Here is a 70,382-nt window from a genome sequence, read left to right as displayed (position 1 = left end):
TCAACTCCCAACACACACATCTGCTGGGTCACAACCAGCTCCAGGGAAATATGACCTTCTGCATTCCTGTGCACACATCTTCATTCAGACACATGCGCACATCCATTTATGTGCATACACTCACATTCAGACACACACACACATACAGATGTGCACACATTTTAATACAGACAAACTCACATATACATTCTTGAGCACACACGCGAATTCACACTCGTATGCACACACCTGTGTTCAGACACATACGTTCATGTGCACATGCCTGCATACAGATAAACACATATACATTCACGTGTACACACCCAAATACAGATAGTTACACGTATACACAACTAAAAAATAATAAAAATAACCAAATAAAAGAATTCTGGCATAAAATATGAAACTCAAGGCTGGGGAGATGGCTCAGTCAGCAAAATGTCTGCTGGGTAAGCGAGGGACCCGAGCTCTGTGCCCGGGTGCTCCCAGGTGAAAAGCCAGGCACAGTAGTGTGTGCTCGTAATGCTGGTCAAGGGAGGATGGAGAAGCGTGGATTTTTGGTTTGTGTTACATTTTATCTTAAAGACTTATTTGTGTGTGTGTGTGTGTGTGTGTGTGTGTGTGTGTGTGTGTGTGTGTGTGTGTGTGTGTGTGGTGTAGCTGTCCCCAGAGGTCAGAAGAAAGGTGTCAGACCCTCTGGATCTGGAGTTGCTGGTTACTGCATGAAACTTGACATGAGTTCTGGGCACTGAATTCAGGTCCCCCAAAAGGTCAGTAAGCACTTTTTGTTTTTGTTTTTTCAAGACACTCTGTATAGACCAGGTTGGGTTTGAACTCAGAGATCTGCTTGCCCCTGCCTTCTGAGTGCTGGGATTAGAGGTGTGTGCCACTATTCTTGGCCGGCAAGCACTCCTAACCACTGAACCAGCTCATCAGTCATGCATGCATGCATGCATGCATGCATACATACATACATACATACATACATACATACACACACATTCATGCACACACAAAACACACAACGGAGTGGCTCATACTACTAAAAGGTTCAAGTGTAGCTGGACACAGGAGTCCCAAGAACTTTTTGGCTCAGGTGCCTTCAGCCTCCATCCTGCCTTTGTGGGCCCAGCAGTAAAGTGTAAGTGGCCAGTGTGAGGAAGGGTCACCACCCAAGGCCAAGAGCATGCATGTGCTTTCCACTTCTCATGGGGCTTTGGAGGATCAGGGATGGCCAGTCAACCTTCGGTGAAGACCCTGAGGCTCAGTGAGGTTGCCTGAACTCTGTAGACACTCAGCTCCCAAGGGCAGAACATGATGGCAGACTCCCCAGCCAGGGTTTGGATCTCCTCACCTTCAGCAAGCTCAGATGGGTAAATACATTAGCTGAGCATCCCTCCATATGGGTGCCTGTAATGGCCTTTCCCAGCCCACAGAAGCCCCATTCTCTTTGAGGCCCCGCCCCAATTCCCAGACCCAAGATGGGGCTGCTAATGCTCTGAGGCACTGAGAAGGGAGGGGCTGCCAGGGTGGTGCCCCCAGCCTCAAGGGGACCTGGGTGGAGCAGGAAAGAGCCATGCCTGGGAGGCCCATTAGCCTTCAGCTAGACGCCCATGGATCCAGGTCTCCAGAGGGTAGACGGGCATCCTTCCGGCATTTATATCTGGGGCTCTTTCTTACCCTTCTCAAAGGAAGCCAAGGTCCTTGAGGAAGGGATCCCCAAATTAAGGCTTCTCTGGGGCTGGGAGAAGTAGAGACAGACGGGAGCATCCTTGTTTGGTGGAAGAGCACTGAGCCAGGAACTACAGAAGCAGAACCCAGGCCCCAGTGAGCTGCTGTAGACACCTCCAGGGATCACAGCCAAGAGGGATCACCATTTTGGCCGAAAGACAAATCGACACACTCAGAAGCAGGTGAGAGGCTAGTTTCTTTTTGCAGTCTAGGTGAAGGTAGAAGGGTATAGTGCAGTTCTAGAATCCAGCGAGAGCCTGGCTCTGCAGGGGCAGCTTGGTGACCTAGGCAGGTATCTCCTCCCAGAGTGGGAATTTTAAAAGTAGCTCATGAGCAGGTAAAGCAGTGGTTCTCAGCCCTCTTAAGGCTGCGACCCTTTAATACAGTTCCTCATGTTGCGGTGAACCCCAACCATAAAGGTATTTTTGTTGCTACTTAATAACTCAAATTTTGCTACTGTTATGAATTGTAATGTAAATATCTGATATGTAACCACCAAAGGGGCTGGGACCCACAGGTTGAGAATGGCGGTAACTGCAACCAAGGCCAAGGGCAGGAAGAACAAGGTACCAGGCTAAGAAAAGACATAGAAATCTATGAAGCGTAGCCTGACAACTTGAATTTACAAGGTAGAAGGAAAGAGAACACACCTCAGGTTGTCCTCTAAACTTTGGGTAAGGTTAGCCATGGCGCCTTCAAACTGAAGCTGCATGAGCAGTCACCTGCTCCTTTCCAGAGATGTTTCCAGTGCAGACAACAGGACCCTGGGAACAAGATTCACATGATTGGTACAGAATGGGATGCTAAGGCCGATGCCAGTCCGGTATTCTAACTCCCATTGACGAAGAATAGTAGAAGGCAGAGCTAGGTCAGCATGTTCTCAGTCCCCCACTCCCGGTATACACACACACACACACACACACACACACACACACACACACACACACACACACACACACACACACACAGAGAGAGACAGAGAGACAGAGAGACAGAGACAGAGGGAGACAGACAGACAGATAGAGACAGAGACAGAGACAGAGAGAGACAGACAGGCAGACAGACAGACAGAGAGATCACAATGTCACAATGAACTTTAAACTCAGTCTCATTTTTGAAACATAAGGCCATAATGGAGAAGCTGCTGTTGTCTGTTTTGAGATAGCCCCAGCTGGACTCAAACTCTCAATGTAGCAGAGGGTGACCTTGAACATCTGAACATCCGCACCCCACTTTCTAAGTGCTAGAATGACAGCTGCGGACCACCACACTCAGGTTTTGCAAGGCTGGGATGGAACCCAAGGCTTTGAGCAAGCCAGGCAAGTGCATTATCTGAGGAGCTACACGCCCAGCCTCTTCTCTTTCTTTTCCTTTTTTTTTTCCTTCCTCTTTCTCTCTCAACTTTCCTTCTCCTTGGTTTTTTTTTTCTTTGAGGCAAGGTCTGGCTATGTAACCCAGGCTTGGAACTCTATATGGAGCCCATGCTAGTCTCAAACTAGTGATCCTCCTGCCTCAGCCTTGGAAGTTTTATAACTATAAACAAATAACTGAAATAAAAACAAGAAATTTAAGTTTGTCCTCAGCTACACAGTGAGTTTGAGACTAGCCTGGTCTACATGAGACCCCGTTTCAGAAACAAACAAACAAAATGTCTGTTTGGTCTAGGTTCAGATACAGGCTCCCCTCTCTCCAAAGTACCTTCCTTTCTGTGGTCCCATCTTGGCCTCCTTTCTATCTTCTTTGATAAGACTGTGTTAAGAAAAATGTAGGTGGTGTCCCTAACCACCGACATTGGGGAAGGGGAGAGCCATCCCAGGAAGTTGTCCTCTGACCCCTGTGCCCACCCTTACACAAGAAGAAAACAACTGAATGTAAGAGAAAAAGATGTTTTATGAAGAGTTCTTGAAAAGCCAACTCCTGACAAAATAAAAAAGAAAACAAGCAAATAAAAATGGCAGAAAGGCTGGAGAGATGGCTGAGCGGTTAAGAGCACTGAATGCTCTTCCAGAGGTCCTGAGTTCAAATCCCAGCCACCACTTAGTGGCTCACAACAATTTGTAATGGGATCTGATGCCCTCTTCTGGTGTGTCTGAAGACAGCTACGGTGTATTCATATATATTAAATAAGTAAATAAATATTTTTAGTTATGAAAAGCTGGAAGTGTTGGTGTATGTCTTCAATTCTAGCACTTAGGAGGCAGAGATAGACCAATTCCTGTGAGTTAGAGGCCAGCCTGGTCTATGTAGTGAATTCCAAACCAACCGTGGCTACATAGTGAGACCCTGTCTCTTAAATAAAATAAAATGATAATGGAGTTGGAGAGATAGCTTTGTGGTTAAGAGTGCTTCCTGCCTTTGCAGACTCAAGTTCAATTCCCAGCACCCACACCAGGTGACTCACAACCATTTGTCACTCCAGTTTGAGGGGATCTGGTACAGACTTTCTGGCCTCTATCGGCACCTACAGATATGTCACGTACACACTGAGATACACGCACGTAAGTAAAAGGAAAGATACTTTTTTTGCCAGGCATGGTGGCAAACACCTTTAATCCCAGCACTCAGAAGTCAGAGGCAGGTGAGTCTCAGTTCAAGTCCATCTAGCCTGGTCTCAAGTTTCAGGACAGCCATGACTACACAAAGAAACCATGTCTCGAAAGAGGGGTTAGGGGATAGGATACTGCACTGAATTTTACACTGACAAGTGGGAACCCAGAAGGCAGGAATACTTTTGTATTAGCACATTACACACTTTATAAGTGTACTCAAGCAGCATTCAAAGCATGACTAGACCTAAAACACAAACAGTTGGACCTGGAGCTTTGTTCTGGAGCTCTGAAGTCCAGTCACATGCACACAGAAATGACCAGACAGATGGTTTTACCTTCTGCCAAGCCCACAAAGAAAGTGGATTTTACTGGGTACAAACTGTTCTGGAAAGCGGAGGAGCAGCCACATCTCCAAGCCATTTTATAACCACAATTACAACAGGCAGAAGCAGCAGGAGGGAAGCCGAGGGGATTTTTATCTCTGAGCAAGGACTAAGGTGCTTGGAACAAGAGCAGGTCACTGTCGCTTGCAAGTGACACACAGTTGCCTTCTCAGCAATCAGGACGCAGAGGCAGGGGGATCAGGGGTTCTAAACCAGCCTGGGTTACCTGATACCTTGTCTCAAAAAAACAAAAACAAAACAAAAAATCATATCAAGCTAGGTAAAAGAAGGGGAGGAGGAAAAGGAGTGGAGAGGTGGGCTGGCGAAACGCTTCGTGGTTTGGAGCACTTGCTGCTCTTGCAAAGGACCTGGCTTTGGTCCCCAGCACCCACATGGCATCTCATAGCATTGATTCCAGTTTCAGGGACTGTGACGTCCACCATGGGCACTGCGTGTGTGTGGCACATACATATGTGCTGGCAAAACATCCATATTCGTAAAACAAAGAGAATTTTTAAAATGGTGAGACTAGGCGGGGAATGATGTAATCCTAGCTTTTGAGATGCTGAGGCAGGAGGATAAGGAATTCAAGTTCCTCTTTGGCTGCATAGGGAATTTGAGGCAAGTCTGGGCAACCATGCAAAAAAAAAAAAAAAAAAAAAGGAATTAAAAAAGGAAGGAAGGAAAGAAAAAGGAAGGAAGGAAGGAAGGAAGGAAGGAAGGAAGGAGGAAGGGAGGAAGGAAGGAAGGAAGGAAGGAAGGAAGGAAGGAAGGAAGGAAGGAAGGGAGAGAACCAGATGGTGGCACACTCCTTTAATCCCAGCACATGGATGGCAGAGGCAGGAGGAATTCTGAGTACAAGTCCAGCCTGGTCCACCATGTGAGTGTGAGACAATTGCCAAAGGAGCTCTGATTGGCTGGCCTCGACGCAGGCCAAGCTATCTCGGAAGACACCTGAGACACTCAATACGTAGGGAGCCACTTAAAATACCAGGTGTGAAATACTCAGTGTATGCATGAACCTGATTGGATGACCCCACCCCACCTAATCTGTGGTTTTTTTTTTTTTTTTTTTTTTTGGTTTTTTTTTTTGTTTTTTGTCTTAAAATGTTCTGTTTTGCCCTCTGGTAACAAACACGTTTTGGATCCCAAACCCAACAGTCTTCCTGATATATTAGCTTCTGAAAAAAGATACTTTTTGCTGGCTTAAATTTGGTTTTGTAGTGGATTATTCCCAAACTCTTGGACTCTAACAGAAGAAGAAAAGAAAAAGAAACTCGAGCTGGCAGAGAGGTGGAGTGTATGTAGCAGGTCGGTGTCTGTCTGGTCCCATGGTAGATTCAGGCACAGTGGAACCCTGGCAGTCCAGAACATGGAATTTAATGTGAATTCTTTTTCCTCCCTTAGGCATGAACTACACTCCTAATATCAGCCCAGCCCCAGGTCTGACCATCAGCCCCACCATGGACCCTGTGACCTGGGTCTACTTTTCAGTGACATTCCTGGCCATGGCCACCTGTGTGTGTGGGATAGTGGGCAACTCCATGGTGATTTGGCTACTGAGCTTCCACAGTGTGCAGAGGTCCCCCTTCTGCACCTACGTGCTCAACCTGGCGGTGGCCGACCTCCTCTTCCTGCTCTGCATGGCCTCCCTGCTCAGTCTGGAAACAGGGCCCCTGCTCACAGCCAGCACCTCCGCCAGAGTCTACGAGGGGATGAAGAGAATCAAGTACTTTGCCTACACAGCAGGCCTGAGCCTGCTGACGGCCATCAGCACCCAGCGCTGTCTCTCCGTGCTTTTCCCCATCTGGTATAAGTGCCACCGGCCCCAGCACCTGTCGGGGGTGGTATGTGGTGTGCTGTGGGCATTGGCCCTCCTGATGAACTTCCTGGCTTCTTTCTTCTGTGTTCAATTCTGGCATCCCGACGAATACCAGTGCTTCAAGGTGGACATGGTTTTCAACAGTCTTATCCTGGGGATCTTCATGCCGGTCATGGTCCTGACCAGCGCCATTATCTTCATCCGCATGCGTAAGAACAGCCTGCTGCAGAGACGGCAGCCTCGGCGGCTCTACGTGGTCATCCTGACTTCCGTCCTTGTCTTCCTTACCTGTTCTCTGCCGTTGGGCATCAACTGGTTCTTACTCTACTGGGTGAAACTGCCGCAGGCCGTGAGGCTCCTGTACGTCTGCTCATCACGCTTCTCCTCGTCTTTGAGCAGCAGCGCCAACCCAGTCATCTACTTCCTCGTGGGCAGCCAGAAGAGCCACCGGCTGCAGGAGTCTCTGGGTGCTGTGCTGGGGCGGGCACTTCAGGATGAGCCTGAAGGCAGGGAGACGCCATCCACATGTACTAATGATGGGGTCTGAAGGCAGCCCGCCTAGGACCTCCTCCAAAGCCCTGCCCAGCCCTTCCCTACAAGGACCCAGAAAGCTTGCTCTGCAAAGGCCTTGCACCTCAAAATGTTGGGGTCACTTTCCTGTCTGCCAGGGGAGCCACCACTCTCACCTTGTGTTCCTAATCTAAACTAGGAGGTGAGGCAACATTTCTTTCTGTTTTTCCTGTTTAGACACCGATCCTAGCTTTAGGTCCCGTCCTGGGTAAGACTGGCTGTGAAATGGAGTCCCAGTAGAGATTGCATCTCATGATGGTGGAAAAGGTCTTTCTTAGCCCCCTTAATTCCCTGACCTGGCATCTGTCTTAGCTTCATTTCTGTTGCCGTGACAAGTTCCCTGACAAAAGGCGACGCAGGGAAAGAAACTGTTCACTTGGCTTACAACTACAGATCATGGCCCATCATTTCAGGGAAGCCAAGGCAGAAATGTAAGCAGCTAATGACATCACATACAAAGTCAAGAGCAGAAAGAGTGCAGACGCATGGCTCCATCCCCGCTTGCTTGCTCTCAGCTAGCTTATTATATCCTCTCTTATCCTGTTCACAATTATCAGCCTAGGGAATGGTGTTGCCCACAGCGGGCTGGGGCTTCCTGTGTCAATCAACAGTGAAGGCGATCTCTTGCAGACACACCCACAAGCTAACCTGATCTAGACAATTCTTCACTGAGGCTCTCATCCCAAGTGATTCTAGGTTTTGTCAAGTTGACAGACAGTTAAAGCTGAACAGACAGCACCTTGGACCTGGGGATGTACTGGTAACATCGTTTAGTGCACAGAGTGGTGGCTCTGCTGCACATGTCACCGCGCCTCCAGCACGCGTGTGACTTTTCCTGGCGTGATGTGACACACATCCCAGATAGGGCACTGATAAAGACCAAGGAAAAATTCCATCAAATCAGAGTCTGATGAACCGAGTAACACAGAGAAGCGTGGGTCAGGGGTTAGTTATAGAGATGTAGTTCAGCATTACTGACGGTGATGTCGCTAAAACAGCCGCATCACCAAAAAGCCCCTCCCCAGCCTGGAAGATAATTTCCAGAGGTTCTCTAGATGAAGTGCTCCCCTTACTACCCTACCCTTCTCTTACGAGCACCTCCCTAAACCAAGACAACTGGACTGGGGTTACGTGCATCCAAGAGGAGGTACAAGGGCAAGGGAGAGGGGTCTTAGACCCTTACCACCCTCCTTTCGTAAGGGAATTCCCACAGGCTTCATCCTGAAGGTCTCTGGTGGGAACTCTAAGCTGCTTGGTTACAGTGGCAATGGCTGCAATTGATACTCAGAGGAGAGAATGCCACCTTCTGTGACCTACATCTAACTGTCCTCATCCCCCACCTGACCTCTGGCTCAACCTCAGGCCCTGATTTGGCCCATGGGGTTCTTTTGTACCCCTTGTTCCCTGAGACATCTGTGTCAGTTAACCTTGTGACAGGAGAGGGCAGAAACATGGCAGCCAGGGGCTGGGAAGAGAGAGGGACAGGACAGAAAGAGATTTGAACAGACAAAGCTCTGCAGGAAGTGGGCACAGCATGGAGCCTGAGTCAATAGCCTTGCAGACCCTCTTCAGGCCACCTCCTAGAGGGTCTGGAACACTTCTGCACAAGCCAGTGCACCATGTTCAAGGTGACAGAGATGCTGGTCACCCCACCATGTGTACATATATCAAAATGGCATCTCAGACCATATGAACCTGTATGATTCTTGCATGTTATCAGTAAATGACGACGACAACAACAACAACAAAAAGATGTTTGTGTTTCTGGCCTCCTGGCTCTGGTCTCTGAATCCTGGACTTTGACACTATTCAGTGAACAGTTCTGAATCACCTGTCCTCCACCCGAAGGTCACCTCAGTAGTCAAATCAGCCCAGTTATTGGCTAGGAACGCTGTCTGGAATCTCATTGGGTTGTTTAACACATGGGTTCTGTTTGATTTGAGGGTTTTTTTAACCCCTCCCCAATCAGGAAAATGATCCCCCTTGGGGATCGCATCAGGGTCTGTGCATACACTTGGCAGGGTTGCTAACAGCGAGTGGCAGGCTCAGTCATTTTCTGTTTTAAAAGATTATTTTTAAGACAGGCATGGTGGAGGCAAGCAGATCCCTGAATTTGATTGAGACCAGCCTGGTCTACAGAGTGAGTTCCAGGATAGCCAGGGCTCTGTGGAGAGACCTAGTCTCAAGCCTGCCCCTCCTCCCATCCCTACTGCCACTAGCAAATAGAGATTATTAAACAGGTGCATTGTCTGTCTGTATGTCTGTGTGCCACATGTGTGCCCAGTGCCTGTGGAGGCCAGCGAGGGTGTCACAGGCCCTGGAACTGGAGTTATGGGTGGTCGTGAGCCACCATGGGGGCTCAGCCTTCTTGTACTTTTTATTTTGAGACAGAGCCTTGCTATGTAGCCCCAGCTAGACTTAAACTATGTAGCCCAGGCTATCTGTTATCTGCTATCCTCCTGTCTTGGTCTCCTCAGTGCTGGGATTGTAATAGTTTATACCCAGCTCCTCTTTTTGAGATAAGGTTCCCATACCTGTATGCAGTCATTAGGCAGGTGTAGCTGTTAGTAATTTTCCACTCTAAACTACTAGTTTGGGTGACAGTAGCTAGAGTAGCAGAGTTTCAGTGGGTTTAGCTAAATTTATCAGGGTACCAGAAAGGGCCCCATATATAATCCTTCTGCCTCCGCTTCCGGAGTCTCTGGGATTCCAGGCTCGCCTGTGCTTGTTCTTGATCCAATAGTGGCCTGACAGGCTTCGCCTTATCAGGTTTAGCCCATGCAATGAATCCCCAGAGCCACCTCACAATCCCCATCTCAGAAGAGTGGGAGAGCAGGGGAGGGGTCCTTAGCAACCGATTGAGATGTAACTTGAGGCCACTGACAGAGTGTGTGTGGCTAACACTGTATCACAGCAGCTCTGCCCTGAGTCCATCAGACCACATGAGTCGTCTTACCTTCTGCTACTCTCTTTAGAAGACAACACCCATGCCTTGGGTGTACTTCACTTCCTCCAGAGCACCTCTCTTTCTCCTGGTTTTCGTGTTTAAGCCTATACATTATTTCAGGTTCAGTAAACTCTACCTCAAAAACATAAAGGTGAAGTAGAACCAATGGAAAAATACAGCGATGTCTTCCTCCATTCTCTCTCTCTCTATTTCTCTCTCTCTCTCTCTCTCTCTCTCTCTCTCTCTCTCTCTCTCTCACACACACACACACACACACACACACACACACACACACACACACACACACTCAAGGCTGTTGACCCTACTGGGTGAGAATAAGACCACTCCCACAATTTTTGAGCTGAGTTTGAATCATCAAGCTTTATTAAATACTGGCCAGGAGAATGGACAGTCACCAGATCCATGCCAGGACTCCCAGGGAATAGCCAAGAATTAACCTTAGTCAGTATTGAGAAAGGCAAATTCCACAAGGCTACATACTTCCCACCTCCATCCAACAGGGGGCAGCATACATCCTGACGTACTTCCTGCCTGTATAATCAGCACACCTGCTGCATTTGGGGCATTCTTCATTTGTTTACAGAAGTGAACACACGAGGCTTGCCATCTTACATGAGCATTCCCAGCATTTCAGGAAGTTACTGGCCTTGGGCTGACAGGTCAGAGCTGTTTTTTGTTTTATAGATCTCTTAAGCCTAATAATTGAAATTTAAAACAACTTTAGCCCTCACAACACACATGCATACCACACACACACACACACACACACACACGGGGTTAGAGAGCTAGCTCAGAGGTTAAGTGCATTGGCTGTCCTTGCAGAGGATCCAGGTTTACTTCCTGGAATCCACACGACAGCTCACAATCATTTACTACTGTAGGTTCAGAGAATCCGCTGCACTGTTGAATACGGTGCACATGAAGACACGCAGGTACACATACATAAAAATCAACAACAAATTTAAAAGCAACGGTAATAAAACACAAAACAAAATTTGATCAACCACGTTTTTAAGTTTGAATTATAATTCAGTTTTCTTGCCAGAAAATAATTTAAACTGTTGACTTATAAAGTTATCAGTGCATACACAGCCTACAATGGTTAAGCACATTATGGCCTCCTGTGTTCTGGGTTCTTTGTAGTCTCTGTTGCTATAACAGGGCCCCAGACGTTAGTAGGTCCTGAGACCTTATTGCAACTGACTTTACACACTTCCCTGGTGTACATACCATTCAGGCCGTAAAACTCAGCACGCAGACAGCACCACCTGCCAACACAAAAACAAAGACCTAATCCATCGACGTCCGCAGTTCTGGAAAAGCCTCTAAATGGACTAACCTTGCCTTTTGGCTTCTGTATTTCTGCTTTGGGCTAACTGTTCTTGTTAACTGAAGTATGTAAACCTAGAACATATTTTTTTTTTCCGTGCCTAAAAGCTCGATCCAAAAAAGGCTCAGAGCTTCACTGGGATCCTGAACCCCCAGTGTCATCTCTGACTGGCTAATCAAGACTTTCTATTGGCTTAAACCCATGTCCGATCAGTCTTCTCTGGTGAATACCCCACCTCATTGCTACGCATGACCTACAGCCTGCCCCGATCTCATTTCCTGTCCTATCTCACCGCCGATGGCTGGAGTTGATGTCATGTGTGAAATCTCACTCTCTCCTCAGCATCTCTTCTTTCAGTGGAGAAACTTGGGGGGTCACATAAAATGTGAGAGCAGAAGAGCCCCCATCTCAATTCCAGCTGGTCAGCAAGGCCCACAGGTCAGCCAGGGACAGACATCGAGTATGGGGATGTCCTGTAGGCTGGGGCTGCTATTCCCAGCAGCCCAGAGCACCAACAGACAGACGTCTCAGACCCTCATACATTGTTTGTATATCTGGGCTAAAAACCCTAAGGCATGGCCTATGCCAACGCCGCGGGAACATCTCCCAACTCCAAAGGCTAATGTAGGGGAAGGGAAGGGGGGAATCCCTCACAATACACTTCTGTAGTTTGCTAAATTAGAGCATTCAGTGGATTGAGAGGATGACTCAGTGGTAGAGAACTTGCCTAGCATGTGTGAGGCTCTGTGTTTGATGCCAGTACCACAGAAAGGAGAGAAAGAAAGAGAACTCTTGAGTTCACAGCCTACAACTCCCTAGGTCTGTTGTTCATTTAACAAACATTCCTGAGCACTTACTGTGAGCGAGGTCTTGCTCATAAAGCCACTTCAGAGCCTGCTCTTGGGAAAGAAGATTAAGAAAGTTCAGAGGGGACGAGCAGATGACAGCACCCAGCAGGCAGACCCTGTGCCTCTACCCGCAGGCTTCTCCTGCCCACCACAGGGACTCTCTCTCTCTCTCTCTCTCTCTCTCTCTCTCTCTCTCTCTCTCTCTCTCTCTCGTTCTCTCTCTCTCTCTCTCCCTCACTCACTCTCCCCTCCTCGTCTCTCTCTCTCTCTCTGCCTCACCCACTCTGCCCTCCGAGGGGACTCTCTACTCTCTGCAGGGACAAGTCCTTCCCACTCCACTGTGAGGTCTTCCTAACTCCCTGTAGGCTGCAGCCTGACAGTGACCAGAGAGGAAAGGGGCCCCGGAGGAGGAGAGCAGGAACTGCAGCCTCCACTCTTCAGTGTTTGAGGGAATAGCTATGGGGTGCTTTGTGGCTCTCATCCAGTCTGCACCCCAGCTCCAGTCCCTATGCTCAGATGTGCTCCCAAGGCTCTGCAGGCAGCTTAGCGTTCCCTCCAGCCTGAGGCTCCCATGGCAAAGCTCTGGGCCAAAGATAGACGGAAGGGCTCAAAGATGACGTCAGGAAAAAGGAATGAGCTTGGCATGGTTGTCCCTCCCTCCCACTCAGCACAGTCACAGAGAAGACCCAGAGGCTCCGTCTGCCAAGGACACAGTCCATACCCAACATAGGGACAGCGGGATGGTCTCAGATACCCTCTGTGAGCACATGTGTGTCAGAGTTGTTTGTGTGAGGAAAGAGAAGGCTGAACTGAGTGGCCTGGGCCCTCCCCACATCTGGCAGCCAGCCTCCTCTTTTCTCCACCCTTTCCTTTCCATTTGGGGGGGGACAGGGGCTCATGTAGACCAGACATGAACTCCTAATCCTCCTGCCCTTCTCTCTCAATATCTGGATTAGAGGCGGGCACCATCGAGCATAATTGTGGCGCCGTGCATGGAACCAGGGCTCCTTGCATGCTGGGCAAACATCTACCAAATGAGCCATGTCTCCTTCCTCTTTCCCTCCCTCCCTCCCTCTCTTCCTCTCTCCCTCCACAGCTCTTCTTTTCTTCCTCCCCCACCTCTCCCTTTTTAAAAAGTGTCTTTGTAGGGGCTGGAGAGGTGGCTCAGTGGTTAAGAGCACTGACTGCTCTTCCAGAGGTCCTGAGTTCAATTCCCAGCAACCACAATATGGCTCACAGCCATCTGTAATGGGATCCGATGTCCTCTTCTGGTGTGTCTGAAGACAGTGACAGTGTAATAATATACATAAGATAAGGTTTTTTTCGGAGCTGAGGACTAAACCCAGGGCCTTGCGCTTGTAGGCAAGCGCTCTACCACTGAGCTAAATCCCCAACCTCAGATAATTTTTTAAATGTCTTTCTATGTTACCCAGGCTAACTTTCAAATTGTGGGTCCAGCAATCCTCCTGCCTCAGCTTTCCAAGCCAGATGCGTGTTACCACACCTCACTCACCCAGTCCCTCACCTTTTAAAAACTATTTTTATTTGTGTGCATGTGTGTCTGTGTGCTGTGTGTATGCAGTACCTACAGAGGCCAGAAGAGGGCGGAAGATCCCCTAGAACTGGAGTTCTAGGTGTCATAAGCACCCAGTGTGAGAACCGGGAATCAGGTCAGGACCTCTGCAAAAGCAGGAAGTCCTCTTAATCCCTGGGCCATCTCTTCGATCCCCGAGTCCCCTTTCTAAGCACCACTACATTTTTGGTCCTCTCAGGAAGGGTCCCAGGCTCAATGGGAAGTAAATCCAGTCCTTCCTCCAGTGCAGGCCATGGACTCCTCCCCAGATGCTTTTCTTTCAACTACATAACAAGCTCAAGGCCAGCCTGGACTACTTGAGACCATCTCCAAAAACAATGTTCTTATGCTAAGGTCTTGGCAGGTGTAACGGTCTAAGGCAGGGTCTTAGTAGATTAGGGTGACCTCTAATTGAAAGTGCTGGTTCCGTGTTTGACAGGAGGTGTATGCAAGGACAGACACAGAGAGGAGAGTGACACCGAGCGATGACCAAGGCAGAGACCACTGATGCACTTATGAGACCAAGTGGCTAGAAGCAGGAAGGGACACAGCCCCATGGAGGGAAGAAGACTTACGACTTAGTTACTGAAAACCCAAAGGATGACTTCAAGCTCAGGTGGATGCAGGAGGCCTGAGCACGTCCTCGGGAACTGTTTCTTTCCCATGGCTCAGCTCCTCTGTGAGCTTGACTCCCAGGCAGAGTTCTCTCTCTGGTGGAATAATAGATTTCCACTTCTCAGATTCCATTCTACCAACTCAGGGGCCCCAAGAGAAGGGTGGGTCCTTTTCTTCCATGTTTCCCATGAATCTCCTGGGCCTGACAGCTGCTGAATGACCTGGATGAGAGTCCTCTTGGACCAAACACACACACTTTCCCAGAGCTAATCAGAAAGTTTAGGGAAGAGGATCTGCTGAGGGTGAACCCCAGGCATATTGCACAGAGCCAGCTGTGGGGTCAGAGCAACCCCCCATCCCCACCTCCTAACCCCTGCACTGAGAAACACCTGGGCTCTTCTGCTAGGGAGAAGCCATGGATCTTGGCAGGCTGGGCCTGAGGTGTGGCTAGCCGCCAGCTCCCTTCAAAGCTAGGCTCCTGAGGGAATCTGCATTCCATCAGCTCCTGAGTTGAAGCCAAGGCCTAGTGGAGTCGGGGTCCTTAAGTGAGCCCGAAGGGTGCTCCTCCCACTGCCTTGGCTCTACTGCTGGCCTGCTGTGTGCTGGGGTGAGGCACTGAGGAAGCTAACAGAGCTATCTATCCTTAGCAACAGAAGGAGTGTGACTAGTCTGTGCGCTCACCAACGGCCTCAGCTACCATGTGGGGACCAGGGACAGCAGGAGAATCAGGAGGTCACACCAAGCAACTGGCCACCAAGGCTAGCTGGGACTGATGCCAGCTGTTTACTCAAGACAGGGTGGCAGGTGGTAGTGGTCACCCTCATTCTATACAAGGCTCAAGGGCCAGCCCACAACTAGGCTGTGGGGTTCCCCACTGTGGGTGCTGCTGGAACCTGCTATTTTGCACTTACTAGATGGTGTGTACTGTTAAGGATTCACTTGCATGTTGCCACTTTGATTGACCAGGGCTCCTTTGATTGACCAGTATTCCAAGATTTCTAGCTGATGAGACACATGGGACCGAGTTCCTTGGGCAGGAGCTGTGTCCTCTGTCATTACTGGAACTGCAGGATGTAGCAAGATCTGTGGCTCTCAGGGGTTTGAATTCCTTGTCCCTTAGTCCCTTAAGCTGCTGAAGGCCTTCTCATGTCCCTGGGGTCCTGCTTATCTCAGTGTTGCTTTGGAATGCTGGGCTTGTCTTTGGAGGACCTCCCTGAGACCCCTCCCCCTCCAGGGCTAAGACTCCATCATGGACCAAGAATGCTTCCCCAGTTCACATATGGAAGGCCTTGCCCCACCCAGTACCTCAGAATGTGACTGAGCTTGTAGTGAGGGTGGGGCAGCCACATTAATGTGGTCTCAACGATCTCACTCTGAAACCGCTGGGGTCATCTAAGAGAAGGATTACAAGCCACAGGCAAATTTTTAAAAAATCCATTCAAGGCTGAGAAAGGAGACCACCCCAAGCAAAGAGAAGGGGCTCAGGAGGACCAGAGGCTGGGGAGCTGAAGGCTAGTCCACCTGTCTACGCTGCCTGGGGTAAAAAGTAAACAATTCTTGGACTGGGGTGGTGGCTTAGTGGGCAGAACACCTGCCATGGAAGCATGAGGGTCTGAGTTCAAATCCCCAACACCCACCTAAAACTCTGAGCATGGTGGTACTCTAGGGAGACGGACAGGAGGATCCCTGGAGTTTGCTGACCACCAGCTTATGGGAATCAACAGACTCTGGTCTTCACAGGACCGTGTACACAGCCACCCGCTGTCTGAGCCATCTGTGGTAGTGTGCATCCAGTATCCCTGAAGCTGAGGCAGGAGGATTGCAAGATCAAGGCTGGGCTACATTGCCAATTGCGCTCTCTCTCTCTCTTCTCTCTCTCTCTCTCTCTCTCTCTCTCTCTCTCTCTCTCTCTCTCACACACACACACACACACACACACACACACACACACACACTAAACATGCAGAAAGAAGAAAAATAAAAAAACAAAATAATACTTTTCTTTGTTTGCTTTATTAAAAAACAACAGATGGTAGGCCTTGGAAAGTAATCCGAACTTTCTGCTTTTTAGGTAGGTTTTATCCATTTGAAATGTTGCTCCTTCTGAACATAAATACAGGATGCAGAACTCTCTCTCTACCTGGGTGTTTTCTGAGGTGGTTGTGTATCTTGGAGATGACAGAAAGGCATGAGGCCAGCTCCCCTAGCCAGCATGGGTGGGGGGTGGGGGGCTGAGAACATTCCACCAGAGTCATGAGGCTTGTGGCGGGAGGGGCTCTCTTGGCAGGCACCCCAAGCCTGTGTTGCTTTAACTCAATACTGTGAGGCTCCATGCTGGGCAAACAAACCCAATGTGGTCCCTCTAGCTCTCCGACCATGAAGGGGTACATCCACACATGTGAGGTCAGTCACCTGTCCGGTGTAAAGGGCCACGGGTGAGGGGGAAGCAGGAGCAAAAGATCTGGGTAGACAGGCAATGGTTAGGACCTGTTTGGCAGGTGAAGGGATGTCCTTGGGACCTGTTATCAAGCAGGCAGGAGACACACCTGCCCTGCCCACTTCACACCTGCATGTTCCCAGACCTTCCACTTCCTCATGGGGTACGACTTCCTGTCTTGGGCTCAGCAGTCCAAAGCTTTGTCCAGGACCTGTGTATGGGATCTTTTTGGAAGGAAAAAAAGTCTTTGCTGACAGTGGTGGTTACTGTTAGCCTGGCTGGGCCATGGTAGCCTGTGAGCCATTGCTGTGAGCATGTTACCGTTAGCCTGGCTGGGCTATGGTAGCCTGTGAGCCATTGCTGTGAGCATGTTTGGCAGGGATTTTGAGCATGGTAGGCTCCCGAGTCCATGCATAGCACAGGGCAGATCCACCCTCCTTGGTGGGAGTGGGGACGCTATACAGAAGAGAAAGGCAAAGGAAGGGTGAATCCCCCTACCTCTTTTTGGAGCTAGGAGACCTAGCATTCACATTCTCTCAGCATCAGAGGCCCTGGTCCTCCGGCCTCTGGACTCAGGCCCCATTGTTCTGGGATCATGGAGAGATCTCGGTGGTACTGGGAGAGCAGCTGGAACAGGGCAATGGGGGACCTAGGGGAGGGTTTAGCTATCAACCAGTGCTGCTGCATACGTTAGGGGCCTTCAGAGACTGGCTGTCAGCCAGTGGTAGCACAGGAGAGCAGCCAAGAAATGGCCGTATGTTCAGTCATCTGAGTAGGACAGATGGCCTGCCCAGGGAGGGACCAGCAGGGTCTGGCAGGGGCCTGTGCAGGCAGTAGACAGGCTTTGCTGGCTACTTCTCTTACCTTGCATGGCAGTAGAGTATGGCAGGATGGGATCTGTGTTTTCTAGAGAAATAGCCAGGATGTGGGGTGGCCAAAAGAGGAGTCTCCCAGACCGTGTATTCTATCAGGGCCAGCCATGGCTCCGCCAACTCCACCCACCAGGAGACCCACAGGCCAGGATCAGGGCAGCTGGTCAGAGGCTCCCAGGAGTTATATCATAACCCACTAGAGGGGGGGGGGGGGAGAGAGAGAGAGAGAGAGAGAGAGAGAGAGAGAGAGAGAGAGAGAGAGAATGAGAGAATACAAGTGCTCTGTCTTCATGAACACTAGAAGAGGGAATCAGATTCCATTACAGATGGGTGTGAGCCACCATGTGGTTACTGGGAATTGAACTCAGGACCTCTGGAAGAGCAGTCAGTTCTCTTAACAACTAAGCCATCTGTTCAGCCTGACACTGTGTCTCAAAAGCAAACAAACAAGGAAACATGACTCTTCAACTTGGAGATTTTGTTCCTTTGTTGCTTGGCTGTGTCACTCCAAACAACCCAAAACTAGGTTATATCTTTTTAAAAAATATTTTGTTTGTGCAGAATGTGCAGGCCCAATGCTCACAGAGGCCAGAAGAGGGCACTGGAACCCTTGGAACTTGAGTTATGGACAATCAAGAGCAGCCATAAGGATGCTGGACTCAAACCCAGGTCCCTTGGAAGAGCGGTCAGTGCTCTTAACTTCTGAGTCATCATCTCTGTAGCCCCTGAGCTGTGACTTTGAAATTATATCCACTACCACAGCAATCATGGTGCACATGTGAGCAGCAGTGTATCCCTCATGGAGGGCAGCAGGGACTGAGGGCCAGGACCTCTCAGGAGTTGAACCTTCCACATGTACTTGGGCCTACCTGCAGCTTTCTGTTAGTCTCCATTTTGTCCTCTGAACAGGGATAATTTCTGTTCTCTCTTATTGGTGTGTACAGCAGAAAACACAGCACAGGACATACATCTGTCCATCACTGGCAATGCTATCCCTAAGCAGGATTCCAAGATATCAGGTGAGGGGACCCTAAGGTGGCCTAGAGCTCAGAAGTCAGCATGTGGTTAAAGCCCAGCCCTGTCTGAGTGCCCTCTTCCATTTTGTCTCTTCATCCACCAGACACTAATGTTAACCCAAGGGTGAGAGTCTGTCCAATCAGCCTTTGATGTCCTGGCTCTTGCGCCTCCTATAGCTAATATTCCCCAATGGGGCTCTACCTTAGTCTGGATCTGGAAATCCACTTCAGACAAGGTGAACGGGGAGGTCAAGGTGAGAAGGAAAGGCCACATGCCATCTATCAGTCCTGGTCCACAGCCTCCCATATTGCTAAATGCCATCAACTTTATTGCCATCAGCGAATGATCTGGAACTCTCTATATTTGAATTTTGGGGCTGAGACTTCCAGGCAGCAGGTATGAATCATATAGAAAACCACACAGTTCCCATATCCAACCACATATGCACACCTTCCAGTCACCTCCCTGCTTCCCCATTTCCTGTCTATCAGGACAGGAGTCAGGTGCTGAATGTCCTCCTGAATGCTTAGCAGAATGCCCCTCCTCATCCACCTGACCTGGTCACCTCCTTTGACTTTCTGAGTCTTACTGTGTGACAACCTCCACAGGGTTGTCATCAGGGGTTTTTCTGAAATATATACAATGTACACCTCCCCTTCCTGCTCCCAGTGAGGACCAGGCTGGTCCCCAATAGACAGCTTTCTGCATTGAGCTCTGTAACTAATCTCCAGCATTGAAGGCAACATCGAACTGTGGCATAATAGGGCTGAGACGTAATAGGGCCACGGATAGGTGAGAGTCAGTCAGAGACTGAATGAAGACCAATCTGGGCAGAGGAGGCCACAGTGGGGTCAGAGAGCAGAGAGCACTCACAGTTAGAGCAGAGAACTTTAAGTCTTGGCTGGGACAGCAGAGTGAGTGGAAGATCCCAGCACATTTAGATGGTTGGGCACAAAGGAAGTATCAAAGCCAGGTATCAGGGTCACACCCCTGTAATCCCAGCATTTGGGAGGTGGAGGCAGAAGAATAAGGAATTCGAGGTCATCCTTTGGTATCTTAGTTATTGTTCTCTTGCTGTGAAGAAACACCAATTTACAAAAGGAAGCATTTAATTGGGTACCTGTTTACAGTTTCAGAGGGTTAATCTATCACCATCTATGATGGCTAGAATGAGAATGGCCCCTATAGACTCATTTATTTTAATGCTTGGCACACAGTTAGTGGAACTGTTTGGGAAGGACGAAGAGGTGTGGCCTTGTTGGAATAAGTGTGCCCTTGTTGGAGGATGTGTGTCACTAGGGGGTGGACTTTGAGGTTTCAAAAGCCTGCACCAGGTCCAGTGTCACACTTACTCTCTCTGTCTGCTGCCTGTGGATCAGCTGCTGCTCGTGCCTGTTTCCTTCCTGCCATGATGATTATGGATTAACCCTTTGAGATTGAAAGCAAGTAAGGTCCTTCTTTTATAAGTTGTCTCATCATGGTGTCTCTTCACAGCATTGGAACAGTGACTAAGACATGATTGTAACCTGGGCCTGTCTATGCCTGCCCGAGTTCTCGAAAAGTGACACTATATTTATTTATAAGTTCTTGGCCTTAATAGCTACACACTGTTTTGCACTAGCTCGTAACTCGCTTATCCCATTTATACTAGTCTAAGTTCTGCTGCATGGCTAGTTAATTACCTCTCCTTCCTTCTCAGCCTGCTTCTTCCTTTGTGTTCAACTGGCTGAATCTCCCATGCCTGACTCCTTCCCAGAGTTCCTCTCTTTCTGTCCCCAGAAGTCTCTCCTTACTATTCTGTTTTGTTTGACTAAAGGCCATAGGCTTTTGATTTTAACCAATCAGAAGGTGATGGAGAATGTGGTTTACAAAATACTGAGTCAGGTCATTCATAAGGATGACAATACCAGAGTCCAGACTGCAAACAGAAGGAATCAGGATCTGAAAACACAGTACACAAAAACATCCTCCAACATATCATACATGGCGGTGGGAAGTGTAGCGGCAGCCAGGCAGGAGTGGTGCAGGAGCAGAAACTGAAAGATTACCTTTGTCCGATCCACAAGTTGCAGTCAGAGAGAAACAGAAAACCTCAAAGCCCACCCCTAAAGACACGGCCTCCTCCTAATCCTTTCCAGACGGTTCCACTAACTGGAGACCGAGCTTTCAAACAGATGAACCTGTAGGGGCCATTCTCATTCAAACCACCACACTTGGTTATGTAAAACATTCAAGGACAGCCTGGTTTACACAAGAGCCTGTCTCAACACACACACACACACACACACACACACACACACACACACACACACACACACATACACATCGCCTCTGTGTGTGAATATGAGCAACCACAGGGATCAGGGAAGAGCAATCGAAATCAGAGATAATCCCTTGCAAACAGCCGGTACCTAAAGCCTTAAGGCTGTGATGGTTCAGACCTGGTGGATGGAGCAGAACCTGAGACAGGGTTTGGTGAGTGGCTAGGAAAATGACATCAGAATGGGCCCCAGGCACTGCTGGGCAAAGACATGGTCTCAGCCAGAGCTCAGACCAGCCTGATCACACAATAGCTCCAAAAGACACATTTCCCTCTTTGGGGCAAGCTGTCCACCGTTTATCTGCTGAGCATGATAAATGGTGTTTAGGATGAGCTCTCGGCTCGGAAGGCTGTTATGCAGCCCCGGCAACAACACTGCCTTCCTCCCAGCATCTGGTTCCACACTAGGAGCCTGAATCTATCCCTACTCCCAGATGGCCCCTCCGTCTTGCCTCCATACCCACATGGAAAGTCATGGCACCAGGCTCTGACCACATCCTGATCCTGGTGGGTCCACAGCCTCCATACCTTGGGCTGCTGAAATTCTGAATTCTGGAACACTGGCCCCTCCTTCTCATGACCAGCTTCAGGCACTTCAGACTTCTTGATCTCCTTACCGGGCATGGTGGTTCATAATTGCAACACCAGCAGGTGGGAAGGAAAGCTGGAGGATCAAGAGTTGGAGGCCAGCCTGGGCTACACATCAAGGCCTGGGCTAGCCTAACCTACACGAGACCGAGTCTCAAAAATAGAAATAAAGAGGAGCTTGTCAAAGGGAATGTTCACAGCAGCTCTGAGCTTCCCAGTAGCCCCAAAGCAGATCCACCAACAGATGGACCAATTAAAAAGCTGTGATTTGTCTGTACAATAGAATGATACTTGCAATATAAAGGGACAAGACCAGCCGGGTATGGTAGCATATGTCTTTAATCCCAGCACTCAGGAGGCAGGTGGATCTCTGAGTTCAAGGTCAGCCTCATCTACAAAGCTAGTTCCAAGACAGTCGGAGTGGTTATACAAAGCAACCTTCTCTTTAAACCTCCCTTCCCCAAAAATGAGTAGGAGATGGCACAGTTAGCTGGGGTCTAGAAGATGACGAAGACACGCCACTAACAAGGTGGACAGGGTCTCCAATTTATGAAAACTGAATAGACAGCCTTAAAATAGAATGTGGACCAAAGAGCCAGAAGCATCTCGTCGGTAAGATTTGTAACAAGAGTCAAGGTGAGTGGCGTGGGGAGTACAGAAGGAGTCATGGATCCAAGAGCCACGGCAGTGCTGGCAACATGGAGGAAAGTGCACAGCACCAGAGTCGTCCTGCACGAACTTCAGGGCTTGGTGACGTCAGGAGAGGACATGAATCTGCCATCATCCCAGGAAGTAAATGTTACACCAATTAGCCACCAAGGCCACACCTCCCCGCCCTATCCAACCTAACTTCATTTTCCACAGCAGTGAATTTTCTAGATACATCTGTAGTCCTCAAATCCTGGGGAGGAAGCCCACTCAGACTTCATCTGAGACAGTTCCCTGTATTCTTGTCCCTTTGAAATACCTAAGTTGTGCTGTGTAATATCTCCTGTCAAGTGTAACACCCTGGCTGAACTTCTGGGATCAAGAAGGTGTATTGAAGTCAATTTCCTCTGGGAGTGGTAGGCACAGCTAATAAAACCGTGAACAAACATGTCACACAATGCCCTACTGCTGGCACATGACTGGAGCTGCCTGTGCCAACCCACCCTCCTGCCACAGCTACAAGGTGGCCCTTAGAATAGATGGGAAGGCTTCAGGTGGTATCCATGGGACTACTGCTGGGGCTGCTGCACCCCTGCTTTCTTAAGTCTTAAGTGATGCCCATCAAAGCCATTGTCCCCAGTCCTTGACTCCCACCCTTGGCCAAAGCTTAGATTGTAACCTCTGCTCCCTCTGAAATTGGCTACTGGTGAGGAATTCAGGACTTCCTGTCTCCCCACTTTTATCAGGGTTGCTGTTTTTCCCCCTCATCCTCACCTCCTTTCTTGCTGACCACCACACAACACATGCTGTGACCCAAAGCCATCAGATGAGGTTGGAAGAACCTGGCCTTCCTCCCTTAGCTCCAGGACACACTCGTTCACTTGCCACCAGCCTTGGAAGGGAGTACCAGGTCCTCTGCCCTGTTGCCATCGGCCTGTGAGCTTTGGGCTCAGGTCTTAAGGTGAACAGAGCAGTCACAGGTAACTCAGACCAGCCAGGGCTCAGGACCCTTGGTTGCTGTACCTAGAGGAAGGCCATGTGGAGAGTCCTGAGTGCACAAGGTTCTGAGTTGGTTCCTTTTCCCATGATCCCTTTGGCTTTACACATTGAAGCGGTTTGGACAGGGCTCTCATGTGAGCCTGGCCACCCATCAGGTCTGGTGTGGAGCCTGACAGTTGGAACATAAGGTACTGACTCTGTGGAGTCAGGTTTCAGTGTTGCTCCTCAGACCTTAGTGGGAGCTCTGTGTCACTCTATGTTTGTGTCACCTGGCCTCCTGGCTCATTGCCATGTTCCCCACTCTGTTCACAAGCACTAAATGTTGAAATGTGGATGCATGCCAAAATAAAGGTAATTTGATGTGTTGAAAAATAAAATAAGGAACAAGATTGATGTGTAATACAACCTGGGGAAACCTCGGACACAGGGTGCCAAGTAAAATAGCTGAAGGCAAGAACTGTGTACTGAAATGAAGTTTCCAGAATAGGTCAATTGTCAAGTGCAGAAAGTGGATCCATGGTTCCTGAGACTGTGGGAAGATACGGGGATTAACCACAAGCCACACAGAAGACCTGGGGTGGGGACCAGGACTGTAGGATTCTGCACTGTCAGAGGGAAACTGTGTGATGAGGGCACTGCCCTTAGTGAAGCTTGACTGGTACTCCTGGCAGCAGAGGGCAGGCAGAGCCCTGAGCTGGGGCTCTAGTGGGGAAGGGCAAAGGCAGCCATCCCAACAGAGAAAAGCAGGGAGAGTATAGTAGTCAGTCTTGTCTGCTGTCCCACACTAGGTAGCATTGGGTCTGCTGCACACTTGGATGAGGACTCAGTGATGGAGAACTTCAGTACGTCCAGATCCTGTCCTGGGAAATGACCACATCTCTGCCCGCCCATTAGAGGTCCTCTGGCCGTTCCACACTGCCTTCCCTCCGAGAAGTTTCCAGACCAAATAAGGCCGCAGCTCTTGCCAAACTCCTGGCACAGAGTGAAATTCCCTCTAAGTGCCAAGCTTGTCACTTTGGCCTGGAACCTCCTGAAGCAGCCGGGTGCCCAGCAGCCCACTGAGGCCACCCCTCTGGGTGATCCTACAGAGGCATACTGGTGATCCCTGACCAGCCGGAGAAGCACTGTCTTGGAACTGTGGCCACTCCAGTCCCCTACACAGGCTTTGACAGAGAACAGTGGTAATGCCAGTCAGAGACTGGTGAAACTGTCACCAGCATCTGGCACTAGACTTTCTCTAACTTTCACAACTACCCAGTGAAGTGGGTCTGGTAAAGCCCCATTTTAGGAATGAGGAAAACGAGGTCCAAGTCCAGGCAAACCTGGGGCTATAGTATGAAGTGTAAAGGGACTCAATCCCAAGGAGGCAGGGCCAGGGCCACCGGGGGACTCCCCAAGAGACCCCTCACCCTTAACCAACCCATGTGGGCCCCTCCCTCCTGGGAGGCTGTGTCCCAGTGACCCAGAGCTCACAGGGCCGGCAGGGGAGACACCTGGCTGCCTTTTCCAGTTCCTGGGCTGACCTGCCCAGTCAGGCCATAAAACATTTTTCAAGCAATTGGACATTTTCCTAATGAGAGCTCTCTGGGATGACAGACTTTGAAGCCAGCATTTTAATGAAGCAACAGTCAGGGTGGGGATCATCCAAGACAGGGCTTGTGGGATATAGAGACATGGTACAGGCAATGGCGTGAAGACCTATGTGCAGGGGCCCAAACCACACATGTTCTCTTCCAAGAACGGTGTGGTCATTCTTCCTCCCTGCTTGGTAACTGAACAGTCTCTGAACAGTCTCGATGGGGGGGGGGACATGCATGCATGCATGTATGTGTGTGTATGTGTGTATATGCATGTGTATATGTGTGTGTTGTATATTTGTGTGTGCATATGTGTGTTTGTGTGTGTGTGCATATGTGTGTGTGTGTGTGTGTGTGTGTGTGTGTGTGTGTACCTGCAGAAGCCACACACTAGTGTGATGGTGTGAACATTATCAGTACTCCACATCCTCTCAAGCCCTAGCCTGTGCAAGCCTAGCTCCTCCTGGAGGGCCACACCTGGGAGCAGTGGCAATATGAGACCTAGTCTTTCCCAGTGGACAGAGACCCGGGTTCAGTATAATCTTCATGCCCAAATGCACAGATCCTGTGCAACGACAGATGTGCTGGACTAGGGAAACAGCTCAGTGGGCAAACCACTTGCTGTTCAAGCATGAGAACCCAAGTTTAGATCCTTAGAATCCGTGTGAAAGCCAGATGTAGCAGGGAAAGGTGCCTGCCACCAAGTCTGAGGGCCTGAGTGATCCTGGGAAACACGTTATAGAGGAGAGGCTGACTGCTGCTTGGCGTCTTTACTCCCACACATGTGCTGACCTCTGCAAGTATGCCCTCCCCCCAAACAAAAACATGTTTTAATAAGATATACAGCTGCAGGGCAACTGGATCAGCAAAGAGTCTTTGGCAGCAAGTGACAGAAACCCAACGTGGACTTTGTCCAGCCAAAAAAAGGACTTAATTTTAAAGAGTGCTGGGAGGGAAGGGTTGGAGGTGAATCATGGCTGAACCCAGAGACTCCAGGATGCTATAACCAGGCCAACCCGCAGCCTCATTTGGAGGTCTGTTTTTCTTTGGCTTCCTCTTCTTCTACAGATAGGCTTCTAGAAGGCAGGCAGGCAGGCAGGCAGGCAGGCAGACAGGCAGGCAGGCAGGCAGGCAGGCAGGCAGGCACTAGCCAGTGACAAGAGTCAGTATCTTTGCTCTGGTGTCCACATCAGCACAGGAGCAGAGCTGGTTGGCCCTGTTGGGTCCTGGCCCATCTCTTGAGTCTGGCCAATGGCAGGGAAGATGAGGTGTCATGTGATCCACACAACTGCCTCCCTGAGCTTCATCCTGGGCTCTATCAGGGATCATGCCACAGGTCTGGGGACCAAGCAGCCACTGTGAGCCCCACAATGACACACATTCCCACTGCATCTCGGGAAGGTCACAGCCAACCACTTGTGATGCGTGTGATGCCCAGTGGTGCAGTTCCACCACTGAGTGCTGCCCTTGGTGTTGGAGCAGCTACAGCCATGTCCCCTTGTTCTGCCCAAACACTATGCAAGGAGGCAAGCAAGGAAGGCGACCGTGGGAGCTGGAGGGGAAGGAGATGTCACATGGCTTTTTCTGGGGAGATGGACCATCTCACCCTCGGTAGAGGGGCCACCACAGACCAGAGGAAGTCTGTCCAAGTCTAACTGGGTGAGTGGGTGAGTACTGGGGCTAGCTTTAGAACATGGATGACTGTACTGCCTAGAAGTGCCTGGGCCTGGGAGACTCAACAGCAGCTGCACCATCGGGAAGTCCCGCTGGGGGACATATAGGCAGTTGCCCCACCAGCCAACTGTTTGCCTCTTAACCAACGACAGGAGGGGAGGGGCTCTTGGACACTTTTGGCAGGGGACTGTTAAGGAACCCAGTCTCCTGACGTCTTATGCACACATTACAGCTGCTCTGATTCATGTCTCCATTGTAATGTCCAACCTACAGGACACAGCCACACAACAGAGGGCAAGGATGATCCTGCTCTGGCAACGGCAGAGAGGTCAGGTATGTAGTCACTTGGGGGGACAGTAGTGTGACTGTAGCTTGAACAGACTCCCAGAGGGGAGCCTCAGGTCTAGCCAGGGAAGCTGTGCTTCCAGGTGCTCGGATAAAATGACCCCTAGGGTGCAGCTCTGTCCACCATGGAGCCTGGTCCACCAGGAAACGTCCCACTTGGCCAGTCTTGGTCTCCCTGCAGCCTGGTTAATGTCCAGTTACATGGTATCCAACTTCCCAATCTACAGCTCTATCCTCCTTTCCTGCCCATGGATCATGCTCTCTCCCCAGCAATGGCTATAACTGTCCATGCTGCCGGGCTGGGTGCACCATCACCAGTGGATGCCCTGGGGAGGTGCTACCTCTGCCCAGTCACGCCATGTGCAGGGAGACATCTGGGCCAGAAGTAAAGGTACTCACCTCTGACACAAGCAAACATCCACTATGTGCACACTTTAATTTGCAAATAATTTATATTATTTTGGAACAAGAGCCTGAGGCTAAAATGCATCTGTCAAAGTTCCCATGAGCAACTGGTACAGAATGCTGGAGAGGGTGCAGTCTCTGTGAGGGTGAGCGGTGTGGTGCCCTGGAAGGACTCCTTCCCACCAGTCACTAAGCAGCAGAGGCCAGGCAATCACAGGCTAGGAGCCTTCTGACCCTGGAATAGCCATTCCCGCATCCTTAGACCACACAATGCGTGCCCACTGTGTCACTGCAGAAGAAAGGATGAAGGTGGCCATGGCTAGCTGGCCATGCAAGGCACTCACAGCGTTAATGAGACCTGGCCGGTCAAGGCAGTTACTCTGATGGTAACTAGGCTTGTCTCCTTGCAAACAGCACCCTTGCCATGGGAGAGTTAGGGACACCCTAGCTCGAGTAGAGAAATAGCCAGTGTAGGACTGTGTCCCCACCTGCTGACTCTCGCCCACACAGCCCTCCCCGAGGGTGTGGCCTCACGTCCCCCTCTCCTTCTCCTTCTTCTTGCTTGTCCTCTGGCTGCTGAGCTCGCCCAGCTTCTTGTCCAGTCTCCTCTGCAGTTGGGCCCTCTTGGCCGGGTCCAGGGCCCTGTCCTTGGTCCCACTGCCTGCGTAGAGTACTCCTTCCCGGCTAATCCTCTGCCGGGCATGGGCACGAGCCTTTTCACCACAGCCATGGATCTGAAAGAACACGAGAGTCAGGGTGGGCTGTGGGCAAGGGAGGCTGCAGCCTGCTGAGCTGCATCAAAGGGGCCACCTAAAGCTGGCGCAAGACCGTGGACCTGCCCTTCTGCCTTCCCCAGGTCTGTCTTTCACAGCTGCCCAGGGAGGGGCCTGCAGGATGGACAGACCTCCTCTACCCTGAGTGCCCACTGCTGTGGTGTCCCTCAGCAAAGGTGTACTCGACTTCCTTGAGCCCAAGTGTTCCCATGAAAACATGATCACTATCTGCTTTGACTTTTACAGTCTGGCTACTCCTCCCCCACCACGTGATGCTCACGTCATCCAGAAGGAGCCCTCACCTCGGGCAGATGGTGGCTGAGGCAGTACCGGCGGCTACAGTGCATGCAGAACTGGCCCAGCGTGGTGGTGCTGGCTGAGCACTTGGTGAAGCTACAGGTGTTGTCAGCCTTCACCACAGCTGACACTAGGGCATCGAAGTCCTCCTCAGAGGGCAGAGCCATGGCTGGGCCTGGGGAGGAGGGAGGCAGTGCTCAGCAAGAGAGAGGACAAAGACCAGACATTACAGACAGTGGGATGCTCTACCTCCAGAGTCCCCTGTGGGATTCACCAGCAGCCCAAGGTCACTAAACTGACAGCCTGCCCACCCCACTGCCCACCTCACAGCCCAGCCCTGAGGGAGGAGAACAGGCTGCCGAGTACCTCCAAAGGCATACGCTTTCATCCAGAGAGCCTTCTGGGGGCTCCTGTGACCCCCAAATGCGAAAACAGAACTCAGGTCAGATATCAGTACCACCAGGGGCCCTGGCAGAAGCCCCTCAGGCTCTCATCCAGGGGCAGGAAGTGCTTGACAGTGAAGCACTTAAATTGGGGGTGTTCAGGGATCAGGATGGGATCGTGAAAAATTCAGCAACTATGAAAGGCTCCAACACATACAACAGGCAAAAATCTATTAATAATCAAATGTGTGCTGTGTGACACCCTTCTGAAGCCTCTGAGCTAAACACACAACACACATGCTCAGCACTGCCCCAAGTCACTCCTCAAGTTGCTGCCTCTGCTGAGATCCTAGCCACTGTGTCACAAGCTGGGTGTCTCAGTCCTCACAGATAGCAGACAGTAGGACACTGCTGCCCAGCATGCCTCAGGATTTATCATTTCATACACGGAGGGTGTGTTGTGTTAGACTGGATGCAAATTCATTCTTACTTTTGTATACATATTATTCTGTATATCAAAGAACTTCTAAAACAAATTTTTATGACTTGTTAGTAAACATTTGACTTGCATCATTATATATCTACATGCTCAGAGTCATGTAAAACTTTCTCAGGTGAAGGCAGGGGATTGGCTCACTGGGTAAGAGCCAGTCCTCCAAGCCTGAGACCTGAGGGTGATTTGTGCAATGAAGAATAGTGACTCCCACAAGTTTTCCTTTGATCCATGTGCCCTGTGGCACATGTAGCCATGCATACACAGTATCTAATTGTAAAAATGCTTACCAGTGATGGATGGAGTGAGTGTCAGTGTTTCAGAAACCTCATTTCTGCCATAAAGAATGCTCAGGAGTAGAGAAACAGCAACGCACAGTGCGGCTCCAAAAAGCACACGTGTGCAAACACAGGACAGAGAATACTGGGAGGAGCCACACAGGTACTCACATAGGCAGGCCCCCGTCTGTCCATGGCTCCATATACCTCCCTCCATACTGGCAGGTGCTGAGGTATCCAAATACGCTAGGGTCGGGTGGTCACTGACTGACACTGCATCAAGGTCTCCCAGAAGCCCCTGCACCTGTGTCCATCTACAACTGACTCTACTGGCTCCATGTCCTTCACATCCTCGTGTTCACCCCCTTACCACCCCCATGCCCATCCCCTGTGCCCAGTGATCTATCCCTACCCCCTTCCCCGACGACTGTGTAAAGGGGAAACTGAAGCCACCCAGTCACTGGCTCCCGCCACAGTGTAAGCAGAACCTTGTTGCTCAGAGGCCTTGGGGAATGTGCATCTCACACATTCCGGCAGCACCCTCAGTGAGCATGCTCAGGAAATAAGAACCAGGCAAAGTGGTCAGAGCAGATGGAGCGTGAAGGTGCCTACCCAACTCTCCTGCATTCAACTGATCACTCCTGCCAGCCATCAATCCATGGCTAGGGCCCTGGAGAGCGCTGGCCAAGCAGAGTCTGTCACAGGTATGGCCACCGGGCCTCTCAGCTGCTGAGCAGGGCACTGACAGAGCCCTGACTTTTGCAGAACAGGTGAGGTCCTGGGGAGTCTGAAAGATGGTATCCTGAGGTGACCTCAGAGTAGGTGGGGCTCCCAGACCACTTAGGCCTTGTGGCAGGCTCGCCAAGGGACAACTGCAGTCTTTTCCATCTGAAGTAGGGGTCACCCGCATTCAGAGTTCCTCCCTTCAGTGCCTGGCGGCAGGGCAGCAAAGTGTCAACTTGCTCTCCAGAACACAGTCTGGCTACAGGAACCATTGCTCGAGTGCCATGGCACGCATGGAGGAGTGCCACACCCCTGAGAGCTGGCTCTGAAGCTGAGGGGTGGGGGTCACCCAGGGGATAGGAGCACAGTGCAGGCAGAATGCAGAGCATGCAGTCCACCTTGGCCCTGGCATGGGGCAGAATGGTGTGCTAAGCAAGCTTACAACCCTGAGCGCCTGTGCCTGTGCCTGGTCAGAACCCGCCTGCTCCACAGGCACTAACTGCCTCCCTTCCCCACAGGAAAAGCACTAGTAGACTGCCAGGCCTGTCTCTGCCTGCCCCTGCAGGGCTCTGGGGACAAATAGGTGACCTGCCTGTAACTGCCCCAGGAAGGCCAGGCCAGGGAGACAAGAGCCATGGGAAAAGCAAAATCCATGAGGTCAAGGGAGTCTGCCTCCTGAGGGGCAGGGGACAGGAACCACAGAGCACCATGTGCTTGAGAGAAGGGGTGGCTTTACCTTTCGGTTCTTTTTTCTTTTTCTTCTGTGGAGCCTTCTGTGGCCTCGAACCCCCGCCCGGCTGACTCTGGGCCTGGCAGCCTTGCTGTCGCTGCAGCCTCTCCAGGTGAAGTGCCTTCAGATCCAGCTGTGTGGGGCCATGTGGCTGTCCTACAGGCTGCTCTGCCTGAGGCTCGGGCTGTGGGGTTGCACCGCCAGAACCAGCAGGGCTCCTCCTGCTCACCGTGATGTGCCGCGCCTTCCCCTCCCCGGTGCTGTCGTGCTTCAGCCCGAACTCCTCAGCTAATTGGTGGACTCGCAGTCTGTCATGGGAGCTCAGGGATGTGGGAAACTCCAACTGGGCCTCCTTGCTAGCCACGAACTCCTCAATCATAGCCCTAAAGTGCTCTGTCCGGTCTGTGCCTCCAGTTTGGTCAGAGCCATTTGCTTTGGAGCTGTGCTGGGGCTGGACTTGAGAGCCCAGGGGCTTCTCACTTGGCTTCCTGCGGCTGTGTCCAGTGGCTGCTCTGGCCTCTTGTCTACTCTCCTGAGCACTGGCAGGCTTTCTGACAGAGGTGGTGGGGCACTTGGGTTTGGGGGCACAACTGTGGCCCCGGGAGCCCTCATGGGTGTAGTTCTCAGGGACGATGTCATCCAGGTACTCAAAGGCTGTGCGTACCTCCCCATGCTCTGTGAAATAATCCACCAAGGTCTTCAAAAAGGCGTGGTTGTTGACAGTGTGGGAATCACAGATGACCGCCACATGCCGCCTAGCACGGGTGACAGCAACATTGATCCGCCTGTCCTCAGCCAGAAAACCAACTTCACCTGAGGAAAAGCCAGAGGGGAAAGAGGCAGAGATTCAAGGCAGGGAACAGAATGCCTGTTCAGAAACAGTCAGGACCGGTCATATCATCAGTCATGGCAGCCTGCAGCTGCACTGCCTGAGTGTGTGTAGCATTGGTTCTGATGTTTGCCCACTGCAGACCAGTGCAGCTCCACAGTCAGCACTGCCTAGCATGTCCAGCCTCCTCCCCACGCCTGGACTCAAGAGCAGCTGCTATGGACACAGTACAGAACTCTGCCAAGCCAAAGTCATTCCTCTCCTTACCCATCTCCAGCCTGTTTCCAAGGTCCCTCAGCAAGGTCACTGACTAGTGCCTGATACAGTTTTCTTGATGCATGGCAAGCCATGGGCCACTCAAAAATCATGTCTCAAGGCTAAAAGACAGGCTCTAGGACATGGGGGCAGTGGCGGGGGTCAGGGGGTTCTTTTGCCTGGACAGGGTGACTAAGTCACTTGGGGCCCACCATGTCGAAGCCTGCATCCCTAGACTCCTGCTTCCTGGCCAGACTGAGTCTATTCCATTTGCTAAACTCATGCCCTCCCTCCCCTGACACTAAGATGAGAAGTTCTGTTCACGAATCCTCCCAGGATGCTGCCCGCCTGCCCAGGCTCTGCAGACCCTGAGGGTCAATACCATGCTCCTTGGTCCTGTGCTCAAACAGGGACTGTGTGCGCTACATACCTTTCCTGTTGGACCTGACAAAGGTCAGGATCACAGCCTCCTTCTCTCGGCCTTGAAAGCCATCAACAGACTTGATCTCCAGCTCAGGGTGCTTGTTAGAGAGGCTCTGTCTGAGCAAATCCACCTAAAACAGAAAGCAGGGCCAAGATGTCATCAGCAAGTCAGGGGATTGCAAGATCTGTCATGCCTGGGAGCCCTGCCCTGTAGGAATGGCTACTGTGAGTACCTTTCAGGGACTACAACAGCAGCAAGCTGCCCTGAGGCTTGTAGCATTTCCTCCTCTTAGCCTGGGAGTGAGCGTGCTGACCGTGAGCACATATGGAATTCTCCTAAGTGTGCAGCATCAGAGGGCTTAGCCTCTGCCCTGAGCTCACGTAAACCACAGGGCCAAGAGGCATGGTACTGACCCTTAGGGTCAGCAGAGCCTGGACAAGCAGGCAGCATCCTGGGATGACACATGAACAGAGCAGCGTAAACAGAGCTGGGGACCTCGTACACTAGGGACAGGGTGCTGAAAGGGTGGTAGCACTCTCTGTGCATTACGGCATCTCTTTGCCTCTGACAGCCTCATGTATGATGCTGGTGACCAGAATCTGAGGACCTTGAACTATGCAGGCAACACAGTTCTCCTACTAAACCAGATGGGGGCAGGGATACAACTTGGGCCTGGCTGATCCATCAGTACGGTCTCTATGCCATCTGGGAATGCTGGTCTGAAACAGTGGGGGGCCAGGCTGAGGTTAGGCTGTTAGCAATGTGAGGTAAAGAAACACAGATGATCTCTTCTGGTGTCCTCTGAACCCTAGACCTGGTCACAATGAGGTCCACTGTAGCCCTGGACTTTGTAGCCAACAAACTTCCCTGTCCTTTCAGCCTCTAGTAGGCTGAGTCCAAGGATACAAAGAAACAAAAGGGGATCCCTCACACCTGAAGGTTGTAGGGTGCGATGACGGCAATGTCACCAGCCTGGACCCCAGCATCCACCAGAGCCTGGATGTGCAAAGTGACGAGGCGAACTTCACCTGGGGAGGAGAGAGGGTAGCGTTCAGCGGTGCCATACTGTGCAGCCTGTTACTGAGCTGTGGGAAACACTTTATGCCTGTTGTGAGCAGATCTTATGCTGGGCCAAGGGCAGGGAGCATCCTGAGAGGAAACCGGCTGACCAGAGGGTCACCAGGCTGGCAGAGACACTTCATAGGACCTGGGAACTGCTGGCTTAGAGAGTCTCAACCTAAGATGGACCAAGCAGCGGGGTTGGTGTTCAGGAGTATGAGAAAGGGCCCAGCCCTGGAGCCCGGGCATCAGTTGGGCCCCTGGAGGAGCAAACAGACGCTGCCCTGGCCCTGGAGTCCAGCTCCAAGCCCTCAGTTCACTAGGAGCCTGTCCTCATCTCTGCCACCCAGTGCCTCCCTACAGCACGGGCCTGGGGTGACTTGTCCTATTTTATTTTTAAAAGTATTTTTATTTTTATGTAGATGTGTGTGTTTCTGTAAGTGTAGTCATGCATGCTCAGATGTCTGAAGAGACCAGAAAGAGGCCATTAGCTTTCTTGGAGCTAGAGTTACAGGCAATTGTGAGCTGGCCAATGAGGGTGCTGGGAGCTGACTCTGGAGCCTCTAGAAAGGACCAATGCTCTTAACTGCTGAGGCACCGTTTCCAGCCCACGGAGTGACTTGTTGTAAAAATCAGTCTGAGAAGGACCAGGGACTCTTGGCTCACAACTCACCAGGGTTTCCCTTGGACTGGCTGTCTTCCTCCTCCAGCTCCAGCAGCCCGCAGCCAGCTGTGTCTATAAGCAGCAGAGGGACACTCGTCTCCTCTGTGTCAGCCACACCTGGGAGGTCCCTGGCATAGGGATGGGTGGAATGTAAGACTGACTTCCTTCACAAAGTACCGGTCCTCCCATCAAAACCACACAAGGGCAGTCAGATGGGTGCAGCTCCCAGCTCCCAGGGGGGCCCAGGCAGCTATCCAGAAAGTGGTTCTCAGAGCCTCTGCAATCCCAAACCCTTAAGAGGACACAGAGCCACCTGGGGCTGGAGCCAGGCTGTGCAGAAAGATGGGGGAAGCAAGAGGCTAGGCCACTCACTTCAGGAGGTGTCCTGCCACAGAGGGATGGGCAGTGAGCTGTCCGTGGTACATGGCCTCCGAGGCCCAGCGCGTGATGGCCTGGTGCATTCGGTACTGGACCGCCAGCATCCTTACCACAGCAGCACCATGCTTCTCTGCCAGACGCTCCATCAGGCTGCGGGACAGCCCAGCCAGTGCTGCCCTGGGTCCAAAAAGGGAAAAGAAAAGAGTGCTGAGGCCAGATGTGCCACTGGGAGGGAGGGAAATGGTCCACATGATGGATGGGAAAGCTGGGCCGAGCTGCAGCAGAACCACCGGAACCTAAGAACACAGCCATTCCTTTCAGACAACAGGACTTGGCAGGCAAAGGCACAAGAGAGACATTTGAGGATACTTTGCTGCTTAGAAGATGGGAGAAGAAACCTAAGCCACCATCTGCAGTGGCCTTGAAAGGCAGGTAAGTCAGACACAGAGCCTCCCTGAAGCCTTCAGACCACCAGGCGGCTCCATTTAGAACCAAGGCCCCAGCACTGCACACCACGAGCCTACATTGTTTCTAAGATAGAAAGATGCTTCCTGGTAACTGGGAAATATGCCTGGACCCAGCCCTCAGGAGCTCATGAATTCAATGGCACCTTCAGCTACATAGTAACTGCAAGGCCAGCCTGTGCTACTTGAGACCCTGTCTCGAAATAAACAAATCAAACCCAAATGTGTTCCAGTGGGTAGCAGTCACCAGTACAGCGGCCGACTCAGCTGAGACCACCCCAGGCCCACACTGTCCAGGGATGGGTGCAGTCATTCTCTACAGCTGAATGTCTCCACCTCATCCAAAGGAGAGTGAGGCCTGAGGGTCCAAGGCTACCCACCCACGGAGCCACCAGCACAGCACCTCTCTCCACGCTGAAATGTCCAAGTCTATGTAAAGCACCCCCATTCCATCTCAGAGTAGCCCTGAGAATTTATGAGGTCCTTCAAGTTGAGACTCGACTGACTCTTTGTAAGTATTTTTAGTGCACAGGGGTTTTGCCTGCACTTATGTTGCTTTTGTATCCCATGTGTGTCTACGGAGGCCAGAAGAGGGCGTTGGGTCCTCTGGCCCTGGAGTTACAGACTTATGGGTGCTGGGAAGCAAATCGGGGTCCTCTGGAAGAGCAGCCAGTGCTCTTTAACCGCTAAGCCCTGGGATTCAATTGATTCTTAAGGACCTCTGTCACCAAAGTAACTAAGGCCAAAGGCAGGACACACCATGCCTGTCACACCCCTACAAACCTAGAAGTGTATAGCACAGCCACTGATATCACCCAACTTTCCCAAGGGACACACATGGTCCATCTTTGCACAGGCACAGCCCATGCTCCTCCCACAGCTTCCTAGAGGATGGAGCCATCTGCTGTCCCACTTTGAGAAACATTCCCTTGGAGAAGTCACCAGGCACACACCACGAGCCTTGGTACTCCTGCTCAGAGGCTTGCCCTTCCCATCAGGGCTTTCATGCTACCCGTCCTTCTCTGGACACATACAGAAAAGAAACAATTTCAAATGCAACAGAAACCAGATCAAAGTCTCTTCTGCTGCAGGGAGGCCAGAAGCAAGGCTGGGGGCCCTGGCTGCCGGAGGCGTCTGATCATGGTGACTTTGTGTCAGGCCTTGCACACAGGCCCACAGTGGGCTCTCTACATGGGAAGATAATCACAGGACACTGTCAGGGAGTGATTTAAGCTGAGAGAAACGATGTGAACCTCAAAAAGGGACTGAGGGTACCCGCTGAGCAGAGTGGGCACAGTAAACTCCACAGAGGGCCGTCTGAATGGAGCGTAGGGCTATCCACCTCAGGAGAGCAGTGGTTCAGACAAAGGGAACTGCTCAAGTTGGTCTGTTGCTATGTATGATAATGCTAATACTGGTCCCCAAACTCTGGTTGTCTCAGGAACAAGAAACTCCTCATGTACACCAAGTGACGCTGTGTAAACCTGCTCCTTAATTTAAAACTATTGGTTGAATAAAGATGCCTACAATGTAGAGCTGGGGAAAAGAGAGGTAGATGGTGTGTGTTATGGTTGGTATACACTTGGTCCAGGGAGTGGAACTATTAAAAGATGTGGCCCTGTTGGAGTAGGTGTGATCTTGTTGGAGTAGGTTTGTCACTGTGGGTGTATGGCTAGAAGACCCTCATCCTAGCTGCCTGGAAGCCAGCACTCTGCTAGCTGCCTTCAGATGAAGATGTAGAACTCTCAGCTCCTCCTGCACCATGCCTGCCTGGATGCTGCCATGTTCCTGCCTTGATGAAAATGGACTGAACCTCTGAATCTGCCCCAACTCAATGTTGTTCTTATAAGAGTTGCCTTGGTCATGATGTCTGTTCACAGCAGTAAAACCCTAACTAAGACAGATGGAGTTTCGGTTCCTGGGCTTGGGGTCTGAGGCAGGACCATGAGGAAAAGACAGAGAAGGTAGAGAGAGGAGAAGATGCCATGGGGTAAGGGACCATGAAAACTGGCCATAAGAGCTATCCAACTGGAGTTGAGAGCAGCCCAGGGAGAACATGGCAAGTCATATCTCAGAGCTACTGACCAGGAAGTAGACAAAATAGCTGAGATATTCGCTATCTGCCCATCTCTAGTTCCATTATTATAACTATAAAAGGTTTGTGTCTTTTACCTGGGAACTGAATGGTCTAAGGTGGGTTAGAAGCTGCTAATGATATTCAATACAAACTACAGCAGGGAACAGTGAGGCAGGGGCACGCTGAGACCTGAGGAGAAGACAGTGAGTGGAAGAGCTGGAAGGCGATGTAAGGGCTGGCCACAGAGGTCCTGTTGAAGGAGCCTAACAGCCACACTGCAGAGCCCAGGGCAGGCTGGGAGTTAAATGCCACAGGCCAGCCCCGAGCAGTTGTCCTAGCTCCACCACCAAGCCTGCCCATCCTCCCCAGGCTCTCAAAGCACAAGTCTCCGGTAAGCAGGCAGACAACCCAGCTCCACCCTGGGACCTGAACCAGAGATGAGAGTGGCACAGGCCCCACCCTCACACAGCACAGAATGGCACAGGCCCCACCCTCGCACAGCACGCAGCCCATCGGCTCAGCTGTGTGGACACAACGTTCAGCAGAGAAGAGATGCACTTGAGGGCCACTGACGGGGCAGTCTCTGTGGGACAGGAGACAGTGTGGGGAGAGCCAGCAGAGCAGCAGGCCAGTGTCTTACTTGTGAGAGACAGTGGTGGGTGGCAGCTGTTTGTGGTCTCCAGCTAGGATGCACTTAGGGGCCTTCAGCAGGGGAATCCAGCAGCTGGCTTCTAGGGCCTGGGCGCACTCGTCCACCACCACCACATCAAAGTAGTCCTCAGGCAGCAGCTTCAGGGGGCCATCAGAAGACGCACCTGGTAGGAAAGGAAACCAAGCTGGCTCCCTCATTTCTGCTTCAAAACCCAACCTTACACTAAATCTACTACACAGAAGGTCGTGGGGAAGGCTTAATGGACAAGGGAGCTTGTGGTCACCCATAACGCCCTGAGTTCAAGCCCCGGGGCCCACATGCTGGAAGAAGAGAACTAACTTCTACAAGCTGTCCTCTGACCTCTAGATGTCCACCCACACAAAGTGAATAAGAAAATATCCTGGTTTGCATTTCAACTAAAATTTACAAGGGAGATGGAAAATCAAGTCCTAGCAGACAATGAAGTGGAGAACGCACGGCCATATGAAGATGCTTGGCGGTGCGCGGCCGCGATCTTAGCGCTTGTAAAGTAAAAGCAGAGCGACAAGGAATCAGGGGCATCTTCTGATGCAAATCTAGTCTGAGGCAGCCTGAAGCCACTTGAGACCCAGTCCCAGAAAGGGGCAAAACAAACAAACAAACAAACAAACACAAACCCTGGGGGCTGGAGAGATGGTTCAGGAGTACTGAGCTTGCAGAGGACCTGAGTTCAATTCCCAGCACCCAGGTAAAGTGGCTCACAACCATCGGTAACTCCAGTTCCAGAGGATCAGATATATTTGACCTCCATTGGCACCTGCACTCATGTGCACATATTTAATTAAAGTAAATCTTTAAAAAAAAAATCTAACAAGCAAAAAACAAATAATCCCAAAACAAATGAATGAGACCACGTCCTCATGATGGTGAACTGTGTCCCCGATCCAGGAGACAGAACCCAACATGACATTCACAGAGATCCAAAGCAAGAGCCGAGCGCCTGGAGAAGCACAAGGTTGTACACCTGCCCTCCAATACTGTTGCTCTGAAGGTGACTGAGCATGCAGACAGGGTGCCAGCACCCTGGCATGACAGACACTCACAGCAGCCCACCAACATCAGAGCTCCCATCCCCATGGAGTTCACACAGAACATTCTGGAAGACTGGAGAAGCAAGTCTCAACAGACCGGTCAAGTCTGCATCACGTGGAACTGTAAATGCTACGCATGGAGCCAAGCTGAAAGCCACATCAGAAAGGCAGCACACAGGAATCCCCAGATATTTGGAAAGCACAGAACACTGCTAAGTAACTGGGTCAAAACAGAAACCAAGCCTTCACGACATCCCCTCTCCACAACCACAAAGCAAATCAGCCCTTTGAAACGAATGAAAACCAAGACGTACAACTTAGGAGCTGCCAGAACAAGAGCTAAATGCCCGTGTCAGAAAAGGGAGGAAGGATGTGATGGCACACACTTATAATCCCAGCATTCAAGACACTGAGGCAGGAGGACCACTTGGAGTTTGGGGTCAGTTTGAGCTACAGAGTAAGTTCCAGGCCAGGCCAGGTTACAGAGTGAGCCCTTGGGCTGCCTTTTCAAAATACATCAGGGAGAGGGGTAGAGAAGATGGCTCAGTGGGTAAGAACACTTGTTCATAAGCATAAGGACCAGAGTTCAACTCTCCAGTGCCCACGTAAAAGGCAAGGAGGGGCTCCACAGTATACACTGTCAGGGGTAGAGGCAGGAGCACTCCTGGGCTTGCTGGCCACCAGCCCAGCTCTGGTTCAGTGGAAACCCTGTCTTAGAAACACAATGCAAAAAATGCAGTAAAGCAGGCCTCCTGATATCTTCCTCTGGCCTCTTCCTCTGCATGGGCACCTATACTCCTGTAAAAATGCACACATCACACACAAACGTGCATACACCACACAAAACAAGAGAGGACACCCAGAATAGCCCCGTGTCTGTGAAAGACAAGACTCCCTTCAAAGTGAATCCTAGCCTGGAGGCCAAGTCCCGGGAAGAGCAGCAGCCACTGCAGAGGCCATGGCCAAGGCTGTGCTGGCAGGAGGGCTACACTCTCACCTGTGTTGGTGGCTAGGACCACATCTGCCGCACTGAGGCTCTGAACTATGGCTGCTTCTTCCCTTTCCTTCAGTTCTTTCCTTAGCAGCTTAATTTCATTTCGAAAATTACTTTTTTCTCTCTTATCTTGGGTCTTTTTGTTCTTGCCCTAGGAGAAAAATCTCTAATTATTCCAACAAGACTCGCACTTCTTTTACAGCACGCTGTTCTCCGGCAGTCGGTGATGCAGCTCAGCACAGTCCTGAGACAGCACTAAACGGCAGAATCATTGCGAAGGAAGCACACAGCTGCCTAAGGGCCTCACACCCCACCTGACACAGGGGCTGGAAGGGACAGTCACTATAACTGTGACCATGAGCAACAGACAGTTGGTGCCCCAGACAACAAAGTCCCAGCCAGGACTCGGGTGGAAACTTTGAGAGTCTGAGCTCACTGCTATCTATGTGGGTAGGGGTGATGCGGTGCACTGTCTGAGCCCCGCAGCACACTTAGCCTTGTTCCCACCTCCATGCACACCATCTGCCCCCAGGTTGACACCTAGACTGCATCATGTAGCCTCCACTCTCCCAAAGAGCTGGTGGACTCCTGTCCCTGGCATCCTCTCTGCCACCCTCATTCCACCGTGCTGAGGACACAGAGGAGCGCAGGGAGAGACAGCGGAACTACTGACGGGAGAGCACAGTCCAGCTCAGGAGAGCAGGGGAAAGTCGGACAGGTACGTGAACTAGAGATCCAGTTTATAAGCACTACCCTCTGGAATTGAGCCACTTAGCCTGGAGCCACCCCACCTTGTTCTGCAAGGCCTGGTGTCCTGGTATGGAGGTAAAATGGGCCGATGATTCTAGAAGGGACTAGTATTTTCCTGACAATTGCCAGGACCGGCCAGCCCACCTGCAGTGCTGGGGAGGCACCGAGGAAATGTTTGCTTCCTTCCAGTGCTGGAGGTAAAAGCTAGGGGTGTGCACACACCCGAATACGTTCTGCCCTCGGAACACTTTCTTCAGGAGAATTTCTCACCAACTCCACACTCCAGAGCAGCTGCTAACTGCCCAGTGTAATTCCCTGCCCACAGCAAGCAGGCCAAACTAAAGGAGACTCCAGTTTGTTTCAGGGAGCCAAGACCGTTCTTAAACTCACTTTGCAACCCAGGATGATCTTGAACTTCTGGTCCCTCCAGCCTCTACCTCCCAAGTGCTAGGACAACAGGTCTGAGCCACCATGCTCAATTTTATGTGGTGCTGGGGCTGAAGCCAGGACCACAGGAAGCCATAGCACCTGAACCACACCCACAGCCCTGGATTATAAAGGACTAAGCATCAAACAGAGGCAGAAGATAACCAGGAGGAACATGGGCAGCACAGAGCATGCACTCCTGAAAGACTAAAGCTCAGACAACCCTACACCTGGGGACACTGGCTCCATGATACCTACAAAGACCTGGTCAATGTCCCTTCTGATGTCGGCAACAATCTGGGCATTGTCACTGCGTGCTAGCACTGCGTCCAGTGAGTGCTGCTGAACGGACTCCAGGAGGCGGGCGGGGTGACCCAGGCGAAGAATCCGTTTCTTGCACAGAGCCAGACGCTCCACCAGGTTGTCCACAGCGATGTTGGAGGGAGCACAGCATAGAACCTGGGGAAGCACATAATGAGGCTTCTAGCAACTTCTTTCCTAATTAAACCACTTACCAGAATATTAAACAAAACAATAACCCTTAAAGGACAGAGTGAACACTGGTAAGGTGACAGAGCCTACGGTGCATGGCACTCAACCCAGGCCACATCCCAGTAACCAGAACCCAGAGATCCACAGCATATGCATCTCCCAAACACTGGATGCTGCCAGCTGACCTGTGATGGCACAGGGGACTCCAAAAGCCACGAGTGCTATGGCTTACACCTGTGACCCCTGGCGTTCAGGAGGCTGAGGTAGGAAGGTCAGTACAGGTTCAAAGCCAGCCTGGACTACACAGTGAGGAAAGACAGAGTGAGGTAGTGACAGGGTGGCGGGGGCGGGAGGAGAAAGGAAAGGGAAAAGGGGAGAAAAGAGGGAAAGAGAGACAGGCAGATGAGCATGGAAGAGAGGGAGAGGGGAAGAGAGGGAAGGAGAGATTGAGGGTAAATTCAAGTAGAGGAACACAAGGGAAGCCAGGGAGATTTCCATCCCTGATTTGGCCAACATTAACCCATTTCCTTTTACCAGCTCGTCTCCCAGTGTTTTGGTTAAATGGCCAGCACAGCCCCAAGTTCATCACAGCTGACTGTCTTGTCAAGCTTTGGCAAGCCTTTTCTAGGCAAGTGGCTCTCCCCAGCAGCAGGTGGTTTGGGGAAGAGACCCTATAGCCAATGGTGTGGGTCCCCCACTCCCACTTTTGGAATTGGCAACCTATGGAACACACCTCACTAGTAACTTCTGGATTCTACACCTTATCTTTTCTTCCTTGTGCAGGGTAAGCAATGTAGCGTTGTATTTTGAAATTGTAGCCAATCTATGGGAAGTGCGGAGACCCACTCTGCGAGGTCAAGAGAAACCTGTTGGGTACTAATGGCCCCTGACAGGGACCTGAGAGCTGGTACCCTCAGGACATTTTAGAAACCTTCCCAGTATCGTGATCTAGGATAAGACATCTCATCCTGAGGTGAGGAAGTGTGTCCAAAAACAGGAGCACCACCCACAAGGCTAACTCCAGCATTCTAAAGTCAGCTCCCTGTGCATAAGCAACAGCTCTGGGTGCCCCTCCCTCTTCTATGCACTGTAGGCTGCCATGGGCAAGGCAACGGCTGACCACGTGTTTCTCTCCTCAGTGCCAACAAGATTAATAAACCCTTTTTGCTTTAAAAAAAAAAAATCCACTCTTCCTCTTGCTCCCTCTTTCTCTTTCTTGCTGTCCTGCTCTGTCCCTTCTCTCCCCATTCCCCTCCCCTGGCTCATGGCTGGCCTCTTCTCCTCCCTCCCTCCCTTTCTCTCTCTCTCTTTCTCTCTCTCTCTCTCCCCCACCCTCTTAACTCCCCTCCCCATACCCTGAATAAACTCTATTCTATACTAAAAAAAAAACAAAAAAAACAAAAAAACCAGCATGTAACCTGTAACCAGGGCCCAGGGCATTGCCTACGGCACCAACCATCTTGTCTGACAAGACAACAGCTCTCTCTGATGGCCTCCATCTTGCTTTTGTAACTGTACATGCAGAGTGCAGTCCCCAACAACCCGATGTGTTCTGCTGCTCAGTAGTCCCAGTGAGCCCCTGTGACACCAGTGCACCAGCCTCACTGCACAGTGAGCTGGAGGGCAGGAGTGAAAACCATCGCATCTGCTCCCATCAAGAAGTCAGCTTTGTCTGCTGCTTCAAATGCCTACAAAGGCACTCTGGTGGAAGCACTCGTGGGCACAGACCGTGACAGGTCTCCCTGCGGCTCTGAGGAGAAGTGGCTCTGCCAATCACCCTCTGGCTCATGTAGTCGCTGCTGCATCCCCAGGCACAGCTGTTGCCTGGTTACCTTGTCTACACAGTGAGTCCATGGGTCCCCAGCACTCAGGTCACTGTGGGGTTACTATGTACACAGGAATGCCTGGAGGATCATGGTGCCCCATACTGATGTGGGTGAGCAGTAGCATGCAATGGAGCTCCATGCCTCAGAGAGGCAGGAGGGCACGCATGGCGCATGTGTATCTTGTGGTTTAACTTGCACATCTGATTAACTGTAGTCCCACCACCTGCCTTGACCTGCTTCAGGCTTTTCAAAGGGCCCTGGTCAATTCCACGGCGTCACTGTGAACCGAGACTCAGAGCAAGAATACAGCCAATCGTGAAAACTGAGGGAGCCCAGCCAACAACAAAGGCTGAGCGATCCTCAGGGCTCCCACGCCTTCCCCTGGCATCCAGACAGGTGCTCCCATTGTGAGGCTAAGGGAAACTGCAGAGGACAGCAGCTCAACACTCAGTCTGCAAACACCCTGTGCCAGCCTGACACAGGATGAACATGCTGGGCTGGGGGGCCTGCCAAGTGAGAGCACGACAGCCCAGGATGCAGGGCTGGAGAAGGAGGCTAGGCCCTCTGCCTACCTTTAAGCCTTGCTTCACAGCCTGAAGGATTATTTCCACCACAGTTGTGGTTTTCCCAGTGCCAGGAGGCCCGTGGATGATGGCAAGTTCTTTCTGCGCCAGCGCAAAAGACACAGCTTCTCTCTGGGAAGGGTCCAGGGTCGTGTTGTAGAAAGTGAGTGGGGCTGTGGGAGAAGCGCCACGGTCAGCAGTCAGGAATAAGGAGTGCACAGAGCAGGCTGGACCTCAGGCTAAGATGCACAGCACGGAGTTGCTGTTTTACCATTCTTTGAGACGCGATACAACCTTGGCTAGTCTGTAGACCAGGCTGGCCTCAAACTCAGAGACCCACCTGCCTCTGCCTCCCAAGATCTGAATGAAACTGAAGGTGTGCTTGTTGTTTGTTTGTTTGTTTAAACGAAGTCTCATATAGCCTAGGCTAGCTTCAAACTCTCTTAAGAGCTGAAGATGACCCTGACATTCTGATCTCCTGCCTCCACGGCACTGGGATTACAGGCTACACCACCATACCAGGGTTAGCAGTGCTAGGGATGGAACCCAGTCCTTCATTTGTGCTAAGTGAACTCTAACAAATGAGCTACAGCTCTGAGCCCTAATCTTCAAAGCAAGCGCTCTCCAGGGGCAGAGAGCAGTGCCCAGCCTGCTGTTCGGTTCCCTCATTTTATGATTAAAGATGCATTCTTAAAAGTCATCTGTTGTACACACATGCATAAAAAGGGTAATGTGTGTGTGTGTGTGTGTGTGTGTGTGTGTGTGTGTGTGAGAGAGAGAGAGAGAGAGAGAGAGAGAGAGAGAATATCCTTATGGAAGTCAGGGGAAAACACTTGCTTGAGACAAGGTCTGCTGTTCACCACTGTGTAGGCCAGGTCAGCTGGCCTTTGAGCTTCCAGAAATTCTATCTTTTCCTCCATCTCATGTAGGAGTGATAAAATTACATCCAGAAAGGTCACTTGGGTTCTGGGGATCTGAACTCAGGTTCTCACACTTATACACCAGGCGCTCCAGCCCTAATGACCTCTTCTGCCCAGCTCCGTCCTAGTGTCCACCCAGAGGCACCCAGCAGAAGACAAGTGCACTGAGCTCTTAGGAAAAGGGTGCTGACCTGGACTTGTGAGGCAACAAGCCTGCAAACCATTGTAAGAGAAGGTGGGGGACAAAGCGTGGGCTATCAAATCTCAAGGTTCTGGCACATTCCACAGCACACACCATGTTAACTAGACAACAGCTACAATCAGGACACAGTAGCCCTTTAAGGTAGACAATATGTTTCTGAGACAGGCATGGTGACACATGTCTATAATCCTGTACTCAGGAGTTCAAGGTCATTCCTAGCCATGCAGATTGAGACTAAGACCAGCCTGGGCTACACAAAACCTAGCCTTTCTTTCTTTCTTCTTCCTTTTGTTTTTGTTTTTCCCTGACAGTGTTTCTCTGTGTAGTCCTGGCTGTCCTGAAACTCACTCTGTAAACCAATATGGCCTGGAACTCAGAGCTCTGCCTGCCTCTACCTGAGTGCTGGGATTAAAGAAGGCCTGTGCTACCACTGCCTGCCCACAAAAGAAGGTAAGAGTATCACTTCAAAAGTGTGGAGTGGTGTAGAGCTGAAGAGATGGCTCATGGCGTAAAGTGCTTGTCACACAGGCATGAGAACCTGTGTTTGGGTCTCTAGCTGGGCCCAGTGAAGTGCATCTATAGTCGCTGGGACTCACTGGCCAGTCAGCCCAGCTAGTTAGCGAGCTCCAAGTTCAGGGAGAGACCCTGTCTCAAAAATAAGCCAGAGGGCTGGAGAGGTGACTCAGTGGTTAAGAGCACTGATTGCTCTTCCAGAGGTCCTGAGTTCAATTCCCAGCAACCACATTTTGGCTCACAACCATCTGTAATGGGGTCTGACGCCCTCTTCTGGTGTGTCTGAAGACAGTGATAGTGATGGCTCAGTGGGTAGGGTGCTGCCACTCAAGCCTACAATCTATGTTCAATCTCTAGAACCCATGTAAAGGAAGAAAGAGAGAACCAACTCACAGAGCTGTTCTCTGATCTCTGCATGCACACAACACACACAGTAGTAGTAAACAGATAAAAGACAGAGCGGAGAGGGACTGAGGAAGAAACTCACTATCAACCTCTGGCCCATAATCACAGGTGCACGCATGTGTAAGTACACTCACACAAACACGTACACATATATGACACAGACACACACAGTGTGCTGTGTACACTTATAGACCAGCACTTGGGAGACAGAGGCAGGAGGATCAGAAGTCGAAGACCAGCCCCAGCTGTACAGTAAGTTCTGTAATGAGAACTTCTTCAGTACCAAGTCCAGAGAATACAGCCTAAAGCCTAGAGTCACTCAGAAAGCACGTCTAAAGGTGTCGAGAGAGAGTCGAGAGATTTCAAACTTAACACAAACCCTTGCTAAAACAGACCAAGGTCACACTGTCCTCCATCATTTCAGGTAGGAAGAAGTTAAAGCTGGAGAGATGTCTCGGGTTAAGAACACGCACTGTTCTTGCAGAGAACCCATGATGGGTTCCCAGCATGTATGTTGGACAGCTCATAAACACCTTGACTTCCACCTGCAGATGATCCAATGGCCCCTTCTGATGTTCCCCAAGAAATGTACTCATGCAGATGCACCCCCACACACACACAAATAAAAATAGAATTAGAAATCCTCACGTATTTCAGTGGCGGGACTGGGGGTGGAGCCACCCAGCAGGACATCAATGAGTGAGGATGCTGGCCCAGAATGGTACTTCTTCAGTGTCAGCAGAGCTCTATGAGGAACCAGAACCAAAATGAGGAGCTCTTTGGGACACCACCACCTGAGAGCACCCAGGACCTCCTTAGCAGATAGGCCTCTCCCTCCCTCAACACAAGTAATGGTGGCCACAAGTCCCATCCAAGGAAAAGGCTTTGGTTTCAGTCAGGAATTCTCACTTTTTCAGGCGTTTGTAGGTGACGTCATTGGCAAGCTTCAGCAGTCTGTAGGTATTTTCTCGGTCCAGGTTCAACTGGAAATCATGGGACTCATCAAAGGCCACTATGACTGATTTTTGGGTGATGCGGGTCAGGACCCCAGTGGCCAGTTGGCTGCTTTCATTAGTATCATACAGACCCACGATATCACCTGCAAAAACAAACCCAGCTAACTATTATGGTATGTGATCATTTCCAGTATATTTCAAATTATCATGCATCCATTTATTTAATCTGTGTGTTACGGTGCACGTGTGTGGGTCAGAAGACAACTTGTGGCAATTGTTCCCTCCATGTGGATCCTGGGTACTGTACTCAGGTTGTCAATCAAGCCTGGTGACAAGCACGATTTCTCCCTGAAGCTAACTCATATGTGCGGTATGAGTTTCACCTGTGCCTTGAATCTCCCCGACTCTAGAAAAACAAAAGGATAGGACAGGAATGCTCCTGGGGCAGAAGCTGAGCTGCGTGTCAGGCTTCCACTCTTGAAGGCTCCCTCATCTCAAGAAGGCTACTTCTGAGTGACGACTGAGCCTTGAGACTGCCCTTCAGATTGACAATAGCCACACCCCTTGATTTGGTCAGGCCGGGTTCCTGTTACCCCAGCACCCATCATCCTCACACTGCAGTCACTCCACACAGGTTCGGAGAAGACTGCCACAGGCAGTACTGCTGGCTCGCAGTGTTCAGGGCTGAGGCTAACTGATATACCTTGTGTGTGGTCAAAAAGCCCTAGAGTGCAGTGCAATGGCCAGAGTGCTTGCTCAGCATCCCAGAGGCCTTGGGCTCTATCCCAGGCACTGCAAGGAGAAAGCTGCCAAACCGGGCAACCAAAAAGCAGTGTATTAGCAGCCAGATGTGGTAGTGCATACTTGCCATCCCAGAACTCAACAGGCAGAGACAGAAAGCTCACTGCAACTTCTAGTGCAGCCTGGTCTACATAGAAAGTTCCAGATGGGGCTGGAGAGATGGCTCAGTGGTTAAGAGCACTGACTGCTCTTCCAGAGGTTCTGAGTTCAAATCCCAGCAACCACATGGTGGCTCATCTGTAACAAGATCTGATGCCCTCTTCTGGTGTGTCTGAAGACAGCTACTGTGTGTGTGTGTGTGTGTGTGTGTGTGTGTGTGTGTGTGTAAAATATATCTTTTAAAAAAAAGAAAAAAGTTCCAGATGGATCAGAGCTATACAATTAGTCACATTCCTGTCTCCAAAAACCAACAAAAAGTCAGGTATGCTGGTGTAGACCTATAATCCCAGCACATGGAAGGTAGTGGCAGGAAGATTAGGAATTCAAGGCTCCAAGTCATCATCTGCAACACAGGAAATTTCAGACCCTGACTCGAAACAATAACAAAACAGGCCATGCTGACCATCAGATTTGTATATAGAAGGTTTTTACTGCAGAGCCTCAGACCGTCTGGGTCAGTCCTCCAGCCCTTGGGAGAGCACAAGCCCTGATCTGACCACCAGCAATGGTCAATACAAGACTATACCAAACACCTACCAGAGGTGAAGCTGTTGCTGGGAAGCACCACTGCAGGCCCAAACTTCCTGGGCTCAAAGGTGACCAGCCGCTGTCCATACAACCCGGTGCGCTGGCCCGATACCTGAAGTTTCAGCAAACACACCCCTCGGCTCTGAAGCTCTTTCAGAGAACTGCGTTCCTGCCAGGACCTAGAAGACACCAAGGATAGCGGCTTCACTGCTTGTGCCTGCACAGGTGGGAAAGGAGTTCTGCTTACAGGCATCAGGTATGCATGCCCCAGAGGAACTCCGGATCTGCTCTGCTCCAGTCCAACCTCTCCCACAGCTCCCAGTTACTGCCTAACTTGCTCCAGGTCAGCCAACCGAGTCTTATCGTGTCTCTTTGCCATCTGTCATCAAGTCTTTTGGGGCCCTCCCATTACACCTGACTCCCTCTCTGCTTCTTACCACCAACACTCTAACTGTGGTTCAAGGTCCTAGTCTGACTTGAAGCAGATCCCTTCACTCTCACAGCAAGCATGTGGTGTGGGAATCACATGCCTTCACAGAGAGTATAGGAAATCCTAGTGCATAATCTCATAGTCACACAGTCCAAGCAGCAAAAACTCTCACTCATCATGACTGACAGACTCTCAACTAATCAATGGTTGCAGGTGTAATCGTACAGACTGGCTTCAAGTCCTGCCTCCACATGGGTTACCCTGGGCCAGTTACTTCACCAGCCTTTGTCTATCCTTAGGGAAATACATCCCAGGGATTGCACTGTGGGATACAGAAGTGGTGGCTCTGTCTGTTGCAGGCTGTAGATATTCCCCTAAAAGACGATGGCTCTTCAGAAATGTTCAGCCACCATACATAACATAGGCTTCATTGACTTTCCTTTAGGAGGCTGTTCTCAGACAGACAGACACACACACACACACACATACACACACACACACTGGGAGTGGGGTGGGGTGGGGTGGGGTGGGTTTCACTTCAGGATCTCCTGTAGACCGGGTTGACTTCAAACTGACTACGTAGGCAAAGATGACCTTGAACTCCCAATCCTTTTGCCTCGACGCCCCGAAGTGACGCCGCTATGCAGTCTTGCAGTCTTCTCCAAGGGCCGACTCGTGTGCTGCCCATTGACCCAGCGAATACTAGCTGGCTCCAGGCGGTGACTAAGGAGAGCTACAGAGACCCTGGGACCCGCGGCCAAACCTACCTGCGCTCCTCCACCTCGGCGTCCCGCTCTAGCTCCAGCAGCTGTAGCTGCTGGGCCACAAAACTCTCCACGGTGGACGAGTCCATCTGCTCCGTGGTGCAGCCCCTGACTGATGCTTCCTGCTCGGCCATTGGGACCCGTGTTCCTGTCGGACCGCGTTCCCTACCGGACCATAGTCCGCAAAGGACCTGCGCTGCCAGCCAGGGTACTGATTTCCGACCGGCCCGTTTCCTGTGCTCTCTGCTAAGCCAGTGACTTGAAGCAGATCTGCAGTAGGATCCCTGTTTCCCTCCTCCAGGTGTTCCCTACTGGGCTTGTGCGTTGACACACAAAGTTCGCGCCGCTTCCGGTTCCGGTTGAGACTGTGGAAAAATGGCGGCTGCCATAGCGGCCTCGGTATTGCCGGGCTTTTTCGGGCGGCTGGTGTCTGTGTGTAGGCGTAGCATCTTGGCATCCCAGGGACCCGGACCTGGTGAGACCAGGGAGGCCTGGTGAGGGAGGAAACTAGCGGTGCTTCCGCCGACTGCCGCATGTGTGTCTGAGTTCGCCTTGGTACCTGGTGTGTTGGTTGCGAGCGTCGTGAATATTGCACTGGGTTTGGAGTATGAGAACGTGGTTCCTTCAGTTCATTGGTTAATACTGACAAGTGCTCTTAAACTTATGTTTAGGTTCTTTATTATTAAAGAGACACAAATGGGCCTAAAGAAGTGACCTACCCAGGGTCATACATACGTAGAGATGCAACTTAGAAGCTGCTAAGTAGAGCCTGAATGTGGACCATTGTCCTCGGGCTGCTAGCCACCCTCGGATCAGAAAAAAAATGATGTTGAAGAAAGGAGTGAGTGATTTTAATGTTAGGACCTTAGACCATGGAATGAACTTCTTGAAACATAACTAGTAACTAAGCAGTGTACCCTTGACCCAGACCTTTTGGTTTGTGTATGTATTATGTGTATGTACGTGTGTAGGTGGGTGCACATGCCGGTGTGGAGAGCAGATGATGATGTCAGGTGGCCACTATTGTCTAATACCTTTTCGTTTCCTTTTTAAAAAAGATTTATTGGGATGTTTGTTTGTGTGGGGTTGGGGGCGTGTCTTTTCTGTGCACTTGAGTGAAGGTGCTTTTGGAGTCCAGAAGAGGAGTTCAGATGTTAATCCATAGATGCCAGGAGAAAGACCACCAACTCAAATCATCATGGCCAAATTAATTAAAGCATGCTTTTTCACTCGGGTACACAGGCTGCCTCTGCCTAAGGCAGGGTTCAGGAGGTCAGCATTGGACATGGATGAAATAAGGTTTCTATAGTTCAGGAGTAGAAGGTTTCCAAGTGAGGGGTGGGGTTACAGAAGTAGAACATAGTGTAACAAGTTGGTTATTATCTTCTGAAGCAAAGGTGCCCTTGCAAGGTGGTCATAACAACAGGTAGTCATAATAACTTTGAAACAAGGGTATGGTTGCTGTTTTCTGGAACAGGCAGTGTAAAGCCATTTGTAGTTAAGGTGGGGCATAACCCAATCCTTGAGAAACAGATTTAATCATAAACAGGAATGAACCTAGTTTTTCTTTCCTATAAGATGGCTTTCCCGCTTAAGATGGAAGCAGGCTGGTTCATCACAGTTCCTTGGAGCTGGAGTTGCAGGAACTCATGGCCTTTCATGTGGGTGCTAGGAACCAAACTTTATCCTCCATAAGAACAGCAGTTACTTTTAACCACTGACCCATCTCTCCAGCCCCTCTCCACCTGATTTCTAAAAGTTTCTCAGTGAACCTGGAGCTGGCTATTTGATTAGACTGGCTAATCCACAAGCTCCCAAGATCTCTTTGTCTCTACTCCCCAGTCTGGTAACAGAAGGGCAGTGCTGTGCCGGCTTTTTATTTTTAATGCTGGTGACCTTAACTCAGGCTCTCACATGTGTATAGCAGGCACTTCACCCACGGAGCAATCCCCAGTCCTCACCTGGACTTTTTTCAGAGGCAGGTTGTCATACAGTAGGTTAAATTATTTACCAGCAACAGATCTGTGCATATCATCACAGTAACTACCCACCATGTTTCTCTTGTTTTTACAGCCTCCCTCTGGTCTGCTTCTCGAAGGTTCAATTCACAGAGTGCTTCATATCCACAAGGGTAAAATACCAAAATGTGGGTCTGGTGATTTTTCCATTTATCTGTAAATGTTACCTTCAAGTTAAAACATCTCCATTTGAGGCTGGGTGTGATAGCAGACTTGGTGGTACAAGTCTTTAATTCCAGCACTTAGGAGGCAGAGACAAAGGCAGATGAACAGCCAGAGCTACACAGAAAAACCTGGTCATTAAAACAAAATAACAAATTTCTCTACATAGCTCAGTGATAGCATGTTTGGCCAACATACTTGAAACCTTGAGTTCCACCTTCAGCATAAATATGTATACATACATCATACATGCATATATACAATTCTGTCCTCAACAGAAATAATGCATGTGTGTGTGTGCATAGATTACCTATATGTATACCTCCCAGAACAGCATCTGACAAACAGATGGTTCGGCCAAAAGATATCAATATCCTCCCTGTGTGGATAGTCTCAGCAGCAGAAGCCTTTTTGATTCTCAGAAGGAAAATTACAAAACAGAGTCTGAAAATATGAAGAAACCCCAAGTGGCACTTCACTGAGTGCCTGTTCTTCCAGTTCTCCTGTGACAGGTCCAGCCCTCCTTCCTGGCTTCATTTTCCCAGCTGCCTCTTTGTATTGTCTTCATCTGGCTCTGTCGTGTCCAGTCACTGGACCTAACGGCACCCAGGACAGAGCCTCTAGAGAATCCTGGTCCCTCAAGGCCACTGCCTGGCTGTGGACCATGGAATTTATGTTCCTAGGGACTCTTGAGAACTGTTATGGTGAAGGTGTCCATCATTGCATAGATGTGTATAGAGCTGTCCTGTGTGTTTATGAATGGCAGACATAGGCGAGGCCTAGTCTGACATCTACACGTTCCTCTGGGGATAGAAGGATTGAACGCAGGGGTTGGGGATTTAGCTCAGTGGTAGAGCACTTGCCTAGGAAGCGCAAGGCCCTGGGTTGGTCCCCAGCTCCAAAAAAAAAAAGAAACCAAAAAAAAAAAAAAAAAAAAAAAGAAGGATTGGAACGCCTATGCTAGTGTTGTAGAGCCAGCATCAGTGTTGTGGGTTTTATGCTCCTCCATAGCAAACTTGCACACACCCTCCTGATGCCTACTGCACAGCTGTTTCTTGGGGGACTTGAAGCTGCCTTTCATGAGCATGTGATGTGTATTTATGAAATGGCTTTTGCAGATATGTTCCTAAGACTTCCCTGAGTTCACCACCCTGGCAAGAAGTGGTTCTGCCGGACCCTGCTGAAGAGACTAGACACCATGCAGGTAAGACTTTGCAGTGGCTAGGCAGGGTGGTCTTTGTAGCCCTAGCACTTGGGAGGCTGAGGCAGGAGGATTACGTAGAGTTTGAGGCCAGCCTAGGCTACAGAGTGAGACTGTATCTCAAAAATAACAGAAGAAAAAGGGAAATGAAATGGTAGCACCAAGTGTCCATTCTCATGAGCCACTGGGGTAATCATTGCCACAGAGCAGGGTGGTGAACTCTGTGCTCTAAGCCACAGCACACATGAGACCTCACATTCATTTTGATTGGTAAACACCAACATCTATGATGAATCTTCTCTTCATAAACAGCCCTCCAGCATCTGCCATGAGGCAGTCAGGTGATAGTGGGATATGGGAGCACCTCCATCTCCAGCTATGTTATATATCAGTGCAACCTGTCATCCCAGTGTTCAGTTGGGAGGATCACAAGTTTATGTGCGGCCTGGGCTACAAGTCAGGAAAAAGCAGCGTGGCTGTTGCCAGCCGAAGAGTCAGTCTCCGCTTCCCCCAAGCTAGAGGTTCCCGTCATTGCAGGGAATCTTCTGGCATTTTAAAATACTGTTTGAGAACCTGTTCAAGCTAAGTATAGTCACCCCTGGAGGTCTGGGATTGCTGGGAGGACTTGCCACAGATAACAGAATCCATGAATGTCATGACGAGGAATGGCAGTGTTTGTGTGTGTGCAGCCTGTCCTGCCTGTCCCCTGGAGGCAGTGTCTGTGTGTGTGCAGCCTGTCCTGCCTGTCCCCTGGAGCACTTCCGTTGCCGACTGGCAGTGCTCACTCACTGTTCAGGGCACCACCACAGGAGAGGTCTGCCTGTTTGGTGCGTCCTCATGGAGCCTTCACTGAGGATGCCAGGAGCTGCTTCTGACCTTGACCTTCTCCAGGGCAGGAATGGTTATGTCTGTCCTGTGTGTCCAGGCCTTGGCCTAGGGTTGGGGGTCTTTGTTCAGTAGGTATCTTCTCAGGGCAAAGATAAGGGCTAGGGACTGTGACGTGAGCCAGGGCAGTGGTGATAGGAATAGAAACAGGTGTGGAGGGAGGGCAGGTGGGCCTGCCAGAGAAGGAGTATGGAGGGAAGGCAGGCCCCGTGGGAGCTGGGAAAATTCTGGGGTGGTCAGGGGTTCCTGCCAGCTGAGAGGCATAGAATCTGGCTCCTAGGGCTACAGAAGTGTCCTCTCACTTCTTAGACTGCACACGCCTCGCCCTGGGATATAGTCCAGGTTAGACTCACTGCAGTCCTGCTTCAGCCTACCAAATGCTGGGATTATGGGCGTGCACCATCATGTTCTGCTTGTACACTGGTTCTTAATTGATTTTTTAAAAAAATAAGCAAACAAGATGAGGGCTCTGATCCAGAACTGCAGGAATAACACTTCCTGCCAGTGCTCCTGAGAGCCCCGGCCCAACCGAGGCCTGCCTACTGGGTGGGTAAGCAGGGCTGGAGAGACTGCAAGAGTACTCCTCACAGGGGAGCTGGGGTGGCCGTCCACCTGTCCGGTGATTGCCGCCCACTGTCCCGCAGAGGTTGTGAAGAAGGTGAATGAGCTGATCGCCGCGGGCCAGTACGGCCGGCTCTTTGCTGTGGTGCACTTTGCCAGCCACCAATGGAAGGTGACCGCTGAGGACCTGATTCTCATTGAAAATGAGCTGGACATCAAGTGTGGAGAGAGGATTCGGCTGGAGAAGGTGAGGCGCATGCCGTGTTGTGGACTCAGGGACTCTGGCGCCCAGTGAGCATTGCTGAGGGTTTTCTGAGTCACAGCCAGCACAGGCTAGACTCAGCATGGGGCAGAACAAAAGGGAGACTAGGGCTAGAGGGAGGCGATCCAGCTGAGCTGTGTTTCCATAGCCTCCATCACAGACATAAGCCGCCAGTTGAGCTTGAAGCGGGATTTCTAGCACCTGCGGTTGTAGGGGAGGCTGGGAAGTTCCAGCAGCACAATACGGTGTGGGCAGCAGTGATGGCCACCAAGGAGCTTAGTCTGGTTTTTTTCTTTGAGTCGTGGTCTCCTTGTTGTATCCTTAGGCTAGCCTCAAACTTGCTGTGTAGACCAGACTGCTCCTGAGCCTCCGCGTCTACCTCTCCAGTGGGTGTGGAGGTCAGAGGAGCTTGCAGAGATCATTTCTCTCCCCCCACTGTGGGCCTTGGAGCTCTCTGTGTTTTCAGTTTCCTGTCCAGTCTTAACATGTAGGCATCACCTGCCCCTTTCTCCCAGTGGTTTCTTAGAAGTCGGTGAGGAGCCAGGGATTAAATATGCTACATTTTATCTTCTCAGGTCCTATTGGTTGGGGCAGACAACTTCACACTCCTCGGCAAGCCACTCCTCGGGTAATGAGCTTCTAAACCCTGGGCTTGGTCCAGGGCTGGGCTGGTTCACAGGCTGGACACAGTGTGGTCAGGCCCAGTGGGAATTGTCGAACATCACTGTAAAAGTTAATGCAACAGCTTCCTGTAGAATTCTGGTGGCTGTTTGATGTCCCAGGAGACACCAGCCAGGTGACTGGTCAGTCACTAATCCATTATAGTGTAGCTTTTCTTCTTTCTCTCTCTCTCTCTCTCTCTCTCTCTCTCTCTCTCTCTCTCTCTCTCTCTCTCTCTCTCTCTCAGCTTCTTGAGAACAGGGTCTTTCTATGTAGCCCTGGAAGGCATGCACCACCTTAGCCAGCAGTCAGTGTAGTCTTCCAGATCCTCTTAAGGACTGATGGTTCAGCTCAGAGATAGAGTGCCTACCTGTTATGTTTGAGGCCCTGAGGTTGTGTTCTCAACACCACAAACAAAATTAACTGAAAAAAAAATTTTTTTTGTTTGTTTGTGGGGTTTTTTGTTTGATTGTTTTTGAGCCAGAGTTTAACTGTGTAGCCCAGGTTAGACTAGAACTCTAGGCTGACCTTGAATTTGTGGCCATCCTCCTGCGCCTGCCTCGCCTCCCAGATATTGGTATCTGCAATCACACCTGACTAAAATATTTTTTAAATACTCTTTACAATGCTTTCACACTGTTTTCAAAATGAATGAACTGTATGTGGCACATGGCTGTTGTCCCTATACAGAAAGCAGAGGTGGAAGGTCAGAGGTTCATTCCTTGGGTGTAGAGAGAATTCAAGGTTAGTCTGGGCTGCATGAGACCCCACTGCAAAACGAGTAATTCTTCGTAGAGCTTTCAAAGTCTGTGCGTGAGGCTGGAAGGCAATCGAGGAGGTGCACTGTCATGGTGGTGTTTCTCCTGTCTTTCTAGAAAGGATCTCGTACGAGTTGAAGCCACAGTCATTGAAAAGACAGAATCATGGCCCAAAATCAACATGAAATTTAGGAAAAGGAAAAACTTCAGGAAGAAAAAAAGTAAGTGTGAGACAGTGTACTGGAGCCCTGTGCTCCCAGCACACCATGGTTGTGCCCATGTTCCCTGCCAAGTAGCTGGGCAATGCCAGGGGAATGTCATCGTGCCAGCATTGTGTGGGATCAGAAGTGCCCCAGGACTATCACACTGCCCCATTGCAACATGCAGACCACAAAGCAGCTGTGATGCCAGCATGGCAGCCACCTTGCTGGGGTAAAGCAGTGGCATATTCGATTGTCTTGGAAAACTGGAAGCAGCTCCCACATGTTCTGGGAATGCTCACCCTGCACAGGTCGGGCTGAGGTAGTAACAGGACAGGAATCTGTTGGTAGGCAGCGTCTTGTCGTCAGCACATTTGCTCGTGCATGCGACATCACAGATGCTTTAAAGGGAGACATGATTAGACGCTCAGGAGCAGGTCCATGACCTCTGCAGGAAGCAGGGGAGCCAGCTGTGCTCTTTGAAGTCGGTCAACCAGGCCAGGCAGGCTGCGTCCTCTCCTCTGATGCTGCTGCCTTCATTAGCCCTTTAGGAATAGGCCCCAGCAGTGTCATGGAAGTGCCAAATACGAACACCCTCTGGTCCAGGCCATGGCCTACTGGCTGACTTTTAAGGAACTGAACTGAGGAGGCTCATCTGAAGGCTGGAAGCTGAAGATGCTGAAGAGGCCCTGGAGCCAGTGTGAGGAGAAAAGTTGGGGGAATAGCCAGCTTAGGGGTGTGGAGGGTACAGTGCCTCAGGAAGCAAAGGCAAGCTCTCCCACAGGGAGGAGCATGGCCATGAGCCTGCTGACCTGTAGAGAGGGCAGGTGAAGCCTAATGGTGACTTCTCGGGGCACTGCTTCCCTTTGGGATGGTTGGTCTGGCTAGGCAGGAAGCTAGCCTGTGGTGATGGAAGCCATGGGTGGGCAGTGCCAGGTGGTAGGTATGGTGTCAAGGCCAGGTAGAGCATGGAGGTCAGGAGGGAACACCAGTGTCCTCGCCTGAGTCAGTCTCCTTTCCCTGAGGGAACATCTAATTACTAGGCTCTAATAGGTGTGGCCGGTCCCCACTGCCTGCTTTGTTCTGACGTCCTCAAAGCAGGAGGGAGTCCATAGATGGATAGAGGTTAGAGAGCACCAGTCAATCCCTGCAGAACAGAGGTGCCCCAGGGAAGGGCCCAGGCTGGTGGAATGGCTACAGAGCCTGTCTCTGGGAGTGACACCACAGCAGATAAGGCCAGGTCTAGTGCTCACACTTGTGAGCTGAGGAGGCTGAGGCACAGTTCCCAGCCAGCCTGCTGGACAACACAGCAAGATCCTGTCCCAAACCAGGCCCAGGACTGATGAGATGGCTTGGCAGGTGAAGACACTTGCTGACACCAGAACCCACTTGGTTAAAGGAACTTGTTCTCCCAAGTCGTCCTCTAAGTGCATGCTCTCTCACACACACACACACACACACACACACACTGTGGCAACTTGTGTGCACACACAAAATAAATGCAATTTAAACAAATATTTTTAATCAGCTCTCTCATATCCCCCTAAAATAGTAACAGTGGCAATTGTGAGCGGTCTATCCTGCCTTGGAAGCCTTAGGGCCAGTGTGGCTGTAGGAGCAGACCCTTGACCATAGGTCACTGGGCCCCCCTTTTCTACTGTAGGTGGAGCCTATTGGGTGAGTGAGGTGGTTGGTACACATCAAATAAACAGAGTAGGAACAAGGGACCTGGCCAGCAGCTGTCTGAAGGACATGAGACTGAGCCCATGACAAGGTTCTCTCTTTCAGTCATTGTGAACCCACAGACCATCCTTCGGATTAACACCATTGAGATTGCACCTCGTTTGCTGTGACCGCAGAACAGATGTCTAAGAAGTTCTGAGATGTCTAATAAACTCAGGAGGCTGAGGCTGGAGGATCACAAGTTCCAGGCCAGGTTGGGCTACACAGCAGGACCCTGACTGACAATGATAACGAATAAAATATTTTGTAGGAGACTGAGCCTATGATTTACAGTTAAAGCGAGTTCATGCTGATTGGTGGGGTACGTTGAGCCATGTCAGAACAAACATCACCCTAAGCCCTAGCAGGAAGCTTGGAGAAAATGCCTGGCCAGGCCCCACCCCAGCCTTGGGCCAGGCTGGCTGCTGTACACACTGGGTTGGCATTCCTGGCAGCTGTGGCAGGCATAAGGGGGACCCACACTGGGGACAGGCATGGGTTCCCAAGACAGCTGCTGGATTGGGCATGTGGCTCAGGTGACAATGTACTTACTGCCCTAGCATGCAGAAAGCCCTCAGAGGCTGAGGCAGGAGGATTCCCAAGTCAAAGGTCATCTTCACCTGCATAGTAAGTCCTGGGCCAGCCTGATCTCCATGACCCTGTCCCAGGATGAAGGAAGCTGCTCCAGGGTGGGAAGCTGCAACCGGCCGGGAGCCGTCGGCCGGGAGACGTCTGCGTCAGCTGCTTCCTTTGCCTCCTTTGCTTCCTTTGTGACAGAGGTCCCAGTACAGGGTCAGTGTTCCAGCAGCCCCAGGATGGAGGGAGCACAGGGACAATAGGGCGGAGAGTGAGGCCGTTCTGATCCTAGCAAGGGTTTGGGGCTCCAGGGCTGTGACCCTGTGAGTCAGGCCCACCTTGGAGAAGACCACCAGGAAGGTCACACAGCCTCTAAGGACCAAGCCAGAGTATGGAGTCAGGGAGGAAGCGCAGGCCATCCACAGGAGCTGCCAGAGCCTTCCAGTGACAGTAGGCTGTGATCAGTCATGTGACAGTTGTCCTACTTTTCCCAGCTGCCCCTAAGAGTGACCCTTAACTCAGACTTTCAGGTTTTTTGAGACACAGTAGATATCTCTGTATCATTCCTCATAGCCCAGGATGACCTTGAACTTGAAGCAAAACGGTCTCAGCCTTCTCAGTGCTGGAATTACAAGTGTGTACCACCATTCCCAGCTGTCCAACTCTGGAGAATAGGGCCTTTGGATTGGGGTAGGAGGCTGTTACCCTGCAGCCAGGTTCCCCTGCAGCTCCTTCTATGTGCAGTAGAGGGCAGCACCCCACTGGCCAGCTCTGCCCTGAAGCCTGAAAGGAGAGGGAACTGCTGGAAAGCAGGCCTCTTTCACAGACCCCAAAGGGACTGCTGCTGATGTGGCTCAGGTAGGAAGGTAGGAGACAGGCATTGGGTGTGAAATGCTCAGCCACCCCCAACCTCTATCCAACCAGTCAATCTCTCCCTCCCACACCCCAGTCCATATGTGTCTGTGGTGGGCGCAGACCCCTCGGGGTACATATGCCTCAGTGTATGCCAAAGAGAACACGTCTTAGGAGTTGGACAGTTTTAACCATTACATAAGCCAGGTCAGCTGACCATGGAGCTCATGGAGTCTCTTCTGTCTCTACCTCTCATTTCCTGTACTGTGATTAAACACATGACTTATACATGGTTCTGGGAATCTGAACCCAGGTCTCCAGCCTTGTGCTGCAAGTGTTTTACTCACAGAGCCAACCCATCTTCTTTTCCTAATTATTTTTTTGTGTGTATGTGTGCATATGAGGACAGAGGTGTCAGATCACCTAGAGCAGTTGTGTTTGCCTGACATGGTACTGGGAGTAAACACAGGTCCTCTACAAGAACAATATGTGCTCTTTCTTAACCACTGAGCCATCTTTCCAACCCAATGTCTAACAAAATTCTCTTCCTATCCATAACTCATGCTGGAATCCTGGACGCCAGCCCTCTCCCATCCATCCTCCTGCTAACTCAGCAGCCGCTCTGAGCCTGCTGGTCTACATTCTTTGACTTTGGCTTATCCGTGTCTACACTTTTCGTTGTTTTGTTTTTAAGATGATATGTGTCTCAGGCTGGCCTCAGACTTAGTATGTACCAGATAGGATCTAGAACGTCTGATCCTCCTGCCTCCGCTTCCAGACTACTGGCATCCCAGGTGCACATGCACGCAGGCAGATGACCACTTCCGCTTTATTCTCGCAGTGCTGGGGATGGAACCCAGAGCTTCGTGTATACTAGGCAAGCACTCTACCAACTGAGCGGCATCCCCGCTACTATTTTTGTTTGTGGTTTTAAATTTTATTATTAGCGTATGTGTGTCCAGGATGGAACAGAAGTGTCTGAGTTCAAGTGGCTAGTCCCCGTCTCACCAGCTTGCTTGTCTATTTTTTAAGACAACCTCTTGCAGAGCAGTGAGATGGCTCAGCAGGTAATGGCTGGCTGTAAGCCTGAGAACCTGAGTCCACGCATAGAACTGACTCCTGCAAATTGTCCCCTGACCTCCCAACAAAAGTTCAGTGTAATTTAAAGATTTAATTTACTCGTGGTAAAAGTAACTTTTATTTGCCTGTTGTAATTGTTGTCTCCAAGGCTTTCTGCCTCCATTGCTAACCTAGGCCTGGTCCTAGAAGCTTCTTGACTCCATATAATCTCACCTAGGCCTAGAATGTTTTCAGCCTGAGACTTACTGCTGAATAAGCTCATCCTTTCTAGTTCTTTCTGAGCTCTGGCTGGCTGGTTCAACTCAGCCGTTCTCTCCAAGATGACCTATTCAATCTGCCTCAGCCCCCACTTCCCCCATCCCTTTCCTGAACTGCTCTGCTTAGCCTTAAACTAACTCCGGCAATGTTCTAATCTGCTGGCTCCTCAGTCTCTGACATGTTCTGTCTTTACCTGTGTCTAGCTTGTTCTCTCTCTGCAACCTGCCTCTGTACCACTGTCCTGGTAAAACTGCCTCTCCCCCTCCTTCTCCCTCCCCCCACCCCCTGTGCTGCCCCTCAGGTAGCTTCCCTTTCCTCTTCTTGTGAGAGTTGGGCATTGGGCATATCCTATTCTGTCAAATCTTTCTTTGCTCCATCACTTTGACTGTTAGTCAGTTAGAAGCCATTTTCAAACGTGGGTGCTTCCTTCTACAAGCTACCCTTACCTTCATTGTTGGGATTAAAGGTGTGTACTATGGGCCTGTGTACTAATTCCAGCCTGAGGGATGAAAGGTGTGAGCTACGAGTTGAGCCACACCATAACTGGAAACAGTTTTTTAAATAAACAACCCAATTTTGGGGTTCATAGTGTGATCATATATCCTGCAACACCTTATTTATTTGTGTGTGTGAATCTCTGTACCATTTGTGTGCTGCTGTCCACAGAGACCAGAGAAGCCAATGAGTCCTCTGGGTCTGGAGTTAGAGGTTGTGAGTTGCCCTGTGGGTGCTGGGAACCAACCCCTGGACCTCCACAACAGTAGTACCAGTTTTTTATATTTTTTTTCCTTTGTTTTTTTGGAACAGGGTTTCTCTGTAACCCTTGCTGTCCTGGAAGTCATTCTGTAAACCAATCTGGCCTTAAACTCACAGATCTGCCTGCCTCTGCCTTCCAAGCACTAAAGGCACAAGCCCCTACCACCTGTTGAGCAATAAACGCTCTTGTCTGCCAAGCTATCTCCACAGCCCCAGTATATATAATTTTAAAAACAAGCTTGGGGGGAGGGGGGGTTTGGAAGGGTTGCTCAGTGGTTAAGAGCTGCTCTTCCGGAGGACCCAGGTTCAATTCCCAACACCGACATGGCAGCTCACAGCCATCTGTGACTCCTATTCCAGGGGATCTGACTCCCTTACACATGTAGGCAAAACACCAATGTGCATAAAATAAAAATAAAAACTTACTAGAGGAAAAACACCCAAGCCTGTACTTCTAGACTTAGAAGGTAGAAGCAAAAGGATCAGAAGTTCAAGGCCAGCTCCGTGGGAAATTCAAGGCCACTCATGGTTACAGGTCACCCTGTCTCTAAAATAAATGAATACAATAAAAAAATCTCCCATCCCATTCTACCAGTGAAGCAGATGTGGCCCTCATGGACACCTCGAACACTCCAGGGAAATGCAGCTGTCTTATAGCTGCTGTCTGTGAGGTCCCAGTCACCCTCAAGAACGTCCTGTCGGGCAAGGCTAGTGAACCAGAGTTTCGGGAGAGACTCCTGTCCGTGTCTACAGGCACCCAGCTGGGCCTGACTCTCAAGGACTCCTGAGTGGGCTGTACTGTCACAGTGTCAGAGTTCATGGTGGCCACAAGGCTGACAAAGGGTCTGTCCCAGATTTCCCACAGGACTTCAATTGTCCCTTACACATAGCACAACAGCAGCTGCTGTGCCTTTTCCTCCAGTGTGTCCACACCCCAGACCTACAGCAGCTCCCCAAGATAACAGGCGAACATTTGGAAGGTGTGGTGCCCTTTGACCCACATCTGAGTCAGCCACCACCCTGTCCCTTGATGGCTCAGCAGCTGCAGAAATGGGAGGTGGTGCAGAGGCTGAGCTACCTGAGGGCTAGCAATATGTCACCTTCCTCTTCCAGATGATGGCTTCAGGGAAGCAGTTCTCCTGTGGGGTCCTGGAGATCCAAGAGCACAGGTGTGAGGACCCACTCCGGTAAGCTGCTGATAAATGCCAATGGCTGGCAGCATCTTACCACATCATCTTAAGAAATGATTTCCAAGCAAAGATCATTTGATCATTTTCAAGTAAAACCATGGGGCAAGTAGATGGCTTAGTTAATACCCTGCTTGTCTCATAACCATAAGGATCCGAGTTTGAATCCCCGGCAACTACATAAAATCAGGTGTGGACTGCCGGACGGTCCAGCAGGCAAAGGTACCACACCCTAACAACCAAAGTTTTATCCCAGGACACACACAGTAGGAAAAGAGAACGGATTTCCCCAAGTTGTTTTCTTACCTCCACAAACATGCTCTGTCACACACGAGCCCAACACATGCACACACGACAAATAAAGTGATTTTTAAAGCTTGGCAGTCTTACTGCTCAGGCTGCAGAGATGGGAGGACCCCTGGGGTTCACATCTTATCTGGCTGAATTTGTGTGTTCCAGATGCAATGAGAGACCTTATATCAAAAACAAAAGCAAGATAGAGTTGGGCATGGGGTGCATGCCTTTAACCCCAGCAGTCAGAAGGCAGAGACAGATCTCCGAGTTCAAGGCCAACCTGATCTACCCAGCTCCAAGTAAGCCTTCTACCTGGTGAGACCCTGTCTCAAAAGGTAGGGGAAACAGGACAGAAGCAGAAAGCCAGGCTTGGTGGCACCCACCTTTAACACCAGCACTTGGGATGCAGAGGTAGGCTGATCCTTATGAGTTTGAAGCCAGTCAAAGCTACATAACATGTCTCAAACGAACAGCCCCTCCCAAAACAAAAACAATTTAAAATAAACCCACAGTAGGTGGGCCAGTGAGATGACTCAGTAGCGTTGATTGGACAATGCTAAAGACCTGGGTTCAAGCCCTAAAACCCACAAAAGGTACAAGGAGAAAACTGATTCTGTTGTTTCATCCAACCCCCATACCAGTGTGTGGCACATGCGAGCCTACATGAACATGTGCACATACACACCACAAATACACAGAACATACACAAAATAATACATCACACGGTGTTAAGGCTACCATGCATAACAAGAGACAACAGAGGACCAACAAGATACCATCCTGATACACAAAGTGCAGGGCTCAGGCTTGGACGCAGCAGGGAGGCTCATGGGCATGGGGTGGGGGGGTGGGGCTTTCCCTCACCTCCTGGGGATCCTGATCTATTCAGAATACATTCAGCTTTCAAGGCTGGGGGCCAGACAGCAAACAAATCCGTAGGACTCACTTCCCTCTAGCTCTGAGCTGCAGTACCTTACAGTCCACACAGGCAGATTCTGCCAGAGGTTGCTGCCTACCTGACCCCTGGCTGTCCTTTCAAACCCTGTCTATCAGCCATGGTAACCACTGCACATGTCTTCCAGAGCTGGCCTCTGTCTTCATCTCATTTCCGGACCCAGAGCCCCTAAAACCATGAGACTCTCTGGAGGAACGGGATTGGTTTTTGCTATCTGCAGTCAGTCTACTGTTTCGTTTCATTTGACATGGGCTCTCACTACATACATCAGGCCAGTCTCACAATGCTCTTCTTAGCCTCTCCAGTGTTGGGGTTCTGGGTGTGAACACTGCCCATTGGCCACACCCGAGTTTATGGTGTTGAGGGGACTTATGGGGTGGGATGGGCCAGAAGCAAGGATAAGAGGTTGGCACCCAGCCTTTGGCAAGAGCAGAATTGGAAATTAGGTTCTATGACAACACAGCTATGTGTGCATAACACAACACATGCCGCACACACACGCACGCACACACATGCACACACACACACACACACACACACACACACACACACACACACACATGCACACACACACACACACACACACACACCCTCTAAAGAGGCTGTTTGAGAAGGCCCTGGACTCCTTGGTAAGGAAGCTGCCTGCTGGTGCTTCAAAACCCCTATGAAACCTGGCTGGAGCCACTCCTGAATAGAGGGGGCGGGTGTAGTGCTTTGAGAGGACTGTGCGAGCCAGAATGTGTAAACAATCCACAGAAAAGTATCACGTCTCTTATACCTGGATGTTTCTGGGAAGAGAAATTGGGCAGCTGGAACACTTCCCCCACCTCATGCTGTAAAGCCAAACCCTGAAGGAAGGACTATGGCATTCAGGCAGCAGGTGTGTCTGACTAGTTTAGTTGGCTCGGAGAGGAAGGCATTATTTTTGGAGCAGCAAATGTTCCCCTGGTTGTAGTGTAAAACAAGCAGATTTCAGGTTTAGATCTTCATGCCCCCTAAAGGCCCACGGATTAAAGGTTTGGATCCCACGGTGGTGGCAGTTATTAGGAGGTGGTAAAAGCTTTAATAGGTGGAACCTGGCAGGAGGAAGTTAGGTCATCGGGGTTGTGCCCTGAACGGAGGTCACATCCATTAGTGTTGTTACTGTGACAGAGTAGCGTACAAAAACAACTTCCAGAGGGAAGAATTTTTTCTTTAGCTCAGGGTCGAAGGGACAAAGTCCATCATGGGCACAGTCACAGTGGCAGGAAAGGGAGGTGGCTTTCACATTGCTCCCAGTCAGGAAGCCGAGAGGTGATGCTCAGCCCATTTTCTGTGCTATGCAACCCCAGCTCTAGGCGGGTACCCCCTCCTCACCTGATGAAGTATGTCCTCCAGGTAATTCCAAATCTTGACCATGAAGGAACCATCAAGGGAGAGGAGAACCCTCCCCAGTCTCCTCCATCTTTTTGGCTTCTCTCTTCTACTCTCACATTTTCTCCTCAGTTCTGTGAGGGGAGCAGCCTCCTCTGCCACAGGCTGTCTTGCCTAGACTCAGGCCTGAAGCCATGGGGCCAGCCCTGCATGGAAGAAACCCTCAGAAACTGAGCCACGTGGAACTTTTCTCCTTTTAAATAGGTTTTCTCAGATGTGTCGTCATAGTAACAGAAAGCTACTTGTTGGGCCACCCTGTCCCGCTAGCAGTTATTAACTAGACATGCAGAACGCCAGCCCGTGACCCCTGAGCCCTCACACTGACAGAACATAGAGGCATGGGAGGGTGGAGACAGCCTGTACAAGCCCTTGCTCCTCTTCCAGAAGCCCAGAGCTCAGTTCCCAGCACCCACTCCAGGCATCTCACAAGAACCTTTAGTTACAGCTCCTAGGGATCCATTGCCTTTGTCTGGCCTACACACACACACACACACACACACACACACACACACTACTCACATGAGAGCATATACACACTTTAAGAAAGAAATCTTGGGGGCTAGAGAGACGGCTCAGTGGTTAAGAGCACTGACTGCTGCTCTTCCAGGGGTCCTGAGTTCAATTCCCAGCAACCGCATGTTGGCTCACAACCATCTGTAATGGGATCTGGCACCTTCTTCTGGTGTGCAGGCATATATGCAGGCAGAACACTGTACACAATAAATAAATAAATAAATAAATCTGGTAAGAAAGAAAGAAAAAAATGTCTTTGTGTAAGTGCTGTACGTGTTCATGTGGGCGTAAGTGGTTGTGCATGTGTGTAAGTGTCATATATGTTCATGTGGGCATAAGTGGTTGTGCATGTGTGGAGGTCAGAGCACAACACTGTACATCTCTCTCATCATGTTCCACCTTAGTTTTTGAGATGGGCTCTCACTGACGCTAGCTCACTAATTTGACCAGGCCAGGTAGACAGCCAACCTTGACGAACAGATGAATCTCATGTGAGGATCCAACCTCCATTCTCTTACAAGAGAACACCACAGGCCCACCTTTTTTTCCCCTCTCTATTTAGCTGGAGAGATGGCTTAGCAGTTAAGAGTACTTATTGCTCTTACAGAAGACCAGGGTTCAGTTCCCAGCACCCAATGGTGACTCACAGTCATCTGTATGTAACTCTGGTTCCTGGGGAGTGCGGTGTACGTATATAATCGTAGATTAACAGTCATACATATAAGATAAAGTTAAATCTAAAATGTTTTAAATGTATTTACTTCTGTGGGTGAACGTTTTGCCTGCGTGTATGCACGTGCATGCCTGGTGTAGACAGGTGTCTGATCCCCTGGAACTAGAGTTTTAAGTCATTGAGAGTCATCAGATGGGGATGCTGGGAACTGAACTCAGGGCCCCTGCAAGAGCAGTCAGTCTTAACTGCTGGGCCACCACTCCAGTTCCAGGCTCACTGTTACGGAGGATCTCCAGCTGGTAGGCAGAGCTGCTCTGATTGAAATGGTTCTGGCCTCTCTGCTCCAAGGACAGTGTTCTAGGGCACGCTCCCTGAGGTAGAAAACAGCAGTAAGTAAATCCCATCTCCTGCAAAAAAGACAAGACACATAGAATGGCTGTAATTCTTAACCTAAAATAACACCTCATTTTAAATTTTACTTGTGTATGTGTGTACATGTGCCACAAGAGGTTGTCTAATCCCCTGGAATTGTTTGCTGCCAGACATGGGTGCTAGGAGCCAAACTCGAGCCCTCTGGAAGAGCCTCCTCTCCAGTTCCATGGTTGTTTTTGGAAATCTTCCTTATATCAGAATCCCGGAGCCCTTCATACCCTTGGTCCCGCCTTCCCAGCTGAGAGCCCATGGGTGCAGGGCTGAATGAAACCAAATGAAGCTTGATGCTGGTTCCCAAGGCCTGGTAGACCAGGGCTACCTCTCCCACCACCCGGCCCAGCACAGTGGCCAAGCGTGATGTCCCTTGCATAGGTGGTAAAGTTAGGGTCCATGGTGAGTGAAGGAGAATCATGCCTGAAGAAATGAACTTAGGCCTAAAAGCAGAGTGTCCCCTCTTACATGCAGCCTGTAAGCAGGGCGTCCCCTCTTACATAAGGCCTTGAATTTGGCTCGGTGAGAAAAGGCTCTTGCAACCTAAACTGATGACTGAGTTCGATTCCGCAGCCCCACATGGTGGAAGGAGAAAACCAACACCTGAGAGTGGGCTCTGACCTCCACGTGTGCACCATGCCATTTGCGTGTCCACATACATGTACAAACACAACAGAAAAAAACTAATAATTTCTACAAACAAGGAGCTATGTAGCTCATTTCTGCCAAACTCCTCAGAAGGTGAAGGCCATGTATGGAGGGGCCCACAGCTGTCTCTGGAAACTGGTAAAACCCAACAGAAGGCCGCAACGTCAGGTGGCCCTCCCAGGAAATGTGTGCATTTGATATGTTCACAGTCTGGATTAATTATTCCTTCTTGTTTGTTTATTTACTTTAATTGTTTTTGTTTATTTTATGTGTATGAGTGTGTTACCACATGTATGTCTGGTGTCTTTGGAGTTCAAAAGAAGGAGTCTTGGAAACTGGGGTTATGGTGTGAACTGCCGTGTGGGTGCTGGAAATCGAACCCTGGTTCTCTGCCAGAACAAGTGCTCCTAACCGCCGAGCTCTCTTTCCAGCGCCATGCTTGCTCTGTCTTCGTGAAACAGGATCTCATGTAGCCCACTGGATCTAAACTCACAATATAGCTGAGAATGGCCTTGAACTCCTGTCTTCCCACCTCCATCTCATGTGAGCTAACCTGAGAGAGAGAGAGAGAGAGAGAGAGAGAGAGAGAGAGAGAGAGAGAGAGACTGTGTGTGTGTGTGTGTGTGTGTGTGTGTGTGTGTGTGTGTGTGTGTGGGAAAATCCCTAGGATTTTTTCAGACACAGATAGATATACAGATAGATGATGGATTTGTTATTAATAGGTAGGAGGGTAGAAATAGGCAATGGACAAATGGACAAATGGATGGATTGGTGGACAGATGATACATAGATATATGATGGATGGATGGATGAATGGATGGATGGGTGGATGGGTGGGTGGATGGGTGGATGGATGGATGGATGGATGGATGGATGGATGGATGGATGGATGGGCATATATGATGGATGGAGAGGTAGGTAGATGAAAGATGATGAATAGGTAGATGGATGGACAGATGAGTAGATAGACAGATGATAGAAAAGTCAATGATACCTGATAGATGATGGAAAGTGAGAGACAGATAAGTGAGCAGGTGATTGATAGCACTAGATATCTAGGTGACGGATGATAGAGTGGTTAAGAGATAATGGGTGGGGGTTGGGGATTTAGCTCAGCAGTAGAGCGCTTGCCTAGCAAGCACAAGGCCCTGGGTTCGATCCCCAGCTCCGAAAAAAAGAAAAGAAAAAAAAAGAGATAATGGGTGGATGGGCAGATAGATTGTAGACATCAATAGATGAGGGGGGGGGATCATCACAGCAGATGCTAGATGTTTGAGAGATGGCTCATAGGCAGCTAGATGAAGCCTGTGTCTGAAGTAAAATCTGCTATTTTAACCATTTGAAGTCTTTCACAGAACCGAAGAGCCTATGTTGTCCTGGAGAACTCTGCAGGGCTGGCCCACGGCCAACAGGAAGCAGTAGGTATCTGACCATCTCTCCCTCTGTACACACCACCCCAGGCCTAACACATCAAGCCCTGTTTTAGAGAGGATTGAGTCTCCAAGGCTCTGGAGTGTTATGGCTTCAAAGAATGCATGGATTGAACTTTCTAAAATTCCCCTTGTGTAGTTTGGACTCTAAGGTGCTTGACTAGAATGCATGAAGCCCACGTTCCGTCCCCAGCACCGCATTAGCTCTCAGGGTGTGGGAGACAGAAGGTATGTTCTGTCATCCCAGAACTTAAGAGGTAGAGACAGAAGGATCAAGAGTTCAAGTTCATCTCAGCTGCACTGAGAGTTTGTGGGCAGCACGGGTAAGATCCTGCCTCAAATAACAAAGTGGTGTGTGTGTGTGTGTGTGTGTGTGTGTGTGTGTGTGTGTGTGTACATGTGTGTAGAGACTGATGTGGGAATTCCATCCTGGATCTATTCTCCAATGAGCCTCTGAGATCCACCTATGTCTACCACCCAGTGCTGGAGTTACAGGCACTCACTGCCCTGCCCAGCTTTGACTTGGGTGCAGGGCATCCAAAGCCAGGTGCTTGGGTTTATACAGCATCTGCTCTACCCACTGAACTCTCCCCCGTACTCCCAATATATAAGTGGGGTTCATTATTATTCAAGCTGTCAGGACTGTGACAAGATAGTGAACAAGTTATTAGAGAATGTCCCCAGTGTTCCAGGGACAGGGGGCAAGCACAGGGAGGCAAGCGAGGCAGCTCCCACTACCTCGTAGCGGACAGTAGGGATGTTGATGCCTGGAATGGGACAGGAGAAGATGGGGAGGAATCCCCAGGCAGAGGAAACAAGAAACAGAAAGGTCCTGGGGCTTCAGAGTGGTAAGGCTCAGTGTTCAAGGTCCTTATGATGGTAGGGAGGAGGTGACACCTCAAACAGGAACTCCATGGGTTAGACTGTCCCTGTGGTCAGAACCAACATGGGCTTGGTCTCTGTGTCACGTGGCTCCTGGGTGGAGGTCTCAGACTTATATACAACAAAATGCAGCTTGCAGAGCCCAGGGGATCACATCAGAGTCCAGAAGCTTCTAGCTTTTGTTGAAACCAGCACCCAGTGGGCTCTCAGTAAACATTAGTTCGAAGCCAGGCGTAATGAGTGGGCCCTATAATCCCAGCACTAAGGAAGCCAAGTCAGGAGGATTTCCATGAGTTCAAGAGCATCCTGGGCTATCCAAACAAGTCTCACAAGCCTGGGATATATAGAGGGGTCAAGCCAGCTGGGGCTACAAAGTGAGACCTTGGATCCAAAGAAATAGAAGCTAGAGATAGATGATGGTGCACACCTCTAATTCCAGTGCTCAGGAGGCAAAACCAGGTAGATTTCTATGAGTTCGAGACCAG

General features: G+C 50.4%; 3 protein-coding genes across 3 annotated transcripts; 2 read left to right on the top strand and 1 right to left on the bottom strand.

Annotated features, from left to right (window-relative positions):
* Positions 1-1,677: 1,677 nt before the first annotated feature.
* On the top strand, positions 1,678-7,011 carry Mrgprd (MAS related GPR family member D). Its single transcript, XM_032895311.1, has 2 exons — positions 1,678-1,892; positions 6,050-7,011. Exon 2 carries the CDS (start codon positions 6,052-6,054, stop codon positions 7,009-7,011), a length of 960 nt encoding a protein of 319 aa, XP_032751202.1. The 5' UTR covers positions 1,678-1,892; positions 6,050-6,051.
* A 20,251-nt stretch (positions 7,012-27,262) lies between these two features.
* On the bottom strand, positions 27,263-49,688 carry Ighmbp2 (immunoglobulin mu DNA binding protein 2). Its single transcript, XM_032891310.1, has 15 exons — positions 49,532-49,688; positions 48,344-48,513; positions 46,800-46,989; positions 46,539-46,636; positions 43,860-44,023; positions 41,228-41,428; positions 39,797-39,944; positions 37,718-37,892; positions 34,531-34,713; positions 34,168-34,286; positions 33,369-33,463; positions 32,442-32,565; positions 30,934-31,740; positions 28,326-28,495; positions 27,263-27,984 (listed from the first exon to the last, which is right to left on the bottom strand). Exons 1-15 carry the CDS (start codon positions 49,660-49,662, stop codon positions 27,781-27,783), a joined length of 2,979 nt encoding a protein of 992 aa, XP_032747201.1. The 5' UTR covers positions 49,663-49,688; the 3' UTR covers positions 27,263-27,780.
* Positions 49,689-49,744: 56 nt separating this feature from the next.
* On the top strand, positions 49,745-58,232 carry Mrpl21 (mitochondrial ribosomal protein L21). The gene is made up of 7 exons (XM_032891309.1): positions 49,745-50,003; positions 51,602-51,659; positions 52,827-52,912; positions 54,439-54,602; positions 55,193-55,245; positions 56,153-56,256; positions 58,024-58,232. The coding sequence occupies exons 1-7, from the start codon at positions 49,904-49,906 to the stop codon at positions 58,086-58,088; spliced, it is 630 nt and encodes a 209-aa protein (XP_032747200.1). The 5' UTR covers positions 49,745-49,903; the 3' UTR covers positions 58,089-58,232.
* The last annotated feature ends 12,150 nt before the right edge of the window (positions 58,233-70,382 follow it).

This window comes from Rattus rattus, chromosome 2 (genome assembly GCF_011064425.1).
Source record: "Rattus rattus isolate New Zealand chromosome 2, Rrattus_CSIRO_v1, whole genome shotgun sequence".
Lineage (NCBI taxonomy): Eukaryota > Metazoa > Chordata > Mammalia > Rodentia > Muridae > Rattus > Rattus rattus.
This window is presented reverse-complemented; position numbering and strand designations above follow the sequence as displayed.

Coding starts and splice junctions, on each gene's coding strand:
- Mrgprd (XM_032895311.1), top strand. CDS start 6,052: ATGAACTACACTCCTAATATCAGCCCAGCCCCAGGTCTGACCATCAGC.
- Ighmbp2 (XM_032891310.1), bottom strand. CDS start 49,662: ATGGCCGAGCAGGAAGCATCAGTCAGGGGCTGCACCACGGAGCAGATG. Junction 44,024..46,538: donor CAGTCCCGCCACTGAAATAC/GTGAGGATTTCT, acceptor CTTCTCCCACAG/CCCCACTCACTTTCTACAAC. Junction 37,893..39,796: donor GGTCCTAGCCACCAACACAG/GTGAGAGTGTAG, acceptor CTTTCCTACCAG/GTGCGTCTTCTGATGGCCCC.
- Mrpl21 (XM_032891309.1), top strand. CDS start 49,904: ATGGCGGCTGCCATAGCGGCCTCGGTATTGCCGGGCTTTTTCGGGCGG. Junction 50,004..51,601: donor ATCCCAGGGACCCGGACCTG/GTGAGACCAGGG, acceptor TTGTTTTTACAG/CCTCCCTCTGGTCTGCTTCT. Junction 55,246..56,152: donor CTCGGCAAGCCACTCCTCGG/GTAATGAGCTTC, acceptor CTGTCTTTCTAG/AAAGGATCTCGTACGAGTTG.